Source organism: Protopterus annectens, chromosome 2.part1 (assembly GCF_019279795.1).
Source record: "Protopterus annectens isolate FY-2018-M chromosome 2.part1, PAN1.0, whole genome shotgun sequence".
NCBI classification, from domain to species: Eukaryota; Metazoa; Chordata; order Ceratodontiformes; family Protopteridae; genus Protopterus; species Protopterus annectens.
In genome coordinates, this window is record NC_056729.1 from 1,529,558,036 (window position 1) to 1,529,630,124 (window position 72,089).

Here is a 72,089-nt window from a genome sequence, read left to right on the forward strand (position 1 = left end):
ATTTCACAGTGAATGATATCAGCAACCTTGCCAAACTAGAGCATTTGAATTGTAGCGAGCATGAGTAGCCTAAAAAGCATTGCTCCCTACACAGACAGACAGACACACACACACACACACACACACAGTTGCCATGTCTGGGATTAAAACTCCTACCTAACTAGTTTATTACATTATAGCATTTAGCATTACGCAGTTTTAGGATGCACCACAGAGATTACTGGCTACTCCATTCCCAAACATGTATTTCAGAGTAGATGACATCAGCAGGCTTGTCATAGTAGGGCTATGGGGAGGGCAGTATGTGTGCATGGGCCATAACCCATTCATCAAGAAGTTGACACACCACATGCAGGCATACACAGGGTTATATTCTGCAGGTACGTGTATACAGCTGCTAGATGATGACTGCCTTGTAAAGTCATGTTGCACAGCTAGCACTTGCACCACATAGTCTGTAATGCTGATGGATAACAGTGGCTAATTTCTACAGTGAGTGACATTTGCACATCCTGTGGTTGTAGCAATTTGGCTGTGTGCTGGGTGGGACAGGCCTCATGATGGATGGCTCTTTGTCACAGTCACTCTCTTCCACACATCTATGTATGTCTACTTTTGGCTTATTATAGTGTGTTGTCCATGGATATATGTCTGTATTCCTTTCCAATGTGTGTGCAAAGCATAATTGGTGCATACTGAGGAGTGTATGCACTAACATCTGCAACAGTCAGATATGTATGGTCCACTGTTGTTTGCAGACATGGTCTTCATTTGTTTAAGTGTGTGAGCATGCCCAGTATGACCTTTCAGTATGTTGTTGTCTGACATTGCCTTCATTTCTCTAAGTATGTGAACATGCCCAGTATGCCCTTCTATACTGAATGTGTGGATCTAGTCCAGGTAGTTTGTACTCCAGTGCAGACCTTTGTGTTGTACACCTACAGGTAGCAAACTCTGCAGAGTATCCATATATCATTTGGCAATATGGGGAAAAACTGTGCAAGGGATAGTGTGTACTGTAGGTGATTGTGTCTGTGCAGCTTCTGCTACATGGTACTGGTGTTAGCAGAGATATTCAGACATGTGTACTGTTATACATGCGAAGGCTGCCAGCCTAGCCAGATAAAATTTTATAGATAATTCTATCATTTGTAAATATTAACGTAAGACACTGGCTTGTTGTCTTAAATGGAAAGACAGTACACTCTGCTGGCAGGAAGTTGACCAAGTAAAGCATGCTGTGACACTTTGATCTAAATTTGGCTCCAGCCGGGCTAGATGAAGACATTCTTTCTATTGTTTTAACCAAGAGTTAAATTGCTAGATTTAAACATGCAAATGTATTTGTATTGCTCTGCTTCCTGACCAGCTGCAAGATAACAAAAGGAGTTTTTAAGAATATAAATGTAGTTTCTGTTAGCCTGGGAACCCAGGGAAGTGTGAAGAATGATATAATGGGAACCAGGAATGTGATATTAAAAACAGAGAGAATCAGAAACCATTATCCATTTTTGTCTTGACCATCCAACTCACAGCACTGTCTTGCTCTATAAGTACGTTTATCTTAGACTTGTGTTTTCTCTTAGAAATAGATAGAAACTAGAAAGATTAGACTAAATGTTTTTCTGTGATGTCAGAACTGTACTACTGAATTATTTTAAGTATTTCTCTGTGATCTCTGAACTCTTGACTAGCACTGTGTAGTAAGAAGTATTGTCTTGTGTTTTTATTATTTATTATTAAATATTTTAAAACCTTTCAACTATTGCATATTTATATTGATTACTGTACTAAGGCACTCTAATAAGCCTTGATTGTTTAGTGATACTACCAATTGGATAATAATATTTCACAGTAATAATTGTAGCTGATAATTATTAGCTGGGTGGTGGCAGTGATTTCTACCATATAGACTGGGAAAAGGGGGCACAGCTGGAGAACCTGTGCCAGCCTTCCCCAGGAGTGTCTGTGTGGTTGTATAACCTCTTCTCAAAGTGTGTATGTGTGTCAGCTACTTGGGCAGGGACATGAGCACTGGTTGGACAGAGAGGGTTCTGGAGGTATTAGCTTGCCCATTAGGCTGAGATCTGGACCCTATAATCAAACAAAGCTCCTCATTAGCACTCTTCAAGAAAAATCTTGATTATTGGATGGGAGATAGGAAATTCTCCCCGGGGATCACTTCTGTGGCTCTGCTCAACAGTGGCACAGGAAAATAATTTTCTTGGGTGGAAAAAGCCAGGGTACCTTTTGGCTAGGCTTATATAGGCCCTAGGGCCAATAGCCTAGTACCTACATATGAACCTATGAACCTATAGCTGTTCTAGTGGGGAGTCTTATTGGGGACCTGGAGAGCAAGGGAGCAACCAGCCCCAGACTGACTGTGATCTCTGTGTGCTCTTAAGGGAAATTGCACTTTACTGTGTGTATTTGTTATCCTTTACTCCTATATGAGACGCCCCTCAATAGTGTTAGTGGTGAGAAATGAGGCTCCTTGATTGCTGGGCCAGGGCACGGGCATCACATATTAATTGTTTGGCAGTGGTGGGATATCCACATCACATATTAATTAGTTGGCAAATGCTAATTGGCTTGTAGTGGTATGGGTAGAGTGAATTCTTGCAGCTTGTGTACAGTGAGCTTTGAAGGTGTTTTGTACTCTAAATCAGCCATGCAGTGAATACTCAGAGTTCAGATCACAATTGTTTTATTTCTTTTGTTAGCTTAGTTAGTCAGGGTGAGCAGGCAGCATGTCAGCAGAGGAGTATTGAAAGCTGACAAGGAGCCAGCTGGTGGAGATGTGCCAGCCTAGGGGACTGGTGCATGGAAACCTGACTAAGGCAAACCTGATTGCAGCCTTGGTTACAGCTGCATCAGAAAACAGCAACCAGGAGGACAATCAGACTGGCAGTGGAGATATAATACCCTCGGAGAATGGACAGCTCAACCTTTCTGCAGAGGACTTAAAAATCGATCTGGAGCTAAAGAGACTTGAGTTGGAGGCCAGGAGTGTAGAAATAGAAGCAAATGAGAGACTGAGGAGTCTAGAGAGTAAGGGCAATGCGAGACTGCAATGTTTGCAGGCTGAGGAGAATGAGAAACTGCTACGACTGGAAGCTGAGGAAAAAGAGAGGCTGAGGCAGCATGAGAAGGAGATGCTGACTCTTCACCAGAGTCAAGAAGGTAATAGGGAAGGGAGTAACTGGACCCCAGAAGCACAACAGGTCAGTAAATTTCTTCTGAAATTTAAAGAGGGGGATAATTTTGATACTTTCATTCATATGTTTGAGTGGGTATGCAAACAGTATAGTATTGATCAAAGGCTCTGGGTATGGTTCCTGACCCCCTTACTCCATGGTAAAGCTGTAACTGTTTTGTCAAAAATGTCTGACATTTCATGTTTTGATTATACTGTTGTTAAAAAGCATTTGTTAGAATTGTTTAAGCTAACACCTGAAACGTATAGGAAAAAGTTTCATGAGCATAGACGAAAGGCAGATGAAAGTGTGTGTGAATATGTTGCTGAACTCAGCCTTTATTTCCATAGGTGTGTGAGTGAATGTCAGGTCACCACTTTTGAAGGGCTCTTAGACCTTTTGGTGAGGGAACAATTCCTTAGCACTTTGCCTGTGGATGTGAGGATCTGGTTAGCTGATAGACAATGTGCTACTTCAGATGAGTTGGGGAAGAAGGGATACCTATACCTGGCAAGCTGAGCAGCCCTGCACAGGAAAGGGACCCCCAGTACTGCTCATGGGTCTAAAGAAACCCATGGTGGGCAGCATAGACTGCCCCAACAAACTCTGTCAGTAGCAGAGGAAGCCACTAGTCCAGGTACATGTCCAGAACATAGGGTTAAATGTTTTTAATGCAACCAGTGGGGCCATGTGGCATGCAGATGTCCATGGAGGCAAGGTGGGGAACAAACGGTGAGGGAGCCAGTACATGGGAGAGACAAAATGCCAATAATAGGTTGTCTTGAGACAACAGAGGTACTGAAATACCATCCTGCAGATGTCCTGATAGGGAAGGATTTGGATGAGGCAGTACCATGTGCTTATGCAGTTACACGCAGACAGGCTAGGAGACAAGCATGTGGGTCTGGTAGCCTGGGGGAGACCCAGACAGACTGCATACTTGCAGCCAGGACTGGTGAGGTGGTTACTTCAGGGAGGGAGCTACTCTGTAACAGTGAGACTGAATGTGAGCCACAGCTGCTTGGGGGTACTGATGGTCCCTTGGACAGAGTAACTGCAAAGGTAGAGGTGAGAAGTAGTACCCAGGCTGACAGTGAGGCACCACTGTCAGAGGATGACAGACTTCCTGTGGAAGGGGAGCTGGGAAGGGTTACAAGGAGAGAGTTGAGACAGGCTCAGCTCTCAGACCCTACATTGCAAGGCCTGAGGCAGGTAGCTAGGGAGGCACCTGATTCTCAAGGAAAGGGGGAATCTGTATACTGGGACAAAGGGTTACTATACAGAGAGTGGACCTCCGAGGGAGTGCTAGAAGGTGAGAGAGTACAGCAGTTGGTAGTGCCTAGGGCCTACCATCTGGCACTTCTAGCCATAGCCCATGATATTCCCTTTGCAGATCATATGGGCATAAAACTTACAAAGAGGCGTATTATGCAGAACATCTATTGCCATGGAATTTCCACAGATGTAACAGGGTAATACAGGACCTGTGAGCATTGCCAAAAGGTAGGCAAGGCAGGAGACAAGGAGTGATAATTATTAGCTGGGTGGTGGCAGTGATTTCTACAGTATAGACTGGGAAAAGGGGGCACAGCTGGAGAACCTGTGCCAGCCTTCCCCAGGAGTGTCTATGTGGTTGTATAACCTCTTCTTAAAGTGTGTGTGTGTGTGTGTGTGTGTGTGTGTGTGTGTGTGTGTGTGTGTGTGTGTGTGTGTGTGTGTGTCAGCTACTTGGGCAGGGACACAAATCACTAGCTAGACAGAGAGGGTGCTGGAGGTCTTAGCTTGCCCACTAGGTTGAGATCTGGACCCTATAACTGTGCCTGTGGGTGTCTTATTGGGGACCTGGAGAGCAAGGGAGCGACCAGCCCCAGACTGACTGTGATCTCTGTGTGCTCTTAAGGGAAATTGCACTTTACTGTGTATATTTGTTATCCTTTACTCCTATATGAGATGCCCCTCACTGGTGTTAGTGGTGAAGAAGGGTGGCCTAATGGTTAAGGTGTTTACTTTACAAACACAAGGTGCGGGGTTTGAGTCTCACCAGGGATAATTGGCTAGGCTTACAATGGCTCACAAGGGCAGTTAGCTCAGGACTAACCTATGAACCTATAAAGATTGAGGCTACTTAAGTGCTGGGCCAGGGCACGGGCGTCACAATACACTGTGATGTTTTATGTCCTCAAGTACTGTCAGGTGGACATTCTTGCTCACAATGATGTCCTGGGAAACAAGGGTGAATGCAGATGTGTCCGGTATTGTGGGCAGATGCCTACATATTCATTGTAAGTTATGCCACTCTGGAGGGGGAGCCACAGACACTTGCTGCTGGGTCTGTGTATCTGGTTCAGCACCTTGGTATAGTATCCTGGCAGAGGACCCCATACTTGTACATCCATTGACATGACAGTATGGCCTTATCTTGCTGTGGCAATACCTCACAGCTGTACAGATTCACACAGGTTACCCAGAGGCAGGGGCCATGAGTCAGGACATTACCCCTACTGTGGTGTATGGGCAGGTTTATAGCCACCCATTTATGTGTTTGCAGCCAGGGATAGTGTGTGCACACAGCTGTGTGCAGGACCTTGCACATTCCATGCTGCCCATGCTCCCACCCCCTCTATTATTCTATCCTCTTCCATGCATTATACATACATTCTCTAATACTTTCCCTAAGATTATCACCTCATCACAGCTGTGTTTTGGTGTTGGTCCACAGTTCATGCAGTGGGACATGGTGGACATGTTACTGTGTTTTGTCCACATGGCCTTGCATATGGCTTATGTGGAGTGTGTTATGTTGTTATTTGGGTGTCCATGACTTAACATGCATTTGCAGTACGTGTGAGACACAGGCCTTTGGCAGAGGCCTGTAGGCCATTTGGTGGTGATGCAGGCAAGCTGTGGTAGGCTGTTTCATTCTGTCAGTCCTACAGTCCCAGAATGCCATATAGTATATTCCCTTGGGGTGACAGGGTAGGTGTGCTAGGTGCTGATGTCAATACTTTCTATCATTATTGAGTAGGTGGTGTGGATGCTGGCAGGGTGCTACCTACAGCTAGGGACACACCTGCATGGGACACCTGCACTGCATGCTGCATTCTTTTGCTACTGCCATATACAGGTGGGGGTCATATTGTACCCATTCCCAACAGCAGGGATATGACCAGAGAAGTACCTGTGGGTGGTGTTTGGGTGAGCTGGGTGCATGTGTGTTATGGACACTACTTGCATCTGATGCACAGATATGCATGGGGCATTCCACTTATGCTGGCATGTGCAGGTACATTAGCTGTTTCCCAATACATCAGTCCTACCACCTTTGTGATCTGCAAGTGTTCGGGCAGACAACACAGGCATACCCTACTACAGGCCCAAGTAATGTGATGCATACCTGTATGTACAATTCCAAGGTTGTGTCCATTTCACAGTTATACATTATATACTGTATGTCTGGGGTACTTTCCCCTGTGTACTGCTTGTATATCTAACCCAACAGCCATGCCATGTCAATCTTTCAGATGGTGACACATATTGCCACCATACATTTACAATGGCTTACTGCTAGCATGTGTTATACTGGTGGGAATTGCCTTTGGCACTGCAGTTGTGAGAACTTGGCCCTGTCATCAGCAGTACTGGGCAATAGCCACCAGGTCATACTTCAACATGCATACATACTGACCACTCTCACACAATATGAAACACACACCAACCTAACACAGACATACCTGCATATTGTACAAATGCTACAATCTATCCTGCTACCTTGGCCACCTTTGGGCATCTGTGGTCCACTGGTATTATACCTGCACATACATGTTACTACATTTCTAAATAGGATAGGGGAGCACACCTGACTGTTACTACATTTCTAAGTAGGGTTGAGGACACACCAGAGTGTTTCTGCATTTCTACACAGGATTGGGGGAGGGGGGCACACCTGACTATTACTACATTTCTACGCAGGATTGGGGGAGGGGGCACACCTGACCATTTCTACACAGAATTGGGGGGGGCACACCTGACTGTTACATTTCTACGCTGGATTGGGGAGGGGGCACACCTGACTGTTTTTACATTTCTACATAGGATTGGGGGGGGCACACCTGACTGTTACTCCATGTCTAGATAGGATGGGGGGGCACGCCTGACTGTTTCTACATTTCTACACAGGATTAGGGGGGCACACCTGACTGTTACTACATTTCAAAATAGGATGGGGGCACACCTGATTGTTTCTACATTTCTACACAGGATGGGAGGGGCACACCTGACTGTTTTTACATTTCTACATGGGATTGGGGGGAGCACACCTGACACTTGTACACATTTGCTATGACTGTACTGGTATGTCAGGTACTCCATTTCATTCTGTATTCTAACCTATGATGCTGACTAGAGGCATATCAGTGTACTACAGGTCTTATGTTTGTTTGACCTACATATTCGTTTCTGACATCCTACCCTTCAGAACTAACATCCCACTGCCTGACCTGATATAGTCTGTCTGTGTAAGCCTGGGGGGGAGGTTACCCATAGCCATCATTAAGAGGCCTTAGCACAGCCTTTTTTTGTGTTTGTCTACACCTGTCCTGCTGGCTGAGACTGTTGTTGGGTATGTGAACCCCCTGACTGGCATGTGTGAGACATATGGACACACATGTGGCCCAGCACATTTCCTGCAGTGGGTTTTGTCACCATGTGTAGTACTGGCTACTATAGTGACACCAGTATTTGTTACAGATCTCATGGTGCCACTATATGTGTCTACTATCTGCTGGCATACTATTCAGCCACCCAGTTCCCTTGAATGCTCACATCCATACCATAGATACAAGTAACAACACATACTACTCCAATAGGCAATTGGTAAGGAGAGTGACTTACCTTGTGGGTGTGCCAGTATTGAGGATGGTGCTGGGGGCTGCCTATATCGGATGCACATAGTACACTCCTTATACATGGTTGAGCACAGGTAGTGTCATGTTTGGCATCCCTTTTACTGTAAGTGGGAGTCAGAGAGAGGTGTCATTCCCTGGGTCCCTACTGTGTCAGTGCGTGTGCTATGTGCTGCCTCTTTGCCAAGGCCAGGGCATACTGGGCACACCTCCATCTGCCTACTGGGGCAGGCTCAGGTTGTTCCTCTCCAAGTCACTCTGTGCCTGTGCAGGCCTTGGCATTGGTGTGGGGCTGTGTGGCACTGCCCCGTGCTGTTCTTGCTGCAGCTGTTTCCACAGGATCATATTGTGTAGCATGGCACATATGATAACAATTTGGGTACATGTAGCTGGTGAGTACTGCAAGGCTCCACCAGATGTGTCCAGGCACTGGAACCATGACTTGAGCATCCCAAACACATGCTCTATTATGATTCTGGTCTGTGCGTGTGCCTCATTATGGAGTTCTTGATCAGGTGTGTGTGCATTTCTGATGGGTGTCATCTGCCATGGCTCCAATGTGTAACCAGCATTCCCCACTAGGTGACAGTAAGGGATGTCCCCATTGGCAATTCTCTGGTACAGCTGCATCAGATGCCAGATGTGGGAATCGTGATAGCTTCCAGGGCAGCCAGCACACACATTCATTATAATGCCCCGGGCATCGCACATGACCTGGCAGTTGATGGAGGCGAAGCCCTTGCAGTTGATGTAAACCCTACCTCGCTCACCAGGTGGTGCTTTGATGCATATGTGAGTGCAATCTATAGCACCCACCACCTCAGGGTATTCTGCTATTTGGTGGAAGAGGCGCATATTGCTGGCCAACACCTCACGGGTATTGAGGAAATATACGTGCTCACCGGCGTGTGCTGACATGGCATCCAGGAACTGGTGGAATACTCTGGATGCTGATGTCTGTGAGATCCCCATGATATCCCCAGTTGGGCTTTGGGAGATACCTGTGGCTAGTATTTCTGGGCCTACACATACCTTAGTATCCACTGGAATGGGTTCCCCTCTGTTAGTTCTGTGTGTCAGGCATGGCCGACGCAGCTCAACAATTTTCTGTAGGTGGTCCCTGTCCACCCTATAGTTCTCCACTATCTCCAGCTCATGTAGCCCCTGGTAGGTTACCCTGGGTCTGTACATGCTTCTCCGTCTCCTCACTGTGGGTTGGTCGACAGCATTCTCATCCTTACCATCCTTAGCTTCTTCCACATGTTGATGTCTAATAGCTGCTGCAGCCCCTATCATTTTCTTGCTTTTGTTTGTTAAAAGTTCCCTGCTTGTATACACCAGTGGTGTAGAGTATGTGGGAAAAAACAGAGGGAAAGGTGTTTGCATAGTTTATAGTAGTATTCTGGGCTGGGCTGGTCTGCTGCCTGTGTAATTGTCTGATTCTGATACATTTATTTATTTTATTTTATTATTTATTTTACATTTGTTGACCGGGCTAGTCTAGCTGGATACATGTCCATTTTCAGTAGAGGCCCAGGGAGAAAAGCTCCAAGCATGAACAGTGACAAAGTTAACAATATAAAAAGACATAATAAAGCAAATACAGAGGCAGTGTTGTTCAGAGAAAAATAAAAAATTATAAACTATAAAAATGTTAGTAAAAAATTATACTAATTAATATACTACACATATGAGAAGGTATGAGCAGGAGTCAGTTAAGAGAAAAAGAAGTTATATTTTATCTTCATATTATGAAGAAAAGGGTAATAGCTAGATTTGAAGGCATAGGTTAGAGGGGTAGAAAGGAAGGGGAAAAAGATATCAGTCTGGGTTAGCACATGGACAGAGCCAATGAGTTTTGAGATGTTCTTTAAGATGTTTTTTAAATAGAGAAGTTGAGGCAAGGGTTGATAATTCAGAAGGAAGCAGGTTCCAGTTTTTACCTGCAGTGTTTGAGAAAAGTGAATCACCGGCATACCTCTCAACCTGGAAACATCAAAAATCTGGACAAGGCCAGTGAAAAATAGGTACAAATCTGTACGCTGATTAACATAACATTTGCATACATAATTGTGCAACCCCGCGCACTCCAATAGAATTGTGAGATACAAACTTTCAAGTGCAAACTGAAGAACAGACAAAAAAAATATGGCACCACTGACCAGAGTCCCCCTGCAGCCATTCCAATGTCCTATTACCTGGCTACATCACCCCATTTACCATAAACACTAATGTGTGCATACTGCTTTACTTCTACAATGATTATTTGGAGTTTATTTTTACATCTTATAGCACAATGCACAAACACTAATAGATATCTGATAAACAAAGCAATACTGTCTCACAATGAAAATAGATTTGGCATTAAAACTTCTCCGCCCTTGAAACTCATATTCAGTGAAACAGCATTGAAACCCACACCACATCCAAAGAAAATGCATCTGGGCATTGGTGGATAAAGATTACCTTTGGGCTGTTTTCAAATCATAGGACCCTTGCACACAAAACAAGAAACATACATGTGTTCTTTGATAAACCTTCCTGACTTTACTAAATTATATTCCTTGTGTAATACAACACACTTGTTAGAGCGCATTTTAAATTTATTGTTTGTTTGAACATTTTTCCAATAGGCAATGAAACAAAATGCATGAACCAATAAATGACAAAACTGCCCAATTCAGAACATTTCCATCATGTCTACTTCCACACACACACAATACATATACATACACACACATATATATATGTATATAAATAAAATAGAATGACAATAGTGTAAGCCATAAGTATCTTGCACAGCTTCTCGCACTTATTTTCAATTTCAGTATTATTTATTTTTTTGGTGGGGGGGACAAAAGGCCAAAAACCAGACAGGGACACATTTTAAACATTGCTTGTATAATTTTGGAAAGTTGCTAGAATAAAATGTATTACCACCATGCATTTCACCGCTAAGTCTTGAAACCAGGACCCTGTCCACTACAGTCAAAGCAGCATATCCTTGTGCTAAATCAACAGTTTCCTGAAAGATAGGAAGACTGAAACTTAAATGGCTATCATTTAGTGAATTCAGTTCTCTCTTCTCACCATAGCTGTCAACCTCTTAGCACAAAAAACCTGGACAAACCAATAATGGGGGAATACAGAATTCAGTTCTCAGCATACATAGCTCTCAATGTCTTAGCACAAAAAACCTAGACAAATCCAATAATGGGGGAATACAGCTCAAAAATAGGGACACATTTCAAATACTGATCTTATAAATTTAGAAAATTGCTAGAATAAAAGGTTTTGTTACCACTGATTTTCTGAAGAATATGAAGTCTGAAATTCAAATACCTGTCATTATTTAGTGAATTCAATCCTTCAGTGATTTGCCACAAAAATCCTGAAAACCACAGATTTTATGAGGAACAGAACAAAAATATGAGGTATAAACTCACAAGTGGTGGTAGCTAGGGACTTTAGGCTCTTTTTACCTGTACCCAACGTACAGGGTTTGAGCCTGAGTACCTCTAGCCACCTAGGGCATTTTCACACACACACCTTGATGGAGTCATACAGCCATCTTGAACACATTTACCATAAGATTCAGGCTGTACACATAATCACTGCTCAAATGCCAGGATTATAGTTCACATCAGTGGCAGCTCTGGGACTATTGTAGTAATTTCCATAAGGTGTTTAAGGGTGTATGTTTATATAAGTTTATATTTGGCTATGTCCCACCCTCTTTCACCCCCCCCCAAAAAAAAGGTTGTAGACCACACTGGTAAAGTGCAAGTACAAAGAGTTGATCCAGTGTGCCGTAATGAAGATAATACTCCCATGATGCATAGTAAATCAGACATTCAGCCAGTGTTAGTTTACATTTTCACAGGAAGGTTGAGAAATCTGATCTCACCATAACTGATACCTTCACTGAAAATTGGCACCTCCATCTATTTTGTTAAGAGCTGTTGCCGAGCCTTCCAGTAAAAATTGTAAAAGATGCATTAACTACACCATCAACAATGTCCAGTACCTTCATTTCTATCCCTATCTCATGTATTTCATCCATTGTTTCCCCTTCTCATAGCACAGTTGAGTCATTGTAATGACTTCATTTTCTAAAATAGAACTCTATCCGCTTTTAGTACTTCTAGAGAAAGACATGCATCTGCTAGAGTTCAGAGTTGCACAGTGTTCTTTCTAGCTTTAAGCAGTGATATCACAAAGGTTTGCATTTCTTACACCTTATTGAAAACATAGTGGGCAATATCCTGTCTCCTCTTCTTGTGTTGCTAGACAGTTTGGCAGAGGCTTTTAAATGCTATCCAGAAGTTATATTCCATGGTCTATTTCCCTCAACTGCAGGCGTTTAAGTTCTGTGATTGCTAGCAAAAAGCAAGGAAAACTGTAGCTGTAATAATTTTCCAAATCTAGATTCCCCCCTCCCCATACTAACATTGCAAGAAAGGCCTTTTTCCTTAATCTTAGTTTTCCTCACTGCTAGTTTACAGCTGTGTGCCCTAGTTACCATTAGAAGTTCCAAACACCTTTTTTACATATATTACCACTGCTTCAAGTACTGTGTTTTGAAAAGGGTCCATTCAAATTTAACATCCCCAGCTTTCACTTTCAGCTTCGAGACTTGCAAAAAAATAGCTTAAAAAGCATCACACACACACCAGACGTTTCCTTCAATAATGGAAAATCAATACTTGCGACTTGCAAATAAATAGCATAAAAGCAGCAGTCGTTTCCTTCCTTCAGGAATTAAAAGCAGCAGTCATTTCCTTCATATACCTTGAAAGCCAAACAGTGAAGCCTACTTGCAAAATACCTTAAGCTGTAGTGAAGCCTAGCCGGAATTAAAATTAGCAGTCGTTTCCCTAGAAAGACAATCAGTGAAACCTAAAACATTTGCAACTTACAAAATACAGCCGGAATTAAAACCAGCAGTTCGCAACTTGCTCCCTTGAAAGCCAAACAGTAGCAGTGAAGCCTAAAACACTCGCAACTTGCAAAATACAGCCGGAATTAAAAGCAGCAGTCCACAACTTGCTCCCTTGAAAGCCAAACAGTAACAGTTAAACCTGAAACACTCACAACTTGTAAAATACAGCCAGAATTAAAAGCAGCAGTCAGATACTTGCTCCCTTGAAAGCCAAACAGTAACAGTGAAGCCTAAAACACTCGCAACTTGCAAAATACAGTCAGAATTAAAAGCAGCAGTCATTTCCAATACCTTAAGCTCTATACCTTGAAAAAGCAGTAGCTGACACACTCCTGAAACTGTTCACAAGAAGATAAAAACAAATACTTGCAAAAAGACGATAAAGCAGTACCCACGCTTGCAGCATTTGTAGTCCTTTAAAAACAGTAAATCCATTAAACTGTAGTCTGCGTTCATGAGAAGATGAAAAAAAACCTTAAAAGCAGTACCCATGCTTGCAGTCATTTCCTTCAATAAACTGTTGTCCTTCATTATTCAAACAGTGAAGCAGCCAGCCATTCCCGCTCGCAGATCCATTCAAACAGTGAAGCAGCTAGCTGAAAATGTGTGCACGTGAGCCCTTGAGCTTAATTCCGACAGGCTGATGGAGCTGACGTTAGCACACACGCGATGACGTCAGCTCAAAAAGCAGAAAAAAAAATGCTGGGAAAAATTCGGAAATGAAGGGATGCCACTCGGGAATCGTGGCACCCCATTATTTGGACCCCAAAACTCGGTAAAAACCGAGTAATTCGGTACGGTTGGGAGGTATGATCACCAGCTTTGTTGTTGGATTTAATAGAGGAAACTAGAAGCTTATTAGCAGAGCGTAGTGTAGCTAGATTTTTATATGGTGTAATTAGATTAGTGAGGATAGGAGTGTTGTTAGGGTGGTAAAGGATCTTCTGAGTAATAAGTAGTTGTTGACAGAGTATGTGGTTTTGCAATTCAAGCCATTCAAGTTGTTTGAGGTTGAGGCAGTGGTGAGTTTTAAAGGGGGAGCACGTAATGAATCTAGCTGTGCTATTATAACAGGTGGAGAGTTTAGAGAAGTTGTTTTTGGATAGGTTAGTATATATAACTGAGGCATAGAAGAGGGTGGAAATTAGGTGGGTCTGGGCAATAGTTCTCCTTGCAGAAGGGGTAAGGAAGGGTTTAATTCTATAAAGGGTACCAAGTTTTTTGTTGACAGACTTTATGGTGCAGTTGATATGGTCATCAAAGCTGAGATGATTATCAATTGTTACACCTAGTAGGCGGGTTGTACTGTCTGGGGTTATGTTAGTACCATTGTTAGAGGTTACAGAGAAGAATGGAGTAGGTGATTTATGGGTTGGAGTAAAAAGCAATAGTTTTGTTTTTTGGGATTCAGGAGTAGACAGTGTTCCAAAAACCAGTTTTCAACATTATTAAAAACAGTTTGGGTGAGAGAGTGGAGAGAGGGTATATTCTTGGCTGAACAGATTAAGGTGGAGTCGTCAGCATATTGAATGCAGATCGCTTGAGGTATGTTCATGTGTAGATTGTTAATAAATAAGGAAAAGAGTAGGGGACCTAAGATAGAGCCTTGAGGAACTCCAATATTTACTGGAAGTAGTGAAGACAGATTGTTTTGCCAAAGTACTGCTTGATGTCTATTTTCCAAATAAGACCTAAACCATTGTATATATTGAGGATCGAGAGAATGGGCCTTAAGTTTGTCTAGAAGTAAGTTATGGTTAACCAAATCAAAGGCTTTTGACAGGTCAATAAATAGTGCAGAGGAAAAAGAGTTATTGTTATGATTTTTGTTTATAGAGTCGGTAAAGGATAAGAGGGCAGTTGATGTGCTATGGAATGGCCTAAAGCCATGTTGGCAGTTTGCTAGTAGGTTATTTTGTAGTAAGTGGTTAAGTAGTTGTTTGTGAATACATTTTTCCATTATCTTAGCTAATGGGGAGAGTAAAGCAATAGGACGAAAGTTAGAAAGCTCAGTAGAAGGTCCACCTTTATGTAGGGGGATGATGTGGGATACTTTCCATAAAGTGGGAATTTTGCCTTCTGAGATGGTTCTGTTAATAAGGATAGAGATGGGAATGTATATGGCTTTTGCGGCAATTTGTAGGTATTCAGATGGGAGACGGTCAGCAGAAGGAGTGCAAGGTTTCAATTTTTGAAGTAATTTACAGATGAGAGATGTATATGAAAGGTGGGAGATGAAGTCTTGGGTATATCTAGTGGGGAAGCAGTGAAGGGTGGTAAGGAATTAGCTAGAGTTTGAATAGCTTCTGTAAAATAGTTATTAAAGGCGTCCGGTATCTGTTTGGAGTTGTTATGGTTGAAACCGGCTGGGTCTGGAGTAGTAGGGTGACCTGGTTGAAGAAGTTTGTTTATACCTGACCAAAATTTTTGTGGAGTTTGTTGACTGGTTTGTTGGAGGTGAAGGTAGAAGTCTTTTTTGTCTCTAAGAATATCTTTCTTGGTGGCATTTCATAGCTGTTTAAAGAGGAGGTGATCTGTTGGACATTTGGTGGCTCTCCATTTAGTCCAGATTTTATTTCTGAGAAGTATCATTTGCCTCGTTTGTTGTGTGAGCCAAGGGGCAGATTTGGTTTTTATTCTAGTAGAATGATAAGATGCATGGCAGTCAAGGATTTGAAGAAAGTTAGTATTAAAGTAGGTGACAGCCTCATCCAGTTCAAGATGGATTAGTGGTGACCAGTCACATGCTTGTAATTTATTTAGGAAGCTGTCAGGATTGAAGTATTTTTTTGAGCGAGAGGTTCTAAGATTATGAGTAGTTGGAGTATGGACATTTCACCTGCCTACTGTGCTGGTTCTACTAGATTACCTTCCTACTGCTGTTTTCCTTTCCCATTGCCTTCCTGTTTAAGCCTGGGGGCGGCCGTGCAAACACAGTGCTCAAATGTGCACAGAGCTGCTATTTCCTGGTTTACTTTTTCTTTTTCCCTTTAAAACCCAGTGCGCGGCACGCACACCTGCTTAGGCAATCTAAAGAGTGCTTGGCAGCCTCAGACACACACCCTTGCTTAGCTCTGCTAAGCTAAGAGCAAACCCAAGCCACAGGGCTCCAATCTGCTTACAGTATGCCTGACACACCCCCTATGATGTCAGCTAACTCCCAGGCTTGCACCAAGCTATTCCTGCTCTTACACTGTTGGGTGCTGACTAGCATGCAGGGGAAATCTGGGATTCAGTATTATTCCCCTCATTTGCATAGGATTGCCTGCTGATGCATAGTTACATGTCCCACACTGAGCCTCCCCCCTTAGCAACCACTATTCACTGGCCATGTTGTCTTCTGCCTGCCATTGAGTATAATGGCAAAATAATGATTTTGGTTAGAATGTTTATTTTATGTTTTTTTCTTATTTTCCGCCCAATCCCATTTGCGCGCCACTGCCCTATGCTTAAACAGCCAAGATTGGCTAAAAAAATAAAAGTTGATTTTTTTATTTTTGCAACTGTTTTCCATGCCAATAGCCTTATAGCTGCCCATTGGCATACTTTCTACATGATATCCACCCTTTATTTGGAGCTGTCTTAAAAGCCTTACTGCATTGGACAAACACTATAACTTGTATTAATAATAATTTCACTCAGTATAATTGGGTACCATTTTAAGAGCTTTAGAGTATCTGGCTCTTAGCTTTGTGCCTTAATCATTTACCACATTTTTCCATAAAAATTGTTGCAGGTTAATTTCTGCAATATGTCTGCCATGCAATCCAGGAATAAGCTGTAGGGATGTGCACGAGCACTCCTGCACTAGTCCTGCACGGACTCAGCCCCTGTATGCACATTACCCCATTTGCAGGAGAAATCCATGCAAATGAGGTGAATTTGTGATCCAGGAAGCTGGAAACTGGTTGTGCAAGACTAGTGGGTCTATATTAGAACACCGAACATTCAAAATGTCAAGTGTTCTAATATCGACCCGTTTTCAGCGAACGTTGAAAATATCAAAGAAACAGAAAACCAAATTTTTTCCTATTGAAAGAATTTGGTTGTCTCTTTCTGTTGCTTCAGTATTTTCAGCACTCTGGTGGAAAATTACAGGTCAGGTTCAGGTAGGTATGCGATTGTGTGGACGTGAGGGTTAGGGCAGGTTACATGAGTTAAGGTTAGGGCACAGGTCAGGTAAGTGTGTGATTGTGTGGACGTGAGGGTTAGGGCAGGGTAGGTGACTTAGGGTTAGGGCGCAGGTGAGGTGACTGTGCGATAGTGACAGACCTTAGGGTTAGGGTTTGGGTTAAGATAAGTGGATAGTTAGTGGTGTATGTATAGTTTAGTGTAGGATTAGGTGTACAAGTTTAGGTGTATGTGTGTGGATTGCTGTTTGTTTGGTGTGCTTCTGTTGTGTGTATGTGTTTTGGAACAGAGAATTTTTTTCCCTAGGAAAAAATTTGCTGTTCTGACTGTTCGATGTTTTGAATTTTTGATTGATAGGGTTCAATATTAGAACACTCGACATTTTGAATGTTCGGTGTTCTAATATAGACCCGGACTAGTGTAATTGGCAGAAATGTACTCCGCCAGTAAGCACCCAACACTGTAAGAGCAGGAATAGCTTGGTGCAAGCCTAGGAGTTAGCTGACATCATAGGGAGTGTGTCAGGCATACTGTAAGCAGTTTGGAGCCCTGTGGCTCGGGTTTGCTCTTTGCTTAGCAGAGTCTGAGGCTGTCAAGCATTCTTTAGATTGCCTAAGCAGGTGCACTGTGTTACTGGTGGAGGCTGCCAAGTACTCTTTAGATTGCCTAAGCGGGTGTACTCCCATTACTGGCGGAGTACATTTCTGCTGATTACACTAGTCCTGCACGGCTGGTTTCCAGCTTCCTGGATTGCAAATTCACCTCATTTGCATGGATTTCTCCTGCAAATGGGGTAATTTGGATACAGGGGCTGAGTCCGTGCAGGACTAGTGCAAGAGCGCTTGTGCACGTCCCTACAGGTTATTCCTGGATCGCATGGCAGACATATTGCCTGCTGGAGCTCCTGCACTAGTCCTGCATGCCGTGCAGGGCTTCCTGAATCTGGGGGAATATGTACTCAAAGGAGGTTTACTGAAGAACAATAGAGGTTTGCTGGGTGAGCACGCCACATCATCTATGGAAAACAATGGTTGAGAAGAATATATAAATATCCTATATAACAGTCAACAGCAATGAAAGATGGGAGGAAAGGACTTTGAAAATCAGATAATTATAAGGGGTGGAGGCCAGAGACACAGCCTTATTATAAACCAATAACAGGAAAAGAGAGGGAGGGTTGGGAAATTTTCAAGTAACAAGCAGGCTAGATACAAAGGCTAGCAATCAAATAAAGTCAGTACTGGAGCTCTTTCATAAACTTTAGCTTAATGTGTTAGTGAAGAATGGGACAGACACAGAATGCAGGCAGGTAAATGATAAGCAGAATAGAAAAAGCACTGATGCACAAACTGGAGCAAATACAATTCTCTCACTGTTGAACTTCTACTAGAGGTTAAGGCACCAGACAATGCAGAAATTAACCTGCAACAATTTTTATGGAAAATTTGGTAAATGATTAAGGCACAAATCTGGTAGTAGTTCTGATGTCCCCCTCTAGGCCAGTAATCAAGGAGCATGAATCCTCACCACTAACACCAGATAATGAAAGTCACTTGGAACAAAAATGGATAAACCCATTATTTCCAGATGCAGCTCTCTACATCAAGCACAGTTTCCCTTAAGGGCACACAGGGAACACACTCAGTCTGGGGTTGTTTTCTCTCTCTCTCTCTCTCTCTCTCTCTCCAGATCCACAATAAGACTCCCCACTGGCACAGTTGTAGGGATGAGTCCTCCGCTGAATGTCCAAGCCAAGTCCTCCAGCACCCTCTCTGTGAAACCAGTGCTTTGTGTCCCTACTCCAAGTGGCTGACACACATACACTTTGAGATTTGGTTTCAACACACACACACATGAAATGCTGACACATATTTACTAGCTATCCCCCCCTCTTCCCAAACTATAAGGTAGTTACTACCACCAGATACTCCAAAGCCTCTAAGGGTCTTACAATGGTACCCAATTATACTGAGTGAAATTATTATTAATACAAATTATAGTGTTTGTCCAATGCAGTAAGGCTTTTAGGAGTGGCCACAGTGTATCACCAAATAAATATAGTACACTCAATGGTTAAAATAGTCTCTAAAAGACCAGCCACAATGCAAGGTTTAAATATATTTAATGATAAAAAGAACATGAACGTATGGAATATCTATTTACAATAAACATCAGAGTTTCAATCACAGGAAATATTAAAACAATGCAGATGAATAGATTCACATAGATACAGAAAAACATTACTTAACTAATCTCACTATATTTTCCTGACTGAGCTAAAGAATTGCTATTCCCTGGTTCACTTACTAGAGCAAGGCAAGATGAAGTAGGTGAGGTGTCCTTCCTTGTCATGTTCCAAAAAACAGAGTGCCCTGAGACTTCAGTCTCACCTAGTATTAAAACATAATTTTTAGTGAAGGATTACAGAATGACATCACAGACATCTGAACAAACAAAGAAACTAGAAATAAACTTGGAAGACAACCAAGAGACTCTCACTACAAAACAAATTTAATTATTATTTTATTACTTATAGTTTGTTTGCCAGGATAGTCCATTGGGCCATAAGGAGCCCATTTTAAATGAAGTCTTGGGGAGAAAAGCTCCAGAAAATTACAAATTACAGATTTAACATAAGAGTAAGTTATTAGAGAAATGTAATGTGCACAAATGAAGCAAAATTAAACAAATAGAAAAACATATATTAGTAGAGTGCACATATTAGTACAATGCAATAAGAGTAATATTTACAAACAGTCAAAGTTTTTAACAGTTTAACATATTAGCACAATGCAATAACAGAAACAGTCTAAAATTTTTAACAGTTATGCTAATTCATACAGTTAATTTATAGGCTACTGAATTGTACCATTCTAGGAGTTATGCTAATTCCTAAAGTTTATTAGGGGTACAAAACAATGGGAGGCTATTGTGAATTATAGCTTATAGAGAGTAGCTATAGTGTAGGGAGATTATGTGGGGTGGGAGCAAAAGCATTCCCATAATGAAGTTAGGTGTGTGTGAAGTAAGGTTTTGAATGAAGAGAGGCTGCTGGTGGTGTGGATGAAAGGTGGGAGGGTATTCCAATGGCGTACTAGAGAGAAGAACATTAGATGTTAGCCTGGTAGACGGGCAGGTTTATGCAGTTCAATTAGATTTTGGGAATTAGATCTCAAAAGTCTATTTGGTTGGTGCATTTTAAAGGTGGTGGCAAGAGAGGGGGTGAAAATAAGTTTGTGTGCTTGGAAAGTTGAATATAGATGAGGTAATTGGACAGCTCAAGCCAGTTCAGTTGGTGTAGGGTAGTGCAGTGATGGGAAGTGGATCTATGGCCAGTTGCAAATTTTGTTATTTTACTATAACAAGAGGAGAGTTTAGTCTTGAGGAAGGATTGCAGGTTAGTAAGGATAGAGGCACTGTATAGGAGGTATGGAGTAAGGTAAGTGTTTGCGAGGGTGACCCTAGTGGAGGGAGTGATGTAACAGTTGTGGCAGTAAAGCATGCCTATGTGTTGTGTGTTTTTTGATATTTACTTGTAGATGATTATCAAACTTTAGCTGGTCATTGATCAAGATTCCTAGTAGTTTAGCATTAGAGACTATTTCAAGAGGAGTATTATTTTGACTGGTGACTGAGAATGAGGTTTTATCTAGGGTGGTGATTTTGGAAACAGTAACTATCATGAGTGTTAGATTGTTGTCCATCATCCATTGCTCAGTGGAGGAGAAGGCATCTTGGGTTAATTTAACTAGGGTAGGTATAGAAGAGGCAGAGCAGGTTATTGTTGAATTGTCGGCATATTGGACAAGGGTGGCATTTGGGATGGCTTGGTAGAAATAATTTATAAATATATTGAATAGAAGGAGGCCTAAAATTGAACCCTGTGGGACACCTGTGGGAGTATTGAGAAATGGGAAGGTGGCTTTTTTCCATCTGACTGCTTGTTGCCTGTTTGAGAGGTAACTGGTAAACCAGTTAATAGAAGAGTGGGATAGATTTAGTTTGGAGAGTTTAGTGAAAAGAAGGTTATGAGAGATAGTGTCAAATGCCTTAGAGAGGTCAAGGAGGAGAGTGGGCATGATGTGGGCAGTGTCATGGGCCTTATTAACTGTTTCTAGGAAGGAGAGAAGAGCTGTGGTAGTGCTGTGGCTGGGTCTGAAACATGTTGAGTAGAGGTTAGAGGTTGGTTGTTTATGGGAGAAGTTGTAGATGAATGCATTTTTCAAGAAGTTTAGAAATGGGGGATAAGACAGTGATAGGTCGAAAGCTTGTGATATTATTGTTATTACCAGCTTTATGGAGTGGAATAATAAAGGCCTTTTTCCAGAGCTGGGGAACCTGACATTCGGCAATAGATCGATTTATAGGAATGAAGATGGGAAGAGCTATGCCTTCTGCGGCAACTTTTAAGAAATAGGAGGGTATATCATCAGGGGCATTGGAGCCGGGTTTCAGTGTTAGTAGAGGTTTTATTATGGTGGCTGTAGGGATGGGGTTGAAGGAGAAAGGAGGAGGTTGGGAGTAGGAGATGCTAGGGGAGGGACAGATTGGTGGAAATAAGGGTGGGGAAGCTGAATGGGAAGTGAAGGATGATGTAAGTGTACTTATGGAATTGATAAAGAAAGTGCTAAATTGGGTAGCTAAGTCCAAATCAGAGGCATCTGGATCAGGGCAGGGGTTTCCTTTTTTTCCAGGGTTGAAAAGGGAGGAGATTCCATGCCAGAATTTTTTGGGGTTGGTGTTATTGTTGGTTTGGAGAGTACAGAAGTAGGCTTTGCGGTCTAAGATAATAATTTTTTTTTTACTTTGTTACAAAGTGTTTTAAATTCATTAAGGGTGGTGATAGTTTTATTTTTGGAGTAGCATTTCCAGGCTTTATCCCGGAATTGCATGGCTAGTAAGGTATTTTTGGTTAGACAAGGTACAGGATTGCTTCTTATGCATTTCGTTTTCAGAGGGGCAAAGAAATCAAGCAAGTTGAGGAAAGTTGAGTTAAAGTAGGTAACGACATTTTCTAAGGGAAAGGTTTTTAGTGGGTTCCAGTTCATTTTTTTAGTGCATTTGAGAATGTGCTAGGATTAAAATTTTTTAGACAGTTAGTGAAGGTGTAGGCATGAGTTAATTGTACGGAGGAGGGAAGACAGTGGGCAAAAGTGGGGAAGTGGTCGCCTAATGGGTCGGGCAGAGTGCCACTATCAGAGATGTAATGTGGATGAGAAACTAGAATCCAGTCCAGGGTGCTTCCAGGAAGGAAGTTCTTGGAAGGCATAGTTGTTGAGTTAATAAGCTGAGTGAAGTTGTACAAGTTTATATTAAGTGAGTTTGTAGGAGATTGAATTGTTGACCAGTTAATATTAACATCACTCATGATTATAGCTTCATTAGTGATGTTGTTAGAGAACTAGGAGAGAATATCTTCAAGGGTTGAGATATTGTCTCCAGGAGGGATATAAAGGGAGACTATGCATATAAGTTTATGAAACGCTTTTTGTCTGAGTTCCTACCCAGACTTCATCAGATACACAATACAAACAATTCTTCAGTTTAAATATCCCTCCAATAGTCACATGACAACCTTGTTCCCCTTAAAAACATGAGTATAATTTTGATATAAGATACATTCAAAAACAAAAATAATTACTTAATATACATTCACTCAATTACTTTTAATATATCTAAAACATTTATAAAATATATCTCTAAAAATATTTGTAATTAAACTAATATTTACAAGTATCTATAACTTCATATCCTATCTTTCTAGATTTTTCAGTTTCAGTAAACAGGTTATGGAACACAAATCTTATAATCCTGGATAACTGTGTGCGTTCACTCGTAACTGCCAAATTAATTCCAACTTTTCTAATAATAAATTAGAAGGGCCCCTTCTGGAATTATGAGTAACCTGGTTTGTCGCTTTGACCCTAAAATGGTGGTTTGTGTTGTTAGTAATATGTCTTGTTAGAGCATTTTCATTTTTTTTTTCTTCATGATGTTATACAAATGCTCATACACCCGATCTCTAAGCCTACGCTCGGTCTTCCCAATATAAAAGGCATGACACCCTTGACAGCTGGCAAGATAAACTATCATTTTGGAATTGCAATTCAGCTTCTTAGCCATATTGAATTTAATACTGTTAATCATGAAGCTAGCCCCTATATCCATATGCTTACATTGGGGGCACACTTCACATTTAAACATCCCTGGATTCCGTACAGGTTTGATGACTGTATGTTCTAACATGTTTTTAAAATGACATCCTCTATGGAAAACACACCTTGGTTTTTATTCTATACTGTTTCTAATGTTGACATCATCTAATAGTAAATTCCAATTCTTATTAAGCATTGCTTTCAAAGCATATGCATCCATAGAAAATGGAGTAATAAAGCTCACGCTAAAATTGGCTATTAAAGTATTATGATTACCAACATCTTTACGTTCGGGATTTACTGGACTATTTAACCCCACAGTATTTAAAGTTCTCCTATGAGCCCTTAAGATAGGTTTAAAATGCCTACAGATCTCTTATAGGTAACCTCTACTATAAGACTATCCAGTAAATCCTCTGGATAACCTCGCTTAACAAACATACACTTTAGGGTGTCTAATTCAGTAGTTAAGTTTATGTCTAGAGAAACCGTTCTTGCCGCTCTTACAAGTTGTCCTTTGACAAATGACCGCTTCTAATGAAATGGGTGTGAACTTAAATAGTGAAGAAAGCTATTACAATAGGTATTCTTCCTAAATATTTTTGCTAAATATTTATTCTGATCTTTTCTGAGTTCCACATCCAAATATGAGATTTTTTTCACGACTGAAAGTATATGTAAAAAACAAAAATTTGGTCGTATTATTACAATATGTCATGAAATCTACAGCAGAGGGTTCTTCACCTTTAAATATAATGAACACATCATGTAGGTAACGGGTGTAAAAACTGATTTTTTCTGAATACAAGTTACCTTTAAAAATGTACTCGTTTTCCCACTGGGTCCTAACCAGGTTCGCAAAACTTCCCCACACGGGGAACCCATGGCAACCCCACTTTTTTGAAGGTAACAGTCACCATTATAGTAAATGTAATTGTTCATAAGGATTATCTCAAGTAATTAAACTAATAAATCAATTTCTTGTGTGGAAGCTCCTTTTCTAATCAATAATTGTGAAACCCAATCAATGCTTATAGTGTGGAGAATCGATGTGTATAAGTCTTTCACATCGATGGTTAAAAAAATCACCTCCCCCTCACATATTGTCTTTCACATCGATGGTTAAAAAAATCACCTCCCCCTCACATATTCCACATCATTAATACTTTGTAAAAAAAAACTCCAGGACTCTTTACATATATGTTTTTCTTTAACAAGGAATTTCTTTAGGATGTTATCAACTACTTTTGCACTACCATATGAGATGGAATTACGTCCATCCACTTTAGGTCTTAAAGGTGGGTCGGTTAGGACTTTATGAACTTTTGGTATGCCAAATATAATTGGTATTAATGGAGCTGGCATACTTAAGTAATTGTATAAACTCAATTCAGTCCTAACATCAATGAATAAATCATTCAAATAAGATTTTATATGCTGGTAAGCCTGGTTTACTTCATTAAGAGAACTTGACTCATAAGTTGGGGGAACTAAAATAGCTTTCATTCTTCTATCATAGTCTTCTGGATCCATAAAGACCAACCACCTGCCATTATCAGCTTGATTATTCTCACAAGTGCTGTCTTCAAATTATTAAAAGGTCCTACTGTTCTTTATTCAAATTATAACTTCTAAAATTGTTGTTATAATTATTATTATTACAAAGTGTCCGCATGTTATTTTTACATATTTTTTCAAATAAAAACAGCACCGGATGTAGTGGGGGATTAAAAGTGCTGGACAATTTACATTTACAATTTAAGATGTTACATTCACCCAATAAAAGATTTAAATTCAATTTTCATATGAAAAGTTTCAAACCACGTTGTCACCTCACTGTAGCATTGTCGCCTCACAGCAAGAGGTTCTCCCGTTCGATTCTCGACTGGAGCACCTTCTGTGTGGAGTCTGCATGTCCTCCCCGTGGTCGAGTGGCGTTCAAAAGACATTCATGAATGGGTGTGCTTTCGTTGAAGGTTGGGCGTCGAGCTGGCACCTCAGCACCGTAAAAATCTACTGCCAATCATTAGTGGACCGGAGTTCCGCTGTGGCGACCCCTAACCGGGTAAAGCCGAAAGAAGAAGAACAACAACAACAAACGATAAACCTTTGGCTAATACATCCACTAAAGTTGAATCAATAAAGAATGTAGAATAATTAAATATATTAAAATCATGTTCTGTGTTCTGAACATTAGTATACATATATATATATATATATATATATATATATATATATATATATAGGATACCAATTCATTAATACTGATATTTCCCATATTTATACTGTCTTGGACTGACCCATTCTGAACAAGGCTGAAAGAGCTGGAAAAACTGTTAAAACTATCAGCATATTCTATCATTAAAGTCTGTGTAGTTAACCTCAAAATTTTTTCCTGTAATTACCTCCACTTACTGTTTTGTTTGCGATGACCAGCCTTGTACTGCTGGTTTTGATTGGTAAAGTTTGTTTTCTTCCTCATTGCACCTTGTTGAAAATTTGAATTGCAGGGGTTAAGTTCATGGTCATTTAAATGGTTTCCTTGATTCAACTGAGCCTGGTTCATGAGCCTTTCACTTTGTCTCACAGAGTTCTCTTCATTATTGTGAAATCCTGTGTTACCAGATGATGCATCTGAAGTAGAGGGTGGGCCCATATTACTATCTAGCATACTATTGGTGGAACTGCTGGTACTATATCCATTTTGACTGGAATTCCACACTTGGGAAACTGGTGGATGTGGGTATGCCATACCCTCTGAGTCCAATGTGTCACAATCCAGTTTTTTAGTTTTAGTCAACTTAAACTTATGTATTTGATTATCGATACTGTTAAAAATTCTGTTATAATCATAACAGTATCTATTAAAGTCTACATCAGCCTTGATTTTATTGTCAAGGTTAGTCAACTCATTAACCACACAAACCATCATTTTAGGTTCAAAGTGATTGCCCAGATCACTCATAATCCCAGAGGGGGCCCTTCTAATTTATTATTAGAAAAGTTGGAATTAATCTGGCAGTTACTGGTGAATGCAGACAGTTATCCAGGCTTAAACGATTTGTGTTCCATAACCTGTTTACTGAAATTGAAAAATCTAGAAAGATAGGGTATGAAGTTATAGATACTTGTAAATATTAGTTTATTTACAAATATGTTTTAGAGATATATTTTATAAATGTTTAGATATACTAAAAGTAATTGAGTGAATGTATATTACGTAATTATTTTTGTTTTTGAATATATCTTATGTCAAAATTATACTCTTTTATGTTTTTAAGGGGAACGAGGTTGTCATGTGACTATTGGAGGGATATTTAAACTGAACAATTGTTTGTATTGTGTATCTGATGAAGTCTGGATAGGAACCCGGATAAAAAGCACTTCATTAAATTTGTTTTGTGGTGAGAGTCTCTTGACTGTCTTTCAAGTTTATTTTTATCACATACCTGGTCATATGACATCTGGTACCCATACTACTCCTTTGGCTAGAAGCTGCCAGGATTTAGCACATACATGTTACAATACATATCTCAAGCTTTGCTAAAGTTTATTGCGGCATCTAGAAGCTGTAAAACAATTTTAACACTTCTGCTCTTGCTACAGAGACTAACAAACCATACTTCTTACAGGTATTGCGTCTCTTGCTTCATTCAAAACTGTGAAATAACATCTCTATGGCCTAAGCCCAGTAATTTAATTTGAGAACATTTTTCAAAGTTAGCTGCAGCTAGACTGTGATTAACCTCTTCTCTTCCAGCATCCTTTGTTACAATATATACAGTTCAACATTTGCAATAATACATGTATATTTCTTTTTTTCCTGTCCAGCAGGGCACACTGTTGGTACACTTTTAACACAAACAGCTTTACAAATGCATTTTTCAACACAAGCATCTGTACAAATCAGTTTGATATACAAACGACATATAATTCTTTCCAAAATTCCAGCTAGCTGTACTGGCATATGTTGCACATCCACTGCCCTACTTCGCCTGACATAGCTGGCAATACCTCACTTTGTCACAGGAGTGTTATAACTGGGAATTAAACTATAAGACTTTGGCCCGGCAGGGTTTAAAGTACATCTTATTTAACCACATATTTATTTATTGGTTAACATCCGTTTTTAGTATAGGAATATATAATATTATTTATATGTACAAAAAATTCTTGGATGCATATTAATTATTATGATATGAAGTTGTATTGTACTTTATTAGCTTATCAACCATTTTTTTAACTATTTATTTATCTATACGTAATTGTTCCATTTTTATGATTATTTTATATTTTAAAGTGGTCAATGTTGCTTTAAATGAAAATTGTTGAATGACATCATGTTCTTGGGTTGTCAGCTCATTGGTCTAGAATTTCTTTGCGAGTATTTTTAAATTGGGAAGTAATGAGTTTTTAACTTGTCTGAAGAAGCTGACTCACTTGTTTCAGTGAAAGTGCTTACGTCTAATAAATTGTTGGTGAGTCCGTTGCTTGCTCTTATTGCTTTTTTCTTTGGTTTTCATCAGTTTGATTTTCTTGGTTTGTTAACATGGCGAGCGACTTGGATTTATCTTCGCAACCTTTATATTCACAGGACATTTCTGTAAACAACGAACCGCACAACACCTCGGGAGCGAATGCTGCAGGTGATCTTACACATGCAGGAATTATTGAAGAAGGTTGATTCCTTGACAAAAGGTTTGGATTTTAATAACACACAGCCGACGCCGAAAGTCATTGGAGCATCTACTTCCCTCAACTCTATATACTGTGCCGAGCTGCCTGCACTGGCTTCAAATGCTACAAATTGTGTTGAGCTGCCTGCACAGACTTCAACATCCTTGGAAAGGATCGGTAATTCAATAAGAACAGTTCTGAACCAGGGCAACACAGCTGTCAACGCAGGCCTTCCTAGACACACAGTAGAGGCACCACGGACTTCAGCTAGCACTTACAGGGTGAGTGACATTCCTACTATGGATTCTTTCCTAAGGAATGTTTCATTTTTTAACACTAATGCACCTACAGAACTTACTGTTGCTAATGGTAGCTCACACAGTGATAACATTCCAATTGTGAACTACCTCAATGAATTTGATCAAAAACTATTTAAGTGTAGGAAACTTCAGTTGGAAGTTTCCTACCTAGAAGAATGCATCCATAAGAAAGTCATTCCCAAAGGCTTGCGCCAATGGCACTATCCAGCAGGGCTTATCAATGGCTCTCCTTTCCACCTGGAGTTTATAGCCCTTTTTGACAAGCAAGGAATAGAATTTCTTGGGATTTTAATTAACAACTATAAATCCCAAAATGTATCGCTTAGAAGTAACTTGGACAACCTGGAACATGCAATTACAAACGCTGATGACTACGAAAGGTACAGGTTTGAATATGCACGGATTTTCAGTAGTATTGATGCTAGTCTGGGTAAATACATTGAGATCAAGAAGAAAAAAATATTGAGAGACCTCAATGATTACTCAAAAGGATATGCATACCCAGCCGCCCTCCTGTTGGGACCCCACCTATGAATAACAACAGTGATGTTCAACTAGGTCGCATGGTTCATAATGACAATGGTAATGACTTGACAAACAATCGAACTGTAGACTCAGCTCAACCCATCTGTCGCAGTGAGCGCATTAAGAATAAGCAACAACGACATGCTCCCCAACATTTAGCACAAGAACCTCATCCATCTTTGAATGCCAATTATCAGCAGGATTTTCGGGAACCCAATGGACGACAGACATTTCACTCGAACAGACAGACGAACAACAGGAGGCAGGGTCAGAACAGGAAACGTTACAATCGGAGGAGGAGATAAGGTCACAGCCTCCCAACATCCTTATCAGCACCGAAGGGGACTTTAAAATTTATAATTTTAGCTCTCTTCATTTTGAAAAGGCTATGGTAGACTTTTTTTCGAAAGGGTTAACCTTTGTGCCTGACAGGAGGGCTAGTATGGTCAAGTTAATCACTGACCTAAAATTACTTATTCGCAGACTCAATCTACATCTGCTTATGGGGGCTAACTCCTCACTTACCCAAGGTCCAAAGGTCTCTAGTTTATTTAACTCTCCCTTACATGAAACTCTAACACACTTTGAGAAAACTTGTGAAATTGACTTTAGGAGAATGTTTATAAGTAATTACCACAACACTAACATCCGTAAAAACATTTCTCCTGAAGAAATTGATTTCATTAATTTATTGAACATCTGTCAAGTGCGTGTCATGCAACCTGACAAGGGTGGAGGATTAGTGTTCATGGACCAACATGAGTATGTCCGTAGGATGTGCATGGTCCTGGATAGTGTAGTATACAAACAATTTAGCCACGATCAGGTCAATGGAGCTTATATGACCATTAATGCTACTCTTTCAGACTTGTTTTTGGAAGGGAGCATAGATATTGACACATACCAATACTTGACCATGCCTGCTCCAATTATTCCGAACTTTTTTGGAGCACCAAAAATACACAAAAACCTGGCCAATCCACCATTTAGACCAACTGTAGATGGCCGTGGTTCCATTTCGTATGCATGTGCCAAATACATTGATTCCAAACTGAAACCAGTGCTAAAATTTGAACAACAAATATGTCATGATTCATGGCATTTTCTTGAGTTTATTAACAACTTGGAATTCAATGATAACCTAGTTTTTCTTATGGTGGACATTAAGGACCTATATACCATAATCCCTCAACAACTTGGTATTGAATGGGTCAGGGAACTCCTGTACATGAAAGGTATAGACAACCAAGAGTTTCATGTTATTGAGACACTCCTTGAGATAGTGTTATTTAACAACTTTCTCTATTTTAACAATGAGTTATATCTATAGAGAAGCAGGGTGACCATGGGAGCTGCATGTGGTAGTAGTTTTGCTAATAGCGAAATGGCTTACTGGGAAAGGTCCTTTTTGTTCAACTCTTCCACCTTTAATGATCATGTAGTCTGGTACACTGGTACCAGGATGACATGTTCTTTTTATGGAATGGTGAAGTTACCTTGATTCATGCATTTATTAGTGAAATTAAATTTTATACTAATTTCTTGGACTTCACATTCCAAGTAGGCACTGATCATATTGATTTTTTAGACATCCATTTGGTTAAGGACTATAACAATCATAGATTTAGAGCTACCATTTACCATAAGCCAACCTATTCCAATGTTTTTTTTATGCTTTTCTACTTGCCACCCACTACACGAAAAAAAAGCAGTAGTGAAGGGTCAAGCAGTGAGGGCTGCTAGAATGGTTTCTGATTTTGATGATTTTATAAGAGAATGTGATCTGCTGAGAAATATGTTTCACAAGAGAGGTTACCCAATAGCCTTTGTGGGAATGATTTTTGAAGAAGTCATTGGAAAAAGAAAATCGGGTCATTTTACCCCTTTGCTACACAAAGGCTACAACATTGCAGTTTCCCCCAAACAGAATGAAGAGTCCCCTGTTTCAACAAGTATACAGGTCTTAGACCAACCTACTAGATTTTTACTTACTTACTCTCTAGATTCTTGAACCATAGGAGAGATTGTTAACAAGAATTGGGCCTTCATTTCAGATGATCCCCATCTTAGAAGCTCTTTGGGCCTAACACCCCAATTAACATTCAGAAGGGGGTTGAATTTGAAAAGATTAGTGGAGAGGCCAAGAAGAATTTCTAAATTAAAAACAGGAATGACAAAATGTGGGAGATGCCGGCAATGTAAGTTCATTAAAGTAACCAACAAAGTAAAAGTTAGAAACAAGGAGTGCCACATGCATGACAGATATAACAGTGATTCTCAGGGAGTTGTATACAGAGCTATTTGTGATGGGTGTGAGGTATTCTATATTGGGAAAACTGAGAGGAAATTAAAACAAAGGACTTTCAAGCATGAGTACAGTATTAATAATAAAATTAGTACTAGTGCCCTAGCTAAACACACTCTCACTTTTCCCAGTCACAGTTTTTCATTTGTTGTTTTACAACTAGTGGAACACAACCGGAGAGGGGGGCCTTGGGAACTTAAATTAGAAGAGGCTGAGTTGGCGGATTGCAACAGCTGCATATACCTTTCCAGGGCTGAATGAGGCTTTATCTATCAAAGGTCTGTTGAAATTGAAAGCCCTGGCAAGGTAGGCTTAGTTACCAGTTTATCTTATTTAACCACATATTTATTTATTGGTTAACATCCGTTTTTAGTATAGGAATATATAATATTATTTATATGTACAAAAAATTCTTGGATGCATATTCATTATTCATTATTATGATATGAAGTTGTATTGCACTTTATTAATTTATCGACCATTTTTTAACTATTTATTTATCTATACGTAATTGTTCCATTTTTATGATTATTTTATATTTTAAAGTGGTCAATGTTGCTTTAAATGAAAATTGTTGAATGACATCATGTTCTTGGGTTGTCAGCTCATTGGTCTAGGATTTCTTTGCGAGTATTTTTAAATTGGGAAGTAATGAGTTTTTAACTTGTCTGAAGAAGCTGATTCACTTGTTTCAGTGAAAGTGCTTACGTCTAATAAATTGTTGGTGAGTCCGTTGCTTGCTCTTATTGCTTTTTTCTTTGGTTTTCATCATTTTGATTTTCTTGGTTTGTTAACATGGCGAGCGGCTTGGATTTATCTTCGCAACCTTTATATTCCCAGGACATTTCTGTAAACAACGAACCGCACAACACCTCGGGAGCGAATGCTGCAGGTGATCTTACACATGCAGGAATTATTGAAGAAGGTTGATTCCTTGACACAAGGTTTGGATTTTAATAACACACAGCCGACGCCGAAAGTGATTGGAGCATCTACTTCCCTCAAGTCTATATACTGTGCCGGGCTGCCTGCACTGGCTTCAAATGCTACAAATTGTGTTGAGCTGCCTGCACAGACTTCAACATCCTTGGAAAGGATTGGTAATTCAATAAGAACAGTTCTGAACCAGGGCAACACAGCTGTCAACGCAGGCCTTCCTAGACACACAGTAGAGGCACCACGGACTTCAGCTAGCACTTACAGGGTGAGTGACATTCCTACTATGGATTCTTTCCTAAGGAATGTTTCATTTTTTAACACTAATTCACCTACAGAACTTACTGTTGCTAATGGTAGCTCACACAGTGATAACATTCCAATTGTGAACTACCTCAATGAATTTGATCAAAAACTATTTAAGTGTAGGAAACTTCAGTTGGACGTTTCCTACCTAGAAGAATGCATCCATAAGAAAGTCATTCCCAAAGGCTTGCGCCAATGGCACTATCCAGCAGGGCTTATCAATGGCTCTCGTTTCCACCTGGAGCTTATAGCCCTTTTTGACAAGCAAGGAATAGAATTTCTTGGGATTTTAATTAACAACTATAAATCCCAAATTGTATCACTTAGAAGTAACTTGGACAACCTGGAACATGCAATTACAAACGCTGATGACTACGAAATGTACAGGTTTGAATATGCACGGATTTTCAGTAGTATTGATGCTAGTCTGGGTAAATACATTGAGGTCAAGAAGAAAAAAATATTGAGAGACCTCAATGATTACTCAAAAGGATGTGCATACCCAGCCCCCCTCCTGTTGGGACCCCACCTATGAATAACAACAGTGATGTTCAGCTAGGTCGCTTGGTTCATAATGACAATGGTAATGACTTGACAAACAATCGAACTGTAGACTCAGCTCAACCCATCTGTCGCAGTGAGCGCATTAAGAATAACCAACAACGACATGCTCCCCAACATTTAGCACAAGAACCTGATCCATCTTTGAATGCCAATTATCAGCAGGATTTAAGGGAACCCAATGGACCACAGACATTTCACTCGAACAGACAGACGAACAACAGGAGGCAGGGTCAGAACAGGAAATGTTACAATCGGATGAGGAGATAAGATCACAGCCTCCCAACATCCTTATCAGCACTGAAGGGGACTTTAAAATTTATAATTTTAGCTCTCTTCATGTTGAAAAGTCTATGGTAGACTTTGTTTCGAAAGGGTTAACCTTTGTGCCTGACAGGAGGGCTAGTATGGTCAAGTTAATCATTGACCTAAAATTACTTATTCGCAGACTCAATCTACATCTGCTTATGGGGGCTAACTCCTCACTTACCCAAGGTCCAAGGGTCTCTAGTTTATTTAACTCTCCCTTACATGAAACTCTAACACACTTTGAGAAAACTTGTGAAATTGACTTTAGGAGAATGTTTATAAGTAATTACCACAACACTAACATCCGTAAAAACATTTCTCCTGAAGAAATTGATTTCATTAATTTATTGAACATCTGTCAAGTGCGTGTCATGCAACCTGACAAGGGTGGAGGATTAGTATTCATGGACCAACATGAGTAGGTCCGTAGGATGTGCATGGTCCTGGATAGTGTAGTATACAAAAAATTTAGCCGCAGTCAGGTCAATAGAGCTTATATGACCATCAATGCTACTCTTTCAGACTTGTTTTTGGAAGGGAGCATAGATATTGACACATACCAATACTTGACCATGCCTGCTCCAATTATTCCGAACTTTTTTGGAGCACCAAAAATACACAAAAACCTGGCCAATCCACCATTTAGACCAACTGTAGACGGCCGTGGTTCCATTTCGTATGCATGTGCCAAATACATTGATTCCAAACTGAAACCAGTGCTAAAATTTGAACAACAAATATGTTATGATTCATGGCATTTTCTTGAGTCCATTAACAACTTGGAATTCAATGATAACCTAGTTTTTCTTATGGTGGACATTAAGGACCTATATACCATAATCCCTCAACAACTTGGTATTGAATGGGTCAGGGAACTCCTGTACATGAAAGGTATAGACAACCAAGAGTTTCATGTTATTGAGACACTCCTTGAGATAGTGTTATTTAACAACTTTCTCTATTTTAACAATGAGTTATATCTATAGAGAAGCAGGGTGACCATGGGAGCTGCATGTGGTAGTAGTTTTGCTAATAGCGAAATGGCTTACTGGGAAAGGTCCTTTTTGTTCAACTCTTCCACCTTTAATGATCATGTAGTCTGTTACACTGGTACCAGGATGACATGTTCTTTTTATGGAATGGTGAAGTTACCTTGATTCATGCATTTATTAGTGAAATTAAGTTTTATACTAATTTCTTGGACTTCACATTCCAAGTAGGCACTGATCATATTGATTTTTTAGACATCCATTTGGTTAAGGACTATAACAATCATAGATTTAGAGCTACCATTTACCATAAGCCAACCTATTCCAATGTTTTTTTACGCTTTTCTACTTGCCACCCACTACACAAAAAAAAAGCAGTAGTGAAGGGTCAAGCAGTGAGGGCTGCTAGAATGGTTTCTGATTTTGATGATTTTATAACAGAATGTGATCTGCTGAGAAATATGTTTCACAAGAGAGGTTACCCAATAGCCTTTGTGAGAATGATTTTTGAAGAAGTCATTGGAAAAAGAAAATCGGGTCATTTTACCCCTTTGCTACACAAAGGCTACAACATTGTAGTTTCCCCCAAACAGAATGAAGAGTCCCCTGTTTCAACAAGTATACAGGTCTTAGACCAACCTACTAGATTTTTACTTACTTACTCTCTAGATTCTTGAACCATAAGAGAGATTGTTAACAAGAATTGGGCCTTCATTTCAGATGATCCCCATCTTAGAAGCTCTTTGGGCCTAACACCCCAATTAACATTCAGAAGGGGGTTGAATTTGAAAAGATTAGTGGAGAGGCCAAGAAGAATTTCTAAATTAAAAACAGGAATGACAAAATGTGGGAGATGCCGGCAATGTAAGTTCATTAAAGTAACCAACAAAGTAAAAGTTAGAAACAAGGAGTGCCACATGCATGACAGATATAACTGTGATTCTCAGGGAGATGTAGACGGAGCTATTTGTGATGGGTGTGAGGTATTCTATATTGGGAAAACTGAGAGGAAATTAAAACAAAGGACTTTCAAGCATGAGTACAGTATTAATAATAAAATTAGTACTAGTGCCCTAGCTAAACACACTCTCACTTTTCCCAGTCACAGTTTTTCGTTTGTTGTTTTACAACTAGTGGAACACAACCGGAGAGGGGGACCTTGGGAACTTAAATTAGAAGAGGCTGAGTTGGCGGATTGCAACAGCTGCATATACCTTTCCAGGGCTGAATGAGGCTTTATCTATCAAAGGTCTGTTGAAATTGAAAGCCCTGGCAAGGTAGGCTTAGTTACCAGTTTATCTTATTTAACCACATATTTATTTATTGGTTAACATCCGTTTTTAGTATAGGAATATATAATATTATTTATATGTACAAAAAATTCTTGGATGCATATTCATTATTCATTATTATGATATGAAGTTGTATTGCACTTTATTAATTTATCAACCATTTTTTAACTATTTATTTATCTATACGTAATTGTTCCATTTTTATGATTATTTTATATTTTAAAGTGGTCAATGTTGCTTTAAATGAAAATTGTTGAATGACATCATGTTCTTGGGCTGTCAGCTCATTGGTCTAGGATTTCTGTGTGAGTATTTTTAAATTGGGAAGTAATGAGTTTTTAACTTTTCTAAAGAAGCTGATTCACTTGTTTCAGTGAAAGCGCTTACGTCTAATAAATTGTTGGAGAGTCCGTTGCTTGCTCGTATTGCTTTTTTCTTTGGTTTTCGTCAGTTTGATTTTCAGGGTTTAAAGTACAAACAGATAGCTTTTACAAGTAATATTACCTGTGGAAATAGAAGTGCAGAATAACTAAGTTCTCCCCATAAGCTAAAAAAAATCAATCAGATGGAACAGAGCATAAAAGTACAAAGTAGTATCACCACACAGGTCACTTGCAATTAAATATTTAAGCAGAGTTGAAATAACTAAAATAATTTAATTCTCTTTTTTTTTTGAAAAGCTAGTTACTCACAGTTTCCCACCTCTCTGAGTCTTTGATAAAAGACACTGGGTGGGGGTGGCTCTGTGCTGGAAATAGGAGTCAGCTAGAGAGCTATCCAATCCAATAAAGGCTCTTTCAGAAACTTTAGCTTAATGCATTGGTGGAAGATGGGGCAGACACAGAATACAAGCAGGTAAATGACAAGCAGAATATAAAACAGTGAAGTACAAACTGGAGTAGAGACAATTCTATCATTAGTGAGCTTCTACCACAGTAGAACCACAGGATGGCACAGTGGTGCAGCGGTAGTGTTGTCACCTCACAGCAAGAGGTTCTCCGGTTTGATTCTCAGCTGAGGTGCCTTCTGTGTGGAGTCTTCATGTCCTCATTGTGCTCATGTGGGTTTCCCCTGGGTGCTTAGGCATCCTCCCACATTACAAAGACATGCATCTGGACCATTTCTCCCCAGGCTTCCACTGAAAATTGGCTTTGTTCCCAGTCTGAGTTTCCTGGTAAATAAATAAAAATTAAGGCTGCAGACATTTACCTGTAACACTTTTTATGGAAAAATCCATAAATAAATTAATAAGGCACAAATCTGGTAGTAGTATTATATAGTTCTGCTACAACTGTGAATTAAACTACAAGACTTGCACTCAGCAGGGCTTAAAATACAAACATAGCTTTTACAAGTAATTCTGCTTATGGAAATAGAAATGCAGAGGTTCCACAACAAAATAAAAATGCAATCAGATGGAACAGAGCAGAAAAGTACAACATAGTTATCACCACACAGGTCACAAATGTACTTATATATTTTAGCAAAATTGAAATAATTAAAATAATTTAATTCTCTTTCTTTTTTTTTTTTTTTTTTTGAAAAGCTAGATACTCATTCCACACCTCTCCATCTCTTGGCTAAAAGACTTTATCTTTGGATTAAGTCAAAGAAATACAGAGTATATATACACCTGAGTAAATTGCATAGTATATAGACAGTAAATCAATTAGGTAAAATACTACACAGTATATACAGCTGAAGGATTAAGACTTCTTCCAAGTAAACATGGATCATGCATTGCAATATCAAACAGTGTAGTTAACCATTATCCTCAAAACATTTAGATGCCACTTCGTTGTGCAGATGTTCAAAGAGGGTTTTTTTGATTCCAGACCCCTTATTTTGGCTGGGAGTTTGTTCACAGGGCTGAACCCAATCTGGAGAATGCATGTTTTCATGTTCTCAGTACCAGTCTTATTGCGTATTTCTTATGGAACATATATGATGATGGAAGTGGGGAGAGGTCCTTTTCACAATCACAAATTTTTAATCCTCTTTTTCAGAGATATGCAATAGCCTGTTTTTTTGAATTTTGTATAGCAAAGTGCGAGACACCCTTGGGAACATGTGTTGAACTTGACTAGGCTTATAAGGACCCTGAGGCTGTTAGCCTAGTAACCTCCTATAATCCTATACAAGACACCCTTGGGAACATGGGTTGAACTTTGCTAGGCTTGTAAGGGCCCTGGGAATATTAGCCTAGTAACCTCCTATGATCTTATGATCCATAGCAGAATATGTAGTTTAAAAGGGTCTCTTTTCAGTGACTGGAAGCCCTTCTAGTTTCTGTAGTAGGCTGCAGTGATGGATTTAACTGTGATAGGCTGCAGTGATGGATTTAACTGTAAGCAAGAAAGACAAATCTGCAGATTTTATTTTAAGTGATTAGCAGCCTTTGGTACTGTAGGTTGAGTAAAAGATTAGAAGTGGAAGACCATATTTCAGTTTATGAAGGAGACCATTTCTGGCAAGTGAAATGTGGGCAGATGGAGAGAGCGGATGAGAGATTATGTAAGAGAGTTGGGAGAAGACTTTGTTAATGCCCTTTTCTGTACAGGTTAAGAGGGTGAGAGAGAGATCAAGGGTGAAACCAAAGTATTTGCATTCTTGAACATGAGGAATAACATGGTTGTGATTACTGTAATTTTAATGTTAGAAAGAAGAGAGTCTTTTTGAGGTGTAGCAAATAGCATATTATTAGGTTTCGCTTGGTTAATTAAACAATTTAACCCAGCTGCACAGCTCAGAAAAGGACTGCTGTTTGAAGTTTAGATAGGCATTTGCTGGCTTTGATTAGCAGGATGTTATCTACATATAGAACAATGTCAAATGCTGGTAGATCTTCAGTGAAGGAGAAGACCATGTCCCTCCTGAAACACCAGTTGTATCAGTTGAAATCACAGAAACAAAGAGAAGACTTACTGGCAGAGTCAGAAGTCAGAGATATTGATGAATTTAACAGGAATAAGGAGTGCCTTTTTTGTTAAGACTGTGCTAGGATAATCTTATGGGTGTTATTAGTTTATGGGCGTTATAAATGTTTTGGGGAAATCAGTGCAGTACATGAAAATACACAAAAGGAATTGAGAATAGAGGGCCTAGCATTAAGAAGGCACATGAAAGTAAAATCTAACATAACAAATCAGAACTGATTGACTAGGTCCTGTTCTACAAATACTGCCAGACTTTTCTCTTTTTTTCAACCTGTTTATGGAATTTGCATTAAGATATAAAATCCACATACCAAACCAGGGTTAACAAAGGTGAAGAGAAAAGAAAAAAATAAAACTTAATGCAGGTAAAAATTTTTAATAAAATGTCAAGCTAGCAAGAGAATATGAAACAACCAAACAAAAATCAAATACAATAAAACCTAGCAAATTCATTCTTTTAATATGAAAAACAAGAACTTTTTCAGAAAAAAACAGACCCAAATTCTTCCAGTACTTACACAGTCACATTAACAAATCACATGATGAATTAATTCTCACAACAATGAATCCATATAATACAAATTCAAACAATTAATTGGACAATTACTTTTAAAACATATAACTAAAATCAATAAATCAAATATTGTGTAACTTAAATTTTCTTAAAATGAATTTATTATTAATTACATACATTAATCCTGGTGACCTGTCTGATGATAAATGTATTTGCTATAAGGCTTCTTTAACTTCTAATTTTGTATTAAAGCCCCATATTATGGGCAACATAGGTTCAGTGTCTAATACATGAGAAAAAAACTTTTTAAAATTCTGACAAGCTAATGCAGGTCTGGCCAGTGCATTCTTTACATCTTTATTCTTAATGACAGTAACATACACCTAGATAATTTTCTAATACTTTTGCCCACATAAAAAAAAAACTAGGACATGACTCACAAAATGCCAAATAAACCCCTCTTTGAGTGTAACAAACATACATATTCTTAATCTAAATTTGGTCTCCAGTATGCTGTATAATAACAAAAGATCCCTCAGACACATATCTACAATATTTAAAATGTTGACAAAGGTATGTCCCAAAACAAGAGTGATACAGAATATCAGGTATATTAGAAAAAGACCATCTTTCAAAAAGTGACTTCAAATTAAATGTTCTTTTATATTTAAAATTTGGTTTGTCACCTACAATTCCAGCTAAACCCTTATTATGCAGACTAATTTCCCAATTTACATTAATAACATTCCTAATAATATTACAATCATAAGAAGTTGGTAAGAAAAAAAAGATATTGTATGATGATCAACATTCACATCTTCCTTAGTTACATTCTTCTCATTGTGACAATGACCATATCTTAAAATCAGCTTAAACCTGACATTCCTTTTCTCTGTTAATTCTAGTATCATTTATCTAAAAATTTGATGGTATAAACTCTTTCTAAAAACATATTGGTGGACTACTTCAGTCTTGTATGTCTTATTATCACTAATTGATTTACTTAACTATATGAACTGACCAAGAACTGCATTCTTTTTCGTGAAAAAAGGATGTTGACTGTCACTTACTAAATAATTATTAACAAAAGTGGTCTTACTGAATATATTGTTATGAAAACATTTGTGATTTACATCAATCGAAAGTGACACATTTAAGAATACTACTTTATGGCCTTTGTCTCTATATGTGAATGTATATTATATTATATTACAGTATTAACATATAATATACATTACAGATTGTACATATATGTTTTAATATATATTAACAATATTATATACAGTTGTCACATTATTGCACTCTTTCTGGAATGTTTTATATTATATCATGTCATTGATGAAATAGTAAATGCAATGTTTATGAATTTGTATCAGGGATTTTAAATATCCAACATATTATTTATTATTTATTAATTATTTATTGTATTCATTAGATAATTGGTTTTAGGTTATAGGAATTTATTGAATGTTACATAATTTGGAAGTATAAATATAAATAAAATGCATTATATTAAGTATATTATGAATGATATGGGGTGACATTGCCCTTTAAATAATTTGAATTTTTATTGGCGCCAAAAAAAGCATATAATACCCTTTAATGAACTAAATCAGTTAGTTCTGAAGAAGCCCAGATACACTGGGTGAAAGCGCTTAACTTTACTTGATTATTATGTTTTCTCTCAGTCCGTTTGTTTTTTCAAGCAGTTTTTAGTGTTTTTACACTTAATAAAGCCGAACAGTTTTTAGAAGTTACTCCGTCTACGTTATCCGTCTTGTAATCCATTTTGAGTGGCAGCACTTATTGGTGTTCTCGCAGTATTTTTTTTTTTTTTCTATATGTGAATGTTAAAAAACTGGTATTCTTATTTAAAAAACTGAAACACTGATCATATGTATCTTCATTGCCTTCCCATAAGAAAAACAAATCATCAATGTACCGTTGATAGATGTGCACTCTTTCATAAAAAGGATGTTTAACAGGAAACTTTCATTCCAACCAGCTCATCACTAAGTTCACAGAAGAGGGAGCAACTCTGGCTCCTATAGCCACCCCTTTCTTTTATGCATAATATTTGCCATCAAACAAGAAATAATTATTGTTCAAAACAATATTTAACAAGCTGATGATGGTGTTAATAAAATAATTAGGAAAAAGTAGTGAAGTTACATAAGTAATTTCTCACAAATTGAACAATGTCCTGTACTATACTCAAGTACAGTGAAACAACATCTAAAGTGACTAATAAATATTCCTTATTGTCAAGTTTAAATTTATATAAAACATTGAGTAAAGGCCATGAGTCTCTTAAATGCGACCATGGCTTCTGTACTACTGGGTTTAATATAAAGTCAAGATACACTGAAGTAGGTTCAGTTTTATAAAATTTGCAACTATAACTGGCCTGAAAGGGGGATGTAAGCTGTTTTGTGTATTTTGGGAATGCCGAAAAATCTTGCTATTTTTGAAAAATCAACTTTTAAAAAATTATAAAGTAGAAAATCAATTTCCCCTTCATCAACCATATTGATTAAAGATCTATCAATTATAGCAAAACTGGATTTATTGTGACTCAAATTAACCTCTTCACAGCAGGTGTAATCACTTAACATTTCAGTAATAGAATCAACATAATCTCTGGAATTCATTCCTACAACCCCACTGTCTATGTCTGTCCATGTGATTCTCAAATTAAGAAGTTTAGTCAAATGTGACAAGGTGTTTCTCTCTTCAAAAGTGAGGTTGTGAAATTTTATCTTGTGATTCTTTAACCACTTCCTAAGTTCATCCTCACATACATCTTGAAATATCTGTAATGTACTATGTAAAGTAGGATTAAAGTAAGTTTCGGCAGTGCAGTGGTGCAGCGGTTAACGTTGTCGCCTCACAGCAAGAGGTTCTCTGGTTTGATTCTCGGCTGGGGTGCCTTCTGTGTGGAGTTTGCATGTCCTCTCTGTGTTCGCATGGGTTTCCTCCGGGTACTCCGGTTTCCTCCCACATTCCAAAGACATGCATCTGGAGCATTTCTCCCCAGGCCTCCGCTGAAAACAGGCTCTGTGGAACCTAGTCGGACTTTCCCGGTCAACAAATTTTAAAATAAAAAAAAAAAAAAATAAAGAAAGAAAAGTGAAGTTTCATCACAAAAATCTGGAATGTCATGCAAAATATAACATAAATTCAGTTTACATACATATAGCTAAATCAATTAATGTCTTTACAGCATTTGCTCTATTTGACCATATAAATGAAAAAACTTTTTTAAGCAAACTTAAATGGTGACAATTAAGAGAAAAGTCGCTTAAACACTTTAAAACCATCCACTACCTTTTCTTGCCTTTTCCACATCCTCTAGTAAATTGTTCCTTGTGAGGCATAAAAATAGTGACGGCATCTTCAATAAACTTAAATGAACCAACTGAGCTTCAGTTAGTTCCGAGGAAGATTTTGGTGAAACACACTGTTGACAACTGTTTTAAGGACATTCAAGCTGTTTTGGACTGTGAATATGATTTGTTTACTAATAAGGATGATTGTTTGGGATCATTGACAGGTCTGCTGAGAACACGTGAAATTGAGAAGGAAATCAGGGTTCTTATAAATAATTTGGAAAAGTGCCTAGGGAGATATAGGTCTCTTGTGGTAGATACAAAGTACTATGAAAAATGCATATGCTTGAAAGTGGTTCCAACTGGGCTACATTTTTTCAAGTGTCCTAATGGTGTGCTGCCCTCCAAACAATTCTTTGAGGAGGTCATTTCATTTTTCACTAAACTGTCATGGTGCTTCCCTTAGACTTATTGGTAAAGTGTTTAACCTGTCTGACTATTGTTTTAATGCTGAACAGCTTTCTGTTTTGTCTTTTGGATTGAATTTTATTCCAAGTAGAAGGATGGATTTGAGTGGGACATTAATTGATTTTAAAAATGTTTTGTCGTAAATTGAATCTTTTATATGTGTTTTCGGATGTCTCATTTAAAAAAAAAAGTGTTTTTTATAAACCTAGCACTTATAATCCAGCTCTCATTAATACGCTAAAGGTTTTTGAAAACCATTGTGAGGAAGACATTAGGAAGTTATCATGTGTTAAACGCAGTTAATCTTTTTATAATCTTCCTTCAGACCAGCGATTAGCTTTGGAGGAGTTGAAACAGCTAACACATTTAAGATTTATGAAGGCTGACAAGGGAGAGGGGACTCGTTATAATGGAGCAAGATAAATATGTTGAGGCCATAGAAAGAATTTTGGGAAATGAAAATGAATACTTAATTGTAGAGGCCTCAATGGTGTCTACCTGTTATAAGAGAATATGGGCAGAATTATATGAGTTATTAATGGAAGGCTTTATTTCATCAGATATGTATGATTTTATGATGGTTGAGCGTCCCTTATTAGGGGTACTTTTTGGGATCCCTCAGATTCAAAAAGATCCATCTAACCCCCTTTCCGACCTGTTGTTTTTTCACCTCAGTTTGTGATGGAAGGAATATCTTTAGTCCTTAATTTTTTATTGAATCCCATAGTTCAAAAAATGGAATTTTACATTAGGTATTTATGGGACTTTTTAAGTAAATTTAGAGTTTTTTAGTTTGGAGTATAATTTTGATTCTAGGAAAAATGTTATTTACAGTGAACATTTGTTCTTTGTTCACCAGCATGCCCCATGACTTGGGAATTGATTTTCTTAAGCAGTTTCTGTCCACTTTTACTTCTTTTTCTCCAAATGATGTGTATGCCTGTAATGTACTTTTGGAACTTTTCTGCACAATAATTATTTTCTGTTTAACAGAGTGGTCTATAAACAATTGAAGAGAGTGGCCATGGGGTCTGCTGCAGCCCCAGCATATGCCAATCTGGTGCTTGGATGGTGGGAGTAAAAAGTTTTGAAACCTATCATGGCCAAATTTCATGTCAACTTCTATGCCAGATTTGTTAATAATTTGTTTTTTGTTACTGAGGATACTGAAAGGAAAGTTCTTGAATTGATTAAGAACATGAAAGAACAGTCAGATTTTTTGAAGTTTACTAAGGGGGACATAGGGCTAGAAGTAGTTTTTTTGGATATTACTGTTAAATGGGAATCTTTTACCCATAATTTTAGTAGTAAGATTTTTAGAAAGAACACTTTTGTCAATAGTTACTTACATTATGCTAGTAACCACCCTATGTACATGAAGAACAACATTCCAAAGGGGCAGTTGATACATGCTTCCAGGATGACATCAGTGGATTTGGTATTTGAAGAAGTTAGATTTATTGTCAGCATGTTTGTAGAAAGAGGGTACAAGGAAGATATGTAATTTAAGTTAGTAGAGGAAATTAGAAAGCATAGGCATACTGAATTTCCCCCCCAGTCTGAAGTCTGGACTAATCATCAAAGAACTTGACACCAGGGCATGTTCTGAAAATAGTATTAAATATGATACTTTCTGTTGTCTTGACATGTCGGTGGACAGACGTAGTATTGTGTCTATTATTGGTAAGAACTGGAATATTATCATGTATAATATGGATCTTTTTAGGTTAATGGGGGACAAACCCAAATTTGTCTTTAAGAATAACTTTAACTTAAAAAGGTGTTTACAGAGGGACAAATTTAAGGTTGACAGCATGAGTAATAGTATGAGGCCAAAAGGAATGTACAAATGTGGTTTCTGTGTGGCTTGCAGATACATTCTAGAAGGCCCTTTTATAGAATTGCCCCATATAGACAGAACTCTACCAGTTAGGGGTGTTTATAATTGTAAGACACAAGGGATTGTCTATATAGCTATTTGCTCATTCTGTAGGGAATTTTATGTAGGTATGTCCACTAGGTGTCTATACCAAAGAATTAAAGAACATTTATATGCCATTAGGGTTAAAAATGTTAACAATGCATACTGTTAGTTGTCCTGAATACAAAATGTTTTTATTTTCTATTTTGGAACATGTACCTAGGAATTTGAGGGAGGGTTGTTATAAAGATCAGGTTGAACAAAAGGAGACTGTTTGGCAGTTAAGACTGGAGGCAGACAAACTGCCAGGTATGAATGATTCCACTAACATAAAATGTTTTTTAAAAAATAGGAGGTTAAAAGTTTGTAAAAGTTTGTTATAATATTTGTATGGTTTACCATAACTTAATGGTTTATTGTTTTCTTTTATATATTTTTTATTTATTTTTTATGTATTATCATTATTTTTTTTATTTGGAAGTATGTCAGCATTGTTTGAGTGGTTAATTAAGTTATTATGGGTATAATGTATAATTATCTAGGGTGTGTTCAACCTTATTTAAGAGAAAAGTTTTGTGTGTTTTAATGTTGGTTCTGAAGAAGTTCCTTTGGGGACGAAAGTGATAATAAAAGGCTTTTTTTGCTAAGTACGGTGTTTTGTTTTGATCCTGTTCTACCTGTCCAGCAGATTTATTTTAGTTTAATAAACTTAAATGGTGGCGTTACAAAATCAGCAAATTAGTAGACCAAAAGAAAAGGGCATACAATGCTTTCTGACTCTGCCCAACCCAACATGCATCAAGGCGTAGGCTAGTTCCATCCAAAACTAACTCTTTAAAACAATTAAAAGAAACAAAGCTTCATGCTAGTACTACCTGCAAGATGAAGAACAATATTCCCAAGTTGGCAGTCATTGCATATTTAGTGAGTCAGACACTGGAGTCAGTTACTAGTCACCTAGAACCATATCCAAAGACCGGAGGGGAAGAATCAAATGTACTGCACTAAAACAATATGGTGTCATCATAAAAGAGCCAACAGATACAGCCAACCCACTGGAATACATACACAGAGGAAATATCAAGCCACATTGGGAATCACATCTGGAATGCATACACAAAGCAAATCCACATTGGGAACCACATCCACTCTTCATTCTTGAAAAATTATTCCATCTAAAATTACATGCAAAGTGTTCACTTTTTTCTAAGTAAGATCAGAAATAACAGTTCCATGGGACCAAATGATATTTCAGGAAGCCTAATTTGTGCAATCAAAACTATCTTGGTATACCCTCTTATGTATCTTTTACTAGAACATCAAAGACTGTCTATGTCCCTGAAATATGGAAACAGGTTATTGAGATCCCAGACCACAAGGAAGTTCCTTATACAGACACCAGTAACTACAGATTGATCAACCTCAAAAGCATATTGTTGTGCATGATGATGGGGAGAATCATCATAGAACTTATTCAGACAGACATAGGAAACTTTCTTCTACATGATTTAACCCAGTGCAGTTTTGTCAAATGTACATTTGTATCCTTAACTTCATAATATTTTGAGAGTGATTGTCTCCCCCAATGAAAGTTTATCTATCCATGCAACTTATCTCACTCTGGGAAATAGTTTATAGCTGTATCCCATAACAGATTTATATATAAACTCTGGGATCTGAAGGTATTTGAAGCCATAAGGAACTGGGTCGATGACTGGCTAAATGGGTGCACACAACAGGTAGGACTATAAGGGATCCTTTCCTAACCATTTTTGCCACCAGTGGAGACATTCTTAGATATCCAAACTGACTCCAGTGCTTGGCTCATCAAATACACAATGACTGACAACTTGGGAGACTTGCCCCTCACCTTGAAGGTACTACCTGCTTCAAACAACACTTATCATTACACAGAAATAACACTGCTTTCATAAAATACAGCATTCTGGCATTTGACAAAAAAAAATACCGGCTTTAAACAATTCTGAAGGGTAACAGCATAATGTTGACAAAATCATAAAATTTGACTCGTAGTTTATGACCTTTTATTTGATACCCATATAGCCACTGATGTCCACAAAGCATACACAGTTGCCCACCTGATCATCTACATAGCTGAGTTCTATGCCAGACATGTAATTATGCCACTTTACGCAGCTCACATCAGACCGATTATGCAGTACTGTATCCTCTTCTGTAACCTATTTGCATGCTGTCTGGTGTAATGGAAGTTACAAATGCTCCACACAAATGGACTCACAGGCCTTCAATGTTTTTCTTATAGTCAAAAGACAAAAGCAACTCTCTCTCTTCTGTGCATTGTTTCACTTTCTTAAAGGATACCCACACCTCATACACAACAGTATTAAATGAGCAATTACTGTTTGAAACCCTTTGCTTAGAATAACCCTCCCACCAAAGTAACATGAACACAAGAGGACAGTCAGGCTTACTAAATCAATAAATAAATGGATAAATAATATCAGCCGTACCATGAAATGTCACAGCTTCTTTTGTCAAAGCCTCCTATGTCTATGGAAAAATCTCCTCATCAGACTAAAGCTTAGCTTTTCAGTTTATACTTTCCAGAAGAAACTGGGTAACTACATGGGTACCTAAACATTCCAATATGGGATATGAGCCATCAAGATCCTATATGGCCAATAGGCCTTGATCTTGTTCACCAAACATATAAACATATGAACCTAATAATTTATCTCTTGTCATACAAGCTCATTCTCCAATACAGCATCATTTTAGGGCAGTCCATGACATTGAAATGGATTTTAGTGAGCTTACAAATTATATCTTCATATATAAGCAAAGAGCAATATGCAGCATTGATGTATATGACATGGTTCACATCCTATTGATACAACAGATAAAAAAGAAGAAACTTGAGTTAGATTCCTAGGTCTTTGTTCAGAAGCTATCCTGCCAGTGGAACCAAGGCTATCACATGGCACACATGTTGTTGAGCGCCCTATCTAACTGTTTTGAGGATGCAACAAGCGTGGTCAAGCTATACCAACAGGTGAGGCAGCCACCTATAATTCCATTTGATAAGCGGAATTTTTCCAATATCTGTTTGCTTAACAGATAATACATGTAGCAGAAGTGTTTTACTTAAAAAGCTATATAAATAGCAAACGGTATCTCTATTCAAAGCAGCTGCAGCTCCCTATGATGGGGAGGTGCTATACACCTGAATAGTGAATTTCTGGACATTCTGTTCCTTGTCATTCCATGATCTTCCTGATTTATGGGATGGCAAGGAAATACCCACAAATTTTGCATTGAAAAGTGGATGGTCTTGGTGGAAAAAGAGCAATAGCAGATGGGGGTAGTGTGAAGTAAGTGTTTTTTTTTTGTTGTTGTTAAGAAAACTAGCCATGGGCAGGGGATGGTTTTGCAGGTCTAATGTTGGATTACTTTCCTATGGCTGTTGGTGAACAACTGTGTGTTTGAGTGAAATGGAATTCAAATATATTACTGTAGTCCTTATTTTATGTTATGTTATTTTTAAATTTATTGAGTACATTAATGTTACATTAAATAATTATCTGAAGAAAAAATATATTCTGATTACCCCTGGTTTCTCAGAATTAAAAGGCAATTTATACATCTTTTTTTTTTTTCAAAGTAGTGAAAGTGCATGGAGATTGACCACTCATTTATTTTATTTTTATTTATTTTATTTGCAGTTGGTTTACCAGGATAGTCCATTGGGCAAAAAGAAACGTTTTTTCAATGAGTCCTGGGAGAAAAAACTCATATAATGCAAAAGCACAATTTGAATCCAAAATTTGATTCCAAACAGATAAAATGAATTGCTTAATGCGTATGTCCTTACAATCATATAATCTATTTTAACAAGTCTATTAAAGTATGAATCACTGTTAACAGGCATGGTATAAACTTTCCCAAGTGGGTAATCATGCCTAGGGATTGTCTTAGCTCAGTCACTCGGATGGATGTTGTAATTCAGCTATTGCTCTGACCTTACCTACATTTGGACTGATTCTATTAACACATACACTTTGTCTAAAGTACAGAAGCTCTGTTTTACTAAAACAGTATTTGTTTGAGTTTAGATTTTATTTCAACTAGAATTTTTACTAGTCTGCAGCACTGCCTCCAAACTCTTTATCTGACATCCATAACAACAACATTTCAGGGGATAAGATTATATCACATGGCAGTTTAAAACAGAATTTTACCATAGGGGTAATGAAGGTTATCAACTTTTATCTTTCCATGTCTAAAGGTATTTGTCACAACTCACTGGAAGCATCCAGCCTGGAAAACAGTCTGGCATTAACAAGTTGCATAAACTTCATGGTGTAACTTTTGAAATATACATACATCAGCCAGCCTAATCACACTTCTATATCTTTGTTTATTTTTTTGCGCTGTTAAACCCACAGTTTTCAGCCATCTCATTCATTTGTCTCACAAAAGCTTCTTCACATTCATCCTTTGCGTGTCTACAACTGTGGAAGCATGCCCGTTTGTGCATTATATTTCTTTTGGCACAAAATGTCCACTGACTTTGATAATTACTGACTAATTAGCAACAATACTCTGGTCCTCTGAAAATGAACATGAACTGTGTATGGCCTCCATTTCATGCCCCATTGAATCTAATAGGGTATTTTACTGGGATTCAATTGTTTCCTTATCTTGCTTGGTCACCGCACAGAACTGTGTGAAACTCTGTCTCCGGGCAGCCAAGGGATTTTGAGACATGAAGTGGCTCCAGTGGGTTAGGTTTCATCATTGTTGAAGAAATTCAGTTTCCTGAGATCTGCAGCCAGATATTGCCAGCTTTCTATTCCTTACCTTTAGATAACTTTTTTTTGTAGCACAGATGGCTTCTAGCATTGTTTTTCTGTTTCCACTCTTCAGCGAAACAGACTCCTTGATAATGACACAAGTAGTACTTATGCTCTGGGCTCTGTAAGACACAGAAATTACTCTGTGTACTTTTGCAGGAAACTGCACTCCTGATGATTACAACCTTCAGTGAGTTGTGGCATGCAGCAAACTATTCCTATTCCTCTAATGGAACTTGTGATGTTCACAGGTTCATAGGAGATTACTAAGCTAACGGCTGAAGATCCTTTACAAACCCAGCCTGTTTTACCCATTTTTTTAACTCAAGAGGAAAGATATCAAGGGTCAGCAAGCAGGGTTTCAATAGCTTTTATAGACTGCTTCTGTCCATAAGGGACAAGGGAGCCACTAAGAAGTAAATTTACGATTTCCAGATTGCACTTGAAGATGGTCAGAGAAGGGCTCTGCTTCACGTGAATAGGAAGTCTATTCCAGAGGAGGGAGCAATCTCTGGGACACATATCTATCTCTCCAGCATAATCTATTCATGTCAGAGATCAGGTTTGGATCTTTGGAGTGTGCAACCCTCGTGCAGTTAGTTTTGCGAATTTGCAACATTTCCATAAGGGCCGGGTCAGAGACTGCCTTGTAGGTCAGACACAGATCTGTGTCTGGCAGTGAGTGCAGAAGACTAAGGTTCTGCCTCTATTGCTAGAAATACATGGTTTGAAACTTTCCAACTTCATTTTCCTACCATGTGACCTTGAGTGAGTCACTTAACCAGGCAGTGCTGTGTGGCAACTGGGAATTTGGGCTAGACTCCCTAATAGTCTCAGGGACTGCATGCTTAGCAACGTTCTATGACCCTATGCCCCTATGCTTTTATTCCTTTTTTTAGTACACATGACAACTATCACAGTAGTGTTTCCATGTTATGCTTCTTTCGTCTGTTATTAGCTACAATGTATATTTCAGTAAGTGTCCAAAGAAATCCATAGTTTTTCACTGCATGTAAATCTTATGTAATCTTCTTCCCAATATAGTGGTGATGTGTTTAATATACAAAACATTTCTTTTCTGCAGTGTCTTTCCTGCTCCATTCCATTCCATTTTCAGCACACCTTCCCACAGTTCACCATACAAAATTACATCAATGATATTCTGTCGCTCATATACTCTTATATATTCTTTTATGTTTGCCATCTGTTCATGTTTGGCCCTTTGGATGGTTCCTCACTTTATTTTCTGCCTAATAACCATATGTGCATAGCTACTTTAGGAATGCTTACTGCTACTAACGAGGGGCAGTCTTCTGACCACCCACCAATATGTCTCTCCACCCCTGGCAAACTCCACAATTGTTGAACTAGAAAACAACAGTTGCGTGACCAGCATGGGCACAGGCAATGCCAATGAGGCAGGCACAAATGGAGATCAAATAAAGATGTTCCATTTAACAACATACTACACATATGTCTGCATTTTCACTTGAACAATAGTAAAAAAATAGGCACAGCACAAATTCAAAAATGTTTGCTTATCATCTGTTTTCTCCACCAACTGCACAGCTTTAGGAAGCATGGTATGTTAATCCACTTAATATTTTTAAGAAGCATTGTAGTGTACGTTGTCGCCTCACAGTAAGACCCTGTCTGGTTCGATTCTCAGCTAGAGCGCCTTCTGCGTGGAGACATGCGTGAATAGGCGTACCTTCGTTGAAGGTTGTGCATCAGGGCTGGTAACTCGGCACGTAAAAATCAACTACCAATCATTAGCGGACCGGAGTTCCGCTGTGGCGACCCCTAACCAGGAAAAGCCGAAAGACACAACATTGTAGTGTACTTTGTCAAGCCCCTTTTCTCACATTTTACATAGTGTTGCACATGAACTGCTGTATCACCTTGACTCCTGTCTTTCATACACTTCAGCCACATCTTGCCTGCTCTTTGAGTTGTGCTTTTCCCATTCAGTTCATGTCAGGTGTTTTCTCTGTGTAGAACTGCTTACCATATTTACATACGTAAGTAATAAATCCCACAATCAGAGACCCTAAAGTTAATAAACTGATTAATGTAAACTGGAGTGTTTGGTTTCCTTGTGTCAGTGCTTCACCCTCTTTGCTTGGTATTTAAGCATACCTCACCTCTACTCAGTGCAGGATTACGTGTCTAGTGGATGTGGAACTGAGAATGATAAGTGGTCTATTTACTGTTTCACTAGCACAGGATTTCAGACTAAAGTAGAAATGTCAGGCTTATTTCATATGTGTGAGCCTGGGCCTTCACTCTTACACTCCCACTGTTGATTTACTTACTTATACATATTTTTGTGGGGAAACTCTGACTGGGAAATAAACCCCCTTTTGAAAAAAAATGGAAATGGATAGTCATGGAGAAAAGCTCCAAGATTACATATACAGAGTTATTATGGAAACATGCAAAACATCTATTAACGTGACAGCATTTATAACTTTATGAGAGACGTATATCAAGTTTTAAAGCAATGAATTATTGCACTGTGCGATATACATACATTAAAGTGAGTCATTTAAACCAAATTAATAGACCATTTTGGTGCTTGCATTGTACAATACAGATACTTTAACTTTACCTAACTGCACATTGGGAGGTGAAGTGTCACTAGCTGCATATGTGTGCATACACACACACACACACACACACACACACACACACACACACACACACACACACACACACACACACACACACACACACACACACACACACACACACACACACACACACACACACACACACACACACACACACACGCACAAACACGCACACACACACACACACACACACACACACACACACACAGACACACGCACAAAAAGACATACACATGCATATAATCTATTTCGGCTTTGGCTGACCAGGTTGCAGATGACTGCAAGCTGGGTGCTGTCATCAATTCCCCTAGTGATGTGGACATCCTCCAAGATGGTCTCACCCAAACAAAAGACTGGTGCCATAAATATGGCCTCAAACTGAATGCCAAAAAATACATCATCATCATCCCCACAAATTATCACATTGATAACAAGGCTCTAAGCATGCAAACAGCCGGGAGGGACTTGGGAACCCAGGTTGATAGCAAACTGACTTTTGAGCACCATATAGCCTCCATTGTACAGAAAGCTTTCTACATGGCCCACCTCATTAGTAAGGGTATCTCATCAAGGGACAAGGTGGTCATAATCTCCCTGTATTCTTCTCTTATAAGACCAATTATTGAATACAATGCTGCTTTCAGCATATACCTCACAAAGCACATGCAGCAACTGGAGAGACCACAGAGATTCCTCACCCAGAGAATCCAGGGCCTCAAACATCTACCCTACACAGATAGGCTAAAAGCCCTGTCCCTCTACTCAGTCTCCTAAAGTCTCCTCAGAGGTGACCTCTGTTTGGCATACAAAGCAATCTCAGACCCTGCCCTGATGGGACTGCTGCATATCCGCAAGTCAAGCTCCACTAGAGTAACCCACATGCGAGACCTCAACCTGGTCTGTGACATCAATAGGACTTGTTGGCGGGACAGATTTATGTCCCAGAGACTCCCCCTTTTGTGGAACAGACTCCCTCTCCATGCAGATTACCTCATTAAACCTTTTTAGGTGTAACCTGGATAACTGGATGGGGAAAAGAAAATATACCCCTGGGATTCCACCTATGTCCCTGCTAGACAGTGGCATAGGGTGCTGATTTGCTGGAACATGGGCTAAATTCTTGGCTAGGCTTGTAGGGCCTCAGGGCCAATAGCCTAGTAACTTCCTATGATCCTATCCTATACATAAATGTAAGATGTGTACTACACACATGTACTTCATATATATGTGTGTGTGTGTGTGTGTGTGTGTGTGTGTGTGTGTGTGTGTGTGTGTGTGTAATACACATGGCAGTGTCCGTAGACTCTGATAAGCCATCTCAGTTGCTTTCTTCACCCAAATTATTGCCTTCTGACAAGGACTGCAAAACTATGGACAGGCTGGGCAAAAAGGTTGCACTTCTGCTACCCAAGCTTTTAGGGCTATAAATTATCAGACCCATATGTCTAGGTATATGTTGGCTCTTCTTTCTCAGGCCTGTTAACTTATTTCTGATTTTCCAGACTCTGAGGGTAAAACTTCTGTTCTTTCCTTGCTAGGGTCTTTCTCTCAAGTCATTTGTTATTCTATTAAATGTAGTTATGATGCAGCAGATGTCTCTTCTAGGGCTGCTGTTTTTGGTTCAGTTATGAGAAGGTATTTTTGGCTTAGGTTTCAAACTCTACCGAATGATATTAAAGCCAAGTTGATGGATGCACCTCTGGATTCTAAACTTTTGTTTGGGGAAGCTGCTGCTGGTTTGTTTAAGTCCCTTCAGGATAAGGGTAAGGCCATACGGGAACTTAAACATGTGTTTGTTTCTCCTGTGCCTAAATTTCAGAAAAACTACCCGGCTAAGCCTGCCTTTGTTCATAGGCAGTCATGTCCCTCTATTAAAGGTAAGAAGAGTGGCCAACAGACTCCTCCTGCTAAGGCTACTCAATTTTTGGGGACTCCGAAACCTTCCTTTCTGGACAAACCAGGTGCTGCCTGACTATCTGTCCCCTCCCAGACACATTCTTCTTTCTCTTCATCTTTCTCTTTCTTTTCTGGTTTGGCTTCAGGTCACTCAAGATTCCTGGGTTCTGTTGACCATTTGTCAAGGGTACTTCATGGTGTGGAAATCCCATCCTCCTTTTATGGGCATTCCTCAGCCTCCTTGAGAACATCCTCCCTTTTTACCGAAGGTTCTTCAAGATCTGTTGTCTCAGGGTATTATTCAAGAGGTGCCTGTGCCCTAAAGAGGGCACTTGGAGACCTATGCTAGACCTCTCTCATCTAAACACTTTTCTAAAGGTACTGTCCTTTCGGATGTTGTCCCTTCAGATTCTGTTTCTTCTCTTGCTCCCTCAGGCCTATATGTTGTCTCTGGATCTCAAAGATGCTTATCTCCATATTCCAATTCATTCTCTTTTCAGGAAGTTTTTGCATTTCTCTGTTGCTTCCTGGCATTTTCAGTTCTCTAATGTACCCTTTGGCCTTTCTACTGCCTCAAGGGTGTTAACCAAATGCCTGGGTCCTGTGATTCCCTTTTGCAGACTTCATGGGATCCAAATATTTCCTTACTTGGATGACCTGCTGATTCAGGCAGTTTACTATCACATGGCCAATCGTCAATTAGACTAAAGTGACAATTGCTGACACAAATAGTCGGAAATCAGAACACCGACCAACCAAAATAGCGAACGGAGCATTTCAGCAATGTTGAACGTCGACTTTGCTGAAATGCTCACATCTGCCCAAATCTAACAACACTGTATGCAGGGGGGCAAGCCTCCCTGCACCCCCACACTCCCCCTACTTATATATACAAACTCTGAGATTGCACTACAGTGAGGGTAAGGGTATATTTCCCCATCCCCACTATAGTGCAATCTGCACCACAATGTTGGAGCTGACAACAGCAGCCATTCACTCTTGTCAGCTTTGACATTGTGGTGAGCACCCTGCCAGTTCTGCTAAATGGGTTTCGCACATATTCTGTTTGTCTAAAAGACGATTGAATATGTGATAGTAAACCAATTCAGGTATCTTCTCCAGTGACCCTTTTGAAAAATCTTAATTTTGCCATATCCCTTCTTCAGAGCCTGGGGTTCACTGTAAATTTCAAAAAGTCTTCTCTGGCTCCTTCTCAGGATCATATTTTTCTGGGTTGCAGAATTCAGATGGTGCCAATGCTTGCATCCCTTCCCCTTCCAAATGACTTAACTCCGATTTCTTTCTTTCATTCTCTTCTTCCTCTGGCTTCCATTACCACCAGGGAGTTTCTGACAGTTCTGAATTTCATGCTTTCCAATGCCCCTCTGGCCCAACTTCATATGAGAAAGTTTCAGTGGTTTCTGAAGTCAGTGTGGCTTCAACATGCTCATCTTCTAGAATTTGTAATTCCCCTTCTTCCTTGCCTCAGACAGGAACTTCTCTGGTGGATTCAGTAGTTGTCTATGAATCTAGGGATCCTTTTCATCCCTCTCTTCCCTCTCAGGAATTGCTCACAGATGCCTTGGATGTGGGATGGGGGGGGGGCGACTTCTGGCTATCTAAAGGTACAGGGGTGTGGTCACCTTGTCAGCATAAGGAGCACGTCAATGTCAGAGAGATGAGAGCCCTTTTGCTTGCTCTTGAAGCCTTTCAGTCTCTATTTTTTCCAGGGCCTCTCAAGGTATTCACAGACAATACCACAGTGATGTGGTATATCAACAAGCAGGGTGGAGCGAGATCTTATCTTCTTTGCCAGTAGGCACTTCTGGTATGGGATCTTGCTATCAAATGTCAAGTGACTCTTCAGGCAGTTTATATCCCTTCCAGTCAAAACATTGTGGCAGACACTCTGAGTAGGTCCTTAACTCAGTCCCATGAATGGATGCTTCACAGGAATGTGTTTCTGGACATTATCCACCAGTGGGGTGTTCCTCAAGTGGATCATTTTGTCTCCCCTCTGAACAGACAACTTCCTCTGTTTTGTGCCAGAGTTCCATGTTCTTTGGTATCGAAGGTGGACACCGTCTCATTCTCTTGGAAGGAGATTTTTTTATGCATTTCCTCCCCTTCCTCTCATTCTGATGGTCCTGTTCAAAATCCAACAGGATGCTCCCAAAATCATGTTGATGACTCCCTTTTGGCTATAACAGCACTGGTTCCCTCTTCTTCTGCATCTACCCAGGGCTTTTCATCATAATTTACCTCACAGGGTAGATCTAATCACACAAGATAAGGGATCGCTTATCCATCCCCACCTGTCCACGATTCAACTGACATTGTGAGTGGTAGGATTTTGATTCCTCATAGACATCTTTTTTTCTGAGGATGTGCTACAAGTCCTGCAGGAGGCCAGGAAATCCTACTTATTCAAATGGAAGAGGTTTTCTTTTTGGTGTCTCTCTTGTAACCTGGACCTAGTTACTTTAGTTACTTTAGATGCACCTTTGGTTCTCTCTTATTTTTGTGCGTTGTTCAATGCTGGTTTGGCCTATTCTTCTATTAATGACCACCTATCACCTATCTCTGGTTGTCTGCCTTTTTGTCCTCCTTTAGCTGCTAGATTTGAGGTGAGACAGTTTTTTTAAAGGTGTCCTTAATATTAGACCTCCCAGAAAGCCTGTTCCTCCTCCCTGGGATCTTAATTTTGTTTTAAAGAAATTGACTCAGGCTCCTTTTCAGCCTGCTCATTCAGCTTCCTTGCAACATTGTTCCTGGAAGACTGTTCTTTTGTTAGCACTTACTTTTGTCAGATGAGTGTCTGAGTTGCAGGCCCTTATTGCTTGTCCTCCTTTTTTGATTTTTCATGAGAACAAAGTGTCCTTGCGCACAAACCCTTCTTTTATGCCGAAGGTGGTTAATGAGCTATCACTTAATCAGTCTATTAATCTGCCTACTTTCCTCCCTCTCCCCAAACTGACAATGAGAGGGTGCTGCATACTTTGGACATGCGCAGACAACTTAAAATTGATTTGGATATGACCGAGTCTATCAGAAAATATGATCAGTTGTTTGCTTCTTTTCATCCTAGATCTTTGTGGCTTGCTGTATTCAAGCAAACTAGTTCTTCTTGGATTTCTAAGACTACTTCCTTTTGTTACACATTTCATGGCAAAAGCCTTCCTTTTTCAATTAAGGCTATTCTACTAGAGCTGTGGCCTCTTCTGGTGCTTTTTTCCAAGGCTTAGATACTAATTCTGTTCCTGAACCAGGTACTTGGACTTCTGTGCACACCTTTACCAAGCACTACAAGTTGGATGGTATCTCTAGAGCTAGGGCTGGTTTTACTAGTTCAGTTCTTCATGTATTTTTAGGGAACTCTTCTGCCCTTTCCTCCTCTCAAGTTTCTTCTTGAGCTTTGGCACTATCCCATATTATTAAGAATACTGTAACACTGAATGTAAGGACATAGTACAGTTGTGTAAAATCTTACCATAACAGTAGATGTCCTTGCTTTCACTGCTGCATTATTCACTCCCTCCCTCTATCCCTCTAGTTCTTTACCCTTCCTGGATGTACAAGTTACCTCTTGGGTTCCTTGGACTGGTGTTCTTCCTGGGGCAATCAGTTCTGTTTTTGGTAAGCCTGGACATCACCTTTATGCCCTACCTTACACAGGAAGCATATGGTGATGTTCGTCATACTTTTTAAATTCAGAAGTCTTTGGAAGATTGGCCAGATATCTGGCTTCCGTAGCAGGGAATCTGGCATAATATTAGACTAGTATCTCACAGGACACACAGTAGCAAATCCCACCCCAACCACGCCTCCAGCCCAGCAATGGAGCACTGCATGAACATTCATTTCTGTGCCGAAATGAATGTAATGAATATTGATGACCAAATCTAACTTCGGCATGCAAAAGTCAAAGTAAGTAGTTGTTATTTACGGAAAAGGCAAAAACACCTGCATAAGTTAAAAAATCATCTGTTTCATCGGTTGCACACTGTCACTGTTACAACTATTACACCATTTAAGAAAGAAAATGAACAGGTGCCAATTCAAAGATAGGGAAATAAAACCACTTACTGTAGTGTACTCAGTACAATTTTGCAAACAAAGCACTTTTCCAAAAAGTACTCATTCTTACTTACTTATGATACACATAGTCCGCTAGCCAAATGTAATGTGTTATGAAATAGAACATTAAGAAATGTCAATGGAATGAAATTACATTTCCAAAAACTAATTCAAAGTTAAAAGCAGATGAAATACATAAAGAATGATGTTAAACGATACAAAGCAGTTACTGTCCCAAGTGACACAGTAATCAAAATAATGGAACAGTTTTTTGGCAAAAAGATTTAAAGGGTGGAACACTTTTACTGCTTAAAGAAAAGGGTTGCACTCCTTAATAGTAATAAGCAGATACTGAACAGAGTCATTAATAATTAGTGTGCACATTCTTTTTCACTTGTACGAAAAAAAGGCCACCAGCCTAACTTGGAACTTACAAAATCAATTGACTTGCAATTGCAAAAGAGTTGTTTCGGTAGTAACATTGCAAATGGGACACTTTCCAATTACACACTGCCATACATATTACAGGATTTCTTTACTTAATAGTTTATGAATACATGTCATTTTCACTGTGAACTAAGCACTGTGCCAGGGTGCTTCCTATGAAATGTTACTAAGTATACCTCTCAACCTCTTAAAGCAAGAAATCTGGACAAAACCATAAATAAAAGAGGACAAAGGCCTAAAAATAGGGACAATTTTTATATATTGGTCTTACTAACCTAGAAAGTTGATAGAAGTAGCATGAATTTCCTGAAGAGTATGAAGTGTCTTCTTCTTCTTCTTTCGGCTGCTCCCGTTAGGGGTCGCCACAGCAGATCAACTGTTTCCATTTCTTCCTGTCCTCTGCATCTTGCTCTGTCACACCAACCACCTGCATGTCCTCTCTCACCACATCCATAAACCTTATCTTAGGCCTCCCTCTTTTCCTGTTACCTGGCAGCTTCATCCTTAGCATCTTTTTCCCAATATACTCTGCATCCATCCTCAGCACATGTCCAAACCAACGTAATCTTGCCTCTCTGGCATTGTCTCTAAACAATCCATCCTGGGCTGACCCTCTAATGTACTTATTCCTAATCCTGTCCATCTTCGTCATACCCAGTGCAAATCTTAACATCTTCAACTCTGCCATGTCAATCTCTGACTCCTGCCTTTTTGTCAATGCCACTGTGTCCAACCCATATAACATAGCTGGTCTCACAACCCTCTTGTTGACCCTCCCTTTCACTCTTACTGGTACTCGTCTGTCACAAATCACTCCTGACACTCTTCTCCACCCATTCCATCCTACCTGTACTCTCTTCTTCACCTCTCTTCCACACTCACCATTACTCTGAACTGTTGATCCCAAGTACTTAAACTCATCCACCTTCGCCACCTCTACTCCTTGCATCCTCACCATTCCTCTATCCTCCCTCTCATTCACACACATATATTCTGTCTTAGTCCTGCTGACCTTCATTCCTCTTCTCTCTAGAGCATATCTCCACCTCTCCAGGGTCTCCTCCACCTGTTCCCTACTCTCACTACAGATCACAATGTCATCTGCAAATATCATAGTACACAGGGACTCCTGTCTGATCTCGTCTGTCAACCTGTCCATCACTATTGCAAATAAGAAAGGGCTCAGAGCTGATCCTTGATGTAATCCCACCTCCACCTTAAACACATCCGTCACTCCCACCGCAGACCTCACCGCTGTCACACTACCCTCGTACATATCCTGTACCACTCTTACATACTTCTCTGATACTCCCGACTTCATCATACAATACCACAACTCCTGTGTAGGCACCCTGTCATATGCTTTCTTTAAATCCACAAAGACACAATGCAACTCCTTCTGACCTTCTCTGTAATTCTCCATCAACACTCTCATAGCAAACATCGCATCTGTAGTGCTCTTTCCTGGCATGAAACCATACTGCTGATCACTAATCATAGACTAAAATATCTGTCATTAGTTTCTGACTTCTATCTTTAATGACTTAACAATAAGTTGCCAGAAATCCACAATGATATGCAAAAGGGATCAAAAATATGAGGAAAAAATCTGAACGTACTGGAAATTCTGTACATTTAAGAGGTATGTTTACTAGTGCAAGTTGTACAAAAGTAATACTGACGTGTCCACTGTGTTTCATAATAAACCACAAAGTAGTAGTTCACTCCTTTATGCACTTTTCTTAAACTTGGAACGAGTGCTGTTCAACTGCATCAATATGCAAGAGGTACAACCAATGTGTGCATGAGGTCACACAGATATCTGCATACCTGTCACTCATGTGCCGTTTCCACACCCATTTCCCTGTCAGTCATTATGGATATGCCCACTTCTGCACAGAACTGGCTGCGAGGTACTTCAGTAATAAAAAGCCGGGAATCCAATATCATTAAAAGAAAAAGACAGGCAGCTAGCTCTATGAATCATTTAACAGTGAATAAGCTGGTGATATTTAGAAGTAACAAGAGTCAGCCCTTAGTGCTATCATGGTTAAGTAGCTTGAATGACCAATTCTCCTTGCACAAGACAACATGCAACCTCCAAATTGTTCATACAGCAACGGGGAGTAAAGTATATCATAAAGAAATTAGAAAATGTTTTCAGTCTTTATGGAAGTTTAGACTGATCAAACGTGCTCTATAAACATAAAGCAGATGTCCTCCAGAATGGTATAGCAGGTACTAACCTCCATGATTCAGTAAAGGTCAGTGACCTCCAAAGAATTTTAGCATTTAATAAATTATATTTCCTAAGTGTTAACTATATGCTATAGTTTGCATATACTATGTTTTATTTCCTACAGCAAGTCATTGTCTACAAAGGCAACCATAAGCAGTGGAGCTGAGGCAACCAAAAGAAAAGCTGACAATGAAAGAACATACTAGACAAGATGTGTAGATAAAAAGAAGTGCTATTCTACAGTAATTACCCTTTTGTCTCTGTAGTAGAGTATGTAGCCTTCCACCCACTCCCAGCCATTCATCCACCCCCTCACTTTCATGCTGAGTGTTAGCACTAAGAAACTAGGCCACCTCTGTTCATTTGACAAGCAACAGCAAATCTGATAATTATATGTGTTGAAATATTGCAACCAGAGAATATTAAACATAACTACAAGCTTTCAGTGCTCAAACATGGCCATTTGCACAACGTGCAAGGCAACATATCTGTCACATTGTGATGTATATTCTGAGACAAGCTACAGAGCTCTGTAATACATAGATGCCAAATACCAGATGTTGTAATATACCTTTGCAAATTAAAAATCTGTTCAATGACACTCATTCTAATTAATAATCAACAATACTTTCTAAAATCCACTATGTGTTAAAATACCCCTGAAGATTTCTTTTTGCATTTTCTTTTAACTAATCACTTGTTCTTTTACACATTAATTCATGCAGGCATATAGTGCATTTTAAAATTACTCTCCACCAAACATTATACTAAAGCATAATCCATGAATAAGTAAGCAATTAAAGTACAAAAGGAAGCAAATCGAAAATTATCATTGTGCAGAATTTGCTGCAGATTGTACAAATAACCTTTTGAATGTCAGTACTCATACTAAATAATATGAAGACCTGAAACCATTGCTTCTAAAAAATCATATAAATCCCCAAAACACTAGCAGGTACAGTATAATTCTGTATTAGAATATGGTGTTCTCTTTATTGGCTTCAGAGTGACTGATGCATCTTTCACTCTGCCCTATTATCTTCTAGGCGACTGTTAGCAAACAAAAGTGCCATTGAGTTTTATATTCTCACCAGAGAGTAGCATTATGAAAACAAGTCAACTATAATTGACTTGAACCAATCATATATATAATAAATATGATTATTACTTGACATAGTAAAACTGCTTTCTTCTTTTTTTATTATTTGGGTTTCAACCCCTACAACATTATCCTTACAACACTGCTACCCAATGCCCGATGTCCACACTTGGCTTATCAGCAACTACAAACTTCCCCCGACTTACTCTGTATCTTCAGTAAGTCAGTTGTGAAACCTAAGGTTGTCCTGAGGGTCTTCGCCAATGGCATTCCATTCAAGGGCATTTTTTGTGGTTATGCCCTATCCACCTTCCAAACCCATTCACCTATATTTTCGGACCTCGTCAGAATGGTTACTACCCTCATTGGTCCATGCCTCCCCTTAGCAAGCATCATCAGTTTATCAGGCAAATGGTCTTTGATATAAATCTCCTTAGTATGTTGGCAGAACTCATTTTAATTCTTTGCCCATATATCTGAAAAATAGGTAATCCTGCTAATATATTGAATTCATACCCCAGGGGAAAGTAACAGATCAGGTAAATAAATAAATAAATAAAACATTAGATTTCATGCACACTAGTTAAAAATAAATTATAAATGACCTGACCCAGCTCAGGGTAAGGGATACAGAGAGGTTTATTTATGAGAGTTCACCATAGGCTCACACACCTACAGCCAATTTTGAGGATTTTTAGCTCAGTCTGTCAATTATTTACTTATGTTAAAATATGAGTACCTCCATCCTAATTGGTTGTTGCTCCTCTCTTCCTGCCAACTTTTCCTATACTTTCCTTTTCTAAATTATCCACGTGGTGTTACTGGAAATGTGCACACTATCACTCTGGACCATTTCCCATACTGTTACAAGTTTGATTGTAAATTAAAGAAAAAGAGGTAAACCGTTGCTTAATTATTACATTTTTTGCCTTGTTCTCATGCAGTCTCACTCCACAACTTAAAAAAATGCATTATTGTTTCATCTGTTACTCTGTACTTGACTAAAATGAAAATTTGTATTGCTTGTTTGCTTAAGCTGTTATTTGAAATGCCGTAACGCAGAATATATCTTTATGCTGAACAATACCATTTTTTTCTAAGCTCATTACAGCTTTTTAAGAAAGTCAAACATTAACTTGCTTTATCTACAACTGCTTGGCCTTTGCAGCTAAGCTCCAAATGATTACGATTTTCTATCTATTATGTGAACGCTCTAACGTTAATTCAAGGCAATCCAATTATAGAGTGTTTGTGTAACTTTTAACTGCTGTGCATATTATATGACCTTAGTCCTATGAGCTGTAAAGCTTTCCTAGCTTATGAATGATAACACATGTTTTATACTGCACTAGGCAAAAGCTATAAAAGTATTTTGTTTTTACTCTTCCCTACTTTTCTGTCCTACTATCCCACTGTACCTTGTATATTAAAGTAATATTACTCATTTATGCTATGCATATAAGTATAATCTAACCCCTCCCACCTCTCTCCCTTTTCATAGATTCAACAACACAAACCTTTTTAGTCATCCCTGCGAGCTCTACAGTGTGAACCACAATCTTATTGGTCTCTTCATTTGAAAGTTTAAGCTCTGCCACCCCTTTCTCATACCTTCCAAGCCATGTATGTGCCATTTTAACCTATAGTTTATGAAATATTTCAGCCCTTGGTCATCTGCTGCACATCACCAGTCTGCCTTGTACTCCCACCCCTCTCCACACTACTATACCACTCTGTGACGATATGCAAAGGATGCCAGCCTAGCTAGATAGAATTTTGTAGATAATTCTGTCATTTGTAAATATTAATATAAGCCACAGGCTTGTTCTCTTAAATGTGAAAAGACTGTATTGGATGTTGAACTGCAAAAATGTAACAACAGTGCTCTCTGCTGTAAGAAAGCTGATAACTCAAGCATTTTATGACTGTTTTGATCTCAGGGCTCGGAGCCATGGTGTCTGAACCAGCAGATTCTTTCTATTGTTTTGAGACCAGAGTTAATTGCTAGATTTTACATATATAATGTCTTTAATTGCTGTAGCTTCCCGACCAGGTGCAAGCTTGCTAAGAAATGTTACTGTAGAGTTTCTGTTAGCCTGGGAAACCAGAGAATTATTAAGAATGATGTAATCTAAAATGAGTCAGCAGGATGTATTATCAATTTAAAGGACTTTCTCAGAGACAGAGAGAAAGAGAGTATTTTGCATTTGTCTTCAGGACTGACCACTCACCAGCACTTGCTATGCTCTGTCTGTATGTAAGTAGGATCTTAGACTTTAGTGTCTCTCCTAGAACTAGATAGAAGATAGTAAGTTTAGTCTAGCTGTTTTCTATATTTATGTCGGACTATTCTACAGTATTATTTTAAGCATTTTCCTGTGATCTCTAAACTCTTGACTAGCACTGTGTTGAATTGTGGAGATTTATCTTGTGTTTTTACTATTTATTAAATATTTTTAAACCTTTCAACTGTGGCTGTTTTGTGTAAATGTAATTTAAGCTCTAGAGTACATTGCATTTATATAGTGATACTGTACAAAGCTACGCCAAATAAGCCTTGTAGCTCAGTCATACTTACCATTTGGATAATAATATTGCACAGTAATAATTGGACATCCTTTGGTAAGGGCCTTTTTAGTAGCTGAAAAGTAAGGGTCCTGGTTGCAGTGATTACTACCTTATAGACTGGATAGTAGAGGCACAGCTAGTGAACCTGTGTCAGCCTTCCCCAGGGGTGTAAAAGTGTGTGTGTGTGTGTGTGTGTGTGTGTGTGTGTGTGTGTGTGTGTGTGTGTGTGTGTGTGTGTGTGTGTGTGTGTGTCAGCTAATTGGGCAGGGATATGAAGCACTACTTGGACACAGAGAGTGCTAGGAGGACTTGGCTTGGGACCCTGGCTAAGGACCCCACTCTATAGCTGTGTCAGTGGGGAATCTTATAGGGGATCTGGAGAGAAAGGGAGAAACCAACCCCAGACTGACTGTGATCTCTGTGTGCTCTTAAGGGAAATTGTACTTTACTGTGTGTGTATTTGTTATCCTTCCCAGTGTGGACACCCCTCACTGGTGTTAGTGGTGAGGATTGAGGCTCCTTGATTCCTGGGCCAGCACAAGGGTGTCACACCCTCAATTAGTGTAGACCCATTGGCTCTTTCTTACTTTTTAACTTATGCTATTACCTGTCTACCCAGCTAAAGTAAATGTTATAGCTGCATTTCTGCTTCCTATTCTACCTCATTTCCCTTAACTAGACCACTTATTTTTTTTGTTGTTTTTTCCCTTACCATCAAACTAACTAGCTATCTCTACTTTATACCTGCATTCTTCGCTCCTTAACTTTCCTCTTTCTACCAGCCTCTATATCTCTCCTAACACTTATCCTACCATCTGCCTCATAGCCCATTTTCCTCTCTATCCTGCTTACAATGTACTTATCCACTTCTAATCTTTCTCTTCTTTTCCCTTATCTGTCTAAGAATTCTAACACCTCTTCTTTCTGCTCACATAGGATTATAGCACAATTTATGTGTAGTTTTCTTTTTAGAATTACTGCAAAACTTCAGCTAATTTCAGACTTACTGATTGTTCCTGGCAGTTCCTTCTGTCAGAGTCAGATCCAACCCATTCCATTCTCCATCACTTCACTCGGGCTCACTCCACTCCCCTACCCTACCCTCATTTCCCATCCACCCCACTATATCTAAATTTATATCCTTTAGCCACACCTACTACCATAAAACAACAAATCAAATTCAAATACTTCCTTATTCTAATACCCACCCAGTAATAGTAGTACTACCCATACCTATGCCCCCTCCATTTCATAAATACTCTTCCTTCTCATACTATACTACTACTATTACTAGCCCTACTCTTTCAACTCCCCTCATACAATTCTACCTTAATTTTCACTAAACACACATCTGTAACCACTCTCCTATCCATCCCATCTTAAAGCTACTCTGAAATACACCCTATCAAATAACTCCACTACTTATTCTTTCTACAAACTATTAAACTCTCTGTTCAGACTGTACCCTCTCCCTTCTGCTCCACATTAACATCTCCAAAAAACCTACTCTTACACATCCCAACTCATCTATTTTTTCAACACTATTGCATTGTGGTGACATCCATCCCAATCCAGGTCCTACTATAACAACACTCCCTACTGCAGCTAACCCCGCTAACAGCTACAATTCATTACATATTTCTACACTAAACTTACAGAGCATTCATAATAAAATTACTGATCTGCATGCCAGGCTAGCTGATAATAAATCTGATATTCTTGCACCTACCAAAACTTGGCTAAAACTAAATATAAAAGATTCAGAATTCCTCCCACCTAACTACAATACAATAAGGGGTGATAGAACCAACAAAAAAGGAGGTGGTGTTGACATCCTTTTCCCTAATACCTTTAACTTATTCCCATATAATTATCATATCCCCCAATTCTCCAGTGCTGAAATTCTGGTATCCTTTCTAAAAATAAATAACTCAAAAAATCTTTGTATCAGTCCTATATCTGTGTGTGTGTGTGTGTGTGTGTGTGTGTGTGTGTGTGTGTGTGTGTGTGTGTGTGTGTGTGTGTGTGTGTATATATATATATATATATATATATATATATATATATATATATATTCCCCCTGGTAATAATATACCAGTTTTTGAAGAAATACTATTTTGGGTCTCCCACACTATAAAAAACAAAACTATAATACACGAGACATGAACATCAACTGGTTAAATATTAGTTCAAAAATTCCATCCTGAAATATTAACCTGTTTTATTTCATCCAACTTATCACCTCCCCCACTAGATATAATAACAGTACAAAGGAAGGTTCCATCTTACACTGGATCTTATTTTCTGACACCACTAAGATCTCATCAGCTGGTACCCTCCCTAACACATTACGTGATTACCTTCCTGCCTTTGTTACTTGAACTAAACCCCCTTTCCATAAAAAACATCACTTCAAGCATGTTAGGAACCAATCTCACTTTAACTCCCAGACATTCAACCACATCCTGAAAAGTATCAATTGGAATAACCTAAAAATCTCTCCCCCTAGACAATGCTCCAAACTATTTTAACACTACCTTTCTAACAATATTAGACAGTCTTGCACCCCCCCCCCCCCCGGAATAAAAAGACTGAAAACTAATGATGCTCCATAGCCAACTAAACCTACAAAAGAGCTAATGCTAACTAGGGACAAAACCTGGAAATTATGGAAAAAACAGAAAAACAATTCTGATCTAATAAAATTCAAACAACTTCACAACCAAGTGAAAAGATTTGTATTCAAAGGCAACAAAGCATACTACCTAAAGCTTAAAAAAACATAAGCATAACCCTAAACAATTATGGACATCCATTGGAACTCTCAGGTACAAAAAGCTACCCTTACCCTTACCCAGACAAAACACCAGAACAAATAGCAAGTCTGTTTAACTCAGACTTCATAAACACAATAGCTAATATTACAGCTAACTTCTCACAACCTCTCTCTACAACATAGATTTCTCGTTAAACCGTACTTCCTCAATACTCACAGTCCCAGTTCCCCTCAACCACGTACACAAACTTAGTCACAATAAATACCTTGCCTGAATTCACACTCACTACAGTCACAAACTCAACCATAAAAAGACTACTTCTTAAACTAAAACCCAGCTCCAATGCACCAGACAGTTTACCCACAGAATACCTAAATGTTTCTGCAGATGCTATTGCTTACCCTATTAGCATACTCCTTAACAGATCCATCCAAGAATCTTATGTCCCCAACCTTTGGAAAAGAGCTTATATTCTACCCCTCCACAAAGGTGGTACCTCAACCAATATTTTTAACTTCTGCCCCATAGCTATTCTTTCTCCCATCTCCAAACTCCTTGAACAAAATGTGTAGACATGCAACTTGTGCATTTTCTTTTTAATAATCAAATCCTATCTCAAACTCACCATGGTTTCAGACCAGGTCACAGTACTTCAACTGCCCTATTATTCTTCATGGACTCTGGGAAAATTGTGTCCACTCTATTTCTTGACTTATCAAAAGCCTTTGATACTATCTCTCACTCACTCCTTCTATCCCAGCTTCCAACAATCAGACTATCTGCTCCATCTCTCAACTGGTTCAAAGCCTACTTGTCTGACAGAGAACAGGCAGTAAAATGGCACAACTCAATATCCCCATATATTCACAACTCCACTAGTGTTCCCCAAGGCTCTATATTAGGACCTCTACTTTTCAATATATTTATCAATAACCTTCACTCATCATTTAATCAGGGGTCTCTTGCACAGTAAGCAGTCGACTCTATTATATGCTCTGCTGAAAATACACCACAACTACAACACATCACTCAATCTGCATTTTCCTTCAAAGATATATGGCTCCACAACAACCATCTGTATTTAAATCCCAATAAAACCAAATTCACAATATTTACACCCAAGAAAAATACTTCCATCAACAAATCTCAATTTACCATACTTTCTCTGAACCGCACAAAAATTGAAATAGTTAGCCACAACAAACTGCTAAGAGTCATAATTGATGAAAGCCTAAAATTCGACCTACACATACAACATAATATCAGAAAGACGCACCAAAAACTGGGCCTTCTTTACAGGCATAAATATTTCCTTTCTCCTCCTACTAAACAAGTACTTGCTTCCACCTATCTACTTCCTTCTCTTGTCCATGGCACCCTCAAAATTAAATTAGAAACATGCTATAACAATGTTGCAAAGCTCGCAACCAAAACCTGCCCATCCACCCACCACTGCACGAACACCCATAAAATCACTAAACTGGATTGAGTTCCCCTACTACCTCACCTATCTTCAACTAACTACCACACACAAAATACTCTTCAAACCTCAAGACTGTCCTGCCATAAATTCCCACTATAATCCCAATAGGTTCCCAAGATCAGAAAATCAACACCTCCTGCAAATTCATAAACCCAAGCTACCAGTTGGTCAACTATTGTAGTCCTGGGCAATAGCCAAAACATGGAATCCCTTACAATAGCTATTCAAAGCCTTGTTTCTTTCAAATCATCTCTGTGTGACCACCTCCACTCTACCTGGATCTGTAATTGTATTAAGCCTCCTCCTCCTTCTATTACCTAGATGTCAGCACCCTCTTATCATTCCCTTCATCTTCTAATGCATCTAATAATCTACTCTCTGCTGATTTCTAATATAATTACCTAACTACCCATTCTCTCTTTATTTCACCTTTTAATATTAACAATATTCTTCCTATTTCTCTATCTCAAGTTCTTTTTTATACTCTCCTCTATACCCCCTGCTTCTACCACTGCCTAATTTTTCCTCATCCTTTATGTACTATTTTCACATGTTCTCTAATATTTTGCAACTCCTATAACTTGCTCATAGTAGTTGATTTTATAAATGGAAGCCCAGAATCCTTGCAAAATGTGCATGCTAGGTAGTTGATATAATGTTTACTCATGTCTGTGCAAATTGTAATTAAATTGCTTTGTAATATGTTTGTGCTGAGTGTTTTTGTATTTACTAAATATGTTTCTTATGGAGCTTTTCTTCCCAGGCCTCCACTGAAAATGAATTCTTCTTGGCCCAGTGGACTATCCCAGTAAACAAATGCCAATAAATAAATAAATATTGTTTCTGCTTCTCTGGTTTAGTTCTTATATTTATAAACACAGTGCAAAGAAATATAAAAGCACTCTGCACACTGTGTTTAGTATGTTGTTATTGAAGATAATGATTAATAGTCAAGGCTCGCAGTCCTTAAAGGCAGCGTTCAAAGCACCCATGCTCTTTATGATTTGCACACTGCAGTTCATAGTACACAATAGTGTACTTGGTGCTCCTGTTACCTTTTTTTCCCAAGCCTTTCTACAGCCAACAGCGGCTGTGCTGCATGACATCATAGCACAGCAGGGAAAACTATAACATAAGTTATATTCTGTATACATTACTACACGGGTTTTCCTTGCAGCACTGTGCCCCACCACCATGCATGAGTGTTAACGCTGTGCAAGCTCCCATTGGTGGGAACTTACCAGCATCACTGTGTGAGGGTGGGTCATGTATAACTGTAGAATTAGGTTTGCCTACACAACATAGTACTCTGTTATGTTGCACATTTTTATATACAGATCAGCAAACGAAGGAGATTTTTGTGCTGCCAAGTTTAACAAGTTCGGTTTGCATGCACGTTACTTTGTTGGGAATAGTCAGCACTCTGAAACATATCATCAGGAAAGGGGGTGGTTATACTCCTTACTAACAGAATTATGCCTACGCAGTGGGGTAAGACTGTATATAATGTCTTACACCATTGTGTACCAGTTTTTATGAATCACAAAGTGCTTTTGTACACTGTTCCACAGAGTACAAGCCCTGCTCCATGGCACACGTTATATGAACAGAACCCAAAGTATGGATATCTGCATGTCCTCCCTTTTTCCATGTGGAATACTGCTGGTACATCAAGTTCCTCCTATATTCCAAAGGCATGCTGATATGGGAGTAAACCTAGCAAAAACCCACATGAACACAGGGAGGAAATTTTAAGTGATGCACTACTACACCACTGTGCAGAGGAGTTTTATATGTTAAATACCATATACAAATTTAAAATAACATATATAAGCCTTGGGCATCAGAAGAACTATACAAAAAATAACCACTCCCTTATTATCCCTCTTCCAAAGATACATTCACCATCTAGTCCACAAGACTTTATACCCATCAATGGCATTAGCCTATAAAGAAAAATGTTTGAAAAGCTTCTCTACAACAAAATTAACAGTTAAATCATCAAATATGACATTTTCATAAACCTACAAAATGGCTTCAGGAAAAGGTCTTAACATCCTTATTACACTTAACAGAGCAACACAGTGAATCTACTCAACCTTAGAGAATGGTAACCAAGGTGCCAGCATTTTCATTGGATTGAAATGGGTCTTTGAGGGAGTTAGTCACAACCTTCTTCCTTGAAAAAACTATTTTAAATTTAGCATTCAGCACCAATGGTCTCAACTGGCTAGTCAGCTACTTAAACATGACCTTCTATATTCTAAATCTCATTCAACTCTCCAACACTGTTACTCTCCGTTTAGGTGTGCCTCAAGGGTAAGTTCCTGTTCCCATTCTATTTTTCTCTTTATTGTTGACATCACCAATTCTGTATCCCAAAATGCCATAGTAATTCATACTGACAATATCTTTCTCTGTTGTTTTTCCTCCACCCTGTATCACCATCAGTGAAACCTAAAAAAATAGTTCATCATCATCCACGCCTACTTTATCAATGATGATCTTCAACTTGACCCCTCCAAATCAGCAAAAATGTTATTTAGTACGCCTTGTAAGCATCAAATTACACCAAAATTATAATTTTTGACATTCATAACAACCAGATTTCCAGAAGCAGGGGCATATCCAGCACCTTAGGCAGCTGCCTAATTCCAATGATAGCAAGGGGGCAAGTAAAATGTCCAAATAAAAAGAAAAAGAAAACATTAAAATATCCAATGTGCATGCAAGCACACATAAATGAGTCAATGTCAGATGAGGATATATATACACACACAAGTGATAATCAGACAATAACAGAGATTGACGCTATATACTGTAAGCACACCACATCTGGGAACTGGCATGACAGAAATTTGATTTATTGCTTCTGAGATTTTACTGCTTTGCTTTTAAGTGGAGTACTGAATTTTGAAGTAAGGGCTAAACTGTCGCCCGGAGATTTGATGTATTGCTTCTGAACAGGGTGTTTTGTTGAAGTGTGTGTGTGTGTGTGTGTGTGTGTGTGTGTGTGTGTGTGTGTGTGTGTGTGTGTGTGTGTGTGTGTGTGTGTGTGTGTGTGTGTGTGTGATTGTGTGTGTTTAATGCCTCAGTTAGAGGAACACTCTCATTTTAAGTGACTTGCCTGTACCTTAGCTGCCAAAGGCAAGAGACTTAGTCCTGCACACAAACTGCCAGATCTCCATTAACTTTTTTTTCTTTTTTAAATCACTGAGGATTATAGTCAGTCATAAGAATTTCATGTTTTTTTTCTTTTTTTTTTTTTTGTTTTCTTATATGGTTTCATATAGTTTTTCCAAACAAGCAATGAAGTACATG